Source organism: Equus przewalskii, chromosome 19 (assembly GCF_037783145.1).
Source record: "Equus przewalskii isolate Varuska chromosome 19, EquPr2, whole genome shotgun sequence".
NCBI lineage: Eukaryota > Metazoa > Chordata > Mammalia > Perissodactyla > Equidae > Equus > Equus przewalskii.
The window spans coordinates 11,897,221-11,969,309 of record NC_091849.1 but is presented as its reverse complement, the minus strand read 5'-3'; the positions used below and the strand labels follow the sequence as shown (position 1 = coordinate 11,969,309).

At 38.7% G+C, this 72,089-nt stretch overlaps 1 long non-coding RNA gene across 1 annotated transcript; it reads left to right on the top strand.

Annotated features, from left to right (window-relative positions):
• Positions 1-27,689: 27,689 nt before the first annotated feature.
• On the top strand, positions 27,690-58,260 carry LOC139077253 (uncharacterized). Its single transcript, XR_011529606.1, has 2 exons — positions 27,690-27,852; positions 57,913-58,260. It is a non-coding gene; the product is annotated as an uncharacterized lncRNA (long non-coding RNA).
• The last annotated feature ends 13,829 nt before the right edge of the window (positions 58,261-72,089 follow it).

The following is a 72,089-nucleotide window of genomic DNA, read 5'->3' as shown; positions in this document are numbered from 1 at the left end:
TAGCATCCACCATGAAGAGAGGAGATGTGATTATTTATCCGTTTCGTAAAATACTTAAAAGGTCAAAGCACAACTTTTCTTGGTACCGTGACCCAAAAGAATTTCCTCCCACAGGTCCTTGGCAAGAAGACTCTGTGTGACCCAGTGGATGGGGTCCTTGGTTAGATCAAGAAAGTATGTCCTACACTAAATTTCGTAGATTTGTTTCTTACAAGGCACATACATACAGGTTGATGCCAAAATCTCAAAAAAGAGCCTATTAAAAGAAGTTCTGTGATGCTAAATCGTAGAATCACGGAAGAATGAGCTGAGCCTTCTGACGGTCCGGCTTAGTCCTGGAGAGCGTTTAGGTTACTTAGAGGACAGGATGGACTATATATACATCAGGCAACACCCAGCAAATATTATTTCTCTTCCTGAACTTTCATCAACTTTGAGTAACAGTGAATCTGAGCTTAGCTATATTGTTAAACTCCTTGTAAAAGTCCTGGAATATCTTGCTTATTAAACACAGTCCTATGTACATTAAAAGATATTGAGGGTTGGGTGCGTATCTTTTATGAACTTTCAGAAGTCTATTGGAAAGCTAGCTACCTTGAGTCTGTCTCTGTGAGCCAAAATACTCCTTGAAAAATATTTTGGGGGTCATTCTTCTTTCTAGTGATATGAGCTTTTTGACAAACTTAAAAGCAGTTGTTTTATACAATTTACAGGCTTCAAATTCAGCTTACAAATCTTATTCTATTTATAAGTCTAGCAAATTTTATCTGATACCTAAAAGGGATTTTCAAATTCAGTTTGGTTATGTTTACAGATTTAGCTAAAATGTTTAAACTTTCAAACATTTTAAATTGCATTTATAAATTTGATGTTTAATTTTGTTTTAAAGTACATATATTTGAATCGTCCCAACAACAACAAAACTTTTCTAAGCACTTAATACTTATACATCATAAAATTTCCAATACTAAACTAAATTTAATAAGATTTTAGTTTAAAATCAGAAGTCTATCTCAGTTACTTACCTATTTTAAACTGGAGTTGCAAGGTTGCCATTCTATTAGGGCAAATTCTCTTAAACATTAAATCAATATGAAACACTTGATATGACAGAATATTCCTCCTTCTGAAAGCATTAACATCATAATTTTGATTGTTTAAATCTTTATATACTTTTTCTCCAGGCTTAAAAAATTCATATACACTAAAGAAGACAAATATAATCCTGGTTAACTGAAGTTATTTTGGCTAAAAATTCTGGCAAGATGTTTACCTCAAAGCTACACCTCCCACTCAGTTTTCCTCTCAACATATTATAAAAATTTTCAAACACAATGTAAAATTAAAAGCCTTGTCCAGGGAACATTCATATACCTACCAAGATTCCACTATTAACACTTTACTAGACTTGTTTTATCATCCGTTTACCCTTTAGCCATTCCCCTGTCTGTCAATCAACCCATTTTTGCATGCATTTTAAGGTAAATTGTAGACATCAAGGGACTTCCTCTAAGTACTTCAGCAGGTATAACATTAGTTAGAATTCAATACTGGTACACAGCTGCTTCTTTTGATATAACATTTATAATCAATCAAATGCACAAATTTTAAGTGTATAATCACTGAGTTGTGGCACATGATTACAGTTGTATAACCAAAACTATGATTAAGATGTAGAATGTTACCATCTCCCTTGAAAGTTTCCTCATGCTCCTTCCCGGGCAATCCTTGCCCCCACCCACAGAGACAACCACTGGTTGGTCTTTTTCCACCATAGAGTAGTTGCACCTCTTCTAGAACTTTATATTAGTGGAATTGTCCAGCACGTACTATTTTGTAGAAGGCATCTTTCACGAGGATAATTCTTTTTAGATTCATCCTTATTATTGCACATATCAGTAGTTTGTTTCTTTTTATTGCTGAGCATGCGTATACCATTGTATACATATATCAGTTTATCCTTTTACCTGGGGATGGGTCCTGGACCATTTCCAGGTTTGGGATATTATGAATAACATTGTTGGGAACATTCTCGTATAAGCAAAGATGAAGAGTTCTCGTAATGCAAGGGTATTTGTTAGTGTACTCAGAGGGGTCATGGCTTAGTGGAGTGGCTCACTTAGCCCTAAAGGCTGCTCTAGGCCTGACCCAAAAGTTTAAAGTCAATTTAAATGGAAAAACTAGTGTGTAAATAACTTAACAACATGCCAGGACAAAGTCCAGCACTCTTTAAAAAAAATAAGACAAAATCCAGGACTGAAAAATGTAAAAATCCAAAATGCCTAACATTCAACCAAAATTTACTAGGCGTGCAATGAAACTGGAAAACATGACCTGTAACCAAGGGAAAAAAGTCAATAAAATGATTTTTTAGAAATCAGAAACTTTGATTCGTTGAAACTCTGATTCTTTGAAACTTTCTTTCAGAAACTTTGTCAGAAATGACAAAGATGATGGAATTAGCAGACAAGCACTTTAAAACAGGTATTATAAGTATTGAAATATTATGAATATCCTCAGGGACGTAAAGAAAGTATGAAAATAATGAGGAGAGAAATGAAGAAATAAAAAAGGCCCAAATGGAACTCCTAGATATAAAAAATACTTATCTTAAAATAGAATATGCTGATTTTATGAAGATCATAATGGAAAACACACTGGGTGGGATTAATTAAACTATGCCTTCCCCCTAAAAGAATTCAGTGAACTTGAAAACATAGTGATAGAAACCAAGTAAAATGAAACACAGAAAGCAAAAAAATGTAAAAAAATTAGCAGAAGCTCAGTGACTTTTGGGGAAATATCAAGCAGTCTAACACGTGTATTTGGATTCCTAGTAGAGCAGGGCTACAATAGGCAAAGGAGCAAAAATTTTTGAACAAAGAATTGTCAAAAACATTAAAAATTTTGATGAAAAATGTAAACCTACATATATAAGAATCAAACAAAAACTTAGGTAGAATAAACATAAACATAAGGACTTCAAGCACATAGTACACAATTCCTAAAACCAGTCATAAAGAGAAAAATCATAAAAGCAGCCAGATAAAAAAAAGATGCGTTATGTTTAAAGAAACAAAGACAAGAATGACAGCTACATTTTTTCAGAAACAATGCAAGCCCGAAAACAGTCGCGCAACATTTTTAAATTACAGTCATGCATCACTTAACGATGAGGATGTGCTCTGAGAGATGTGTCATTGGGCGATTTTGTCATTGTGTGAACATCATAGAGTGCACTTACGCAAACCTAGATGGTATAGCCTACTACACACCCAGGCTACATGGTCTAGCTTATTGCTCCTAGGGTACAAACCTGTACAGCATGCTACAGTGAAATACTGTAGGGGATTGCAACACAATAACAAGTATTTGTGTATTCAAACATAGGAAAAGTACAGTAAAAAGAGAGTTTAAAGATTAAAAAATGGTACACCTGTGTAGGGTACTCATCATGAATGGAGCCTGCAGGACTGGAAGTTGCTCTGGGTGAGTCAGTGACCTAGTGGTGAGTGAACATGAAGGCCCAGGACACTCTTGGACACTGCTGTAGACTTTAGAAACACTGTACACTCAGGCGACACAACATTTATAACAAATGTTTTTCTTTCTTCAATAATAAATTAACCTTAGCTTACGGTAACTCTTTTACTTTATAAACTTTAAAATTTTTTCCAACTTTTTGACTCTTTTGTAATAACGCTTAGCTTAAAACACAAACAAATTGTACAGCTGGACAAAAATATTTTCTTTCTTTATATCTTTATTCTTTAAGTTTTTTCTATTTTAAAATTAAAAAATTTTTTTTTACTCTTTAAACTTTTTTGTTAAAAACTAAGACGCAAACACACACATTAGCCCAGGCCTACACAGGGTCAGGATCCTCAGTATCACTATTTTCTACCTCCACATCTTGTCCCACTGAAGGTCTTCAGGGGCAATAACACATGGAGCTGTCATCTCCTATGACAACAATGCCTTCTTCTGGAATACCTCCTGAAGGACCTGCCTGAGGCTCTTTTTGAAGAGGTGTCATTCTTTTCAGAAATATATCTATGATGATTTGCTTGGCTTGTTTCTTTTTTTTTCATATCCATTTGCTTGTAAGCAATTAATGCCCCACAAACATTGCTCCCTATTAAGGAAAATCTCTTGATGATGGGGTCCATGTTTTCAAATTTTTAAGGGGCTTGTGGAGGTCTGCAAAAGCTTCTGCTAAACACTTCACTATGAGTTTTCTTGCGGGTTCTTCTTTTTCTCTTCCTGCAGTTCCCTTTTCTCTCGCCTCTTCTTCAGCCCTGCGTTCCTGTTCCAGTTGCAACAACTCCTCATTAATCACTTCCTCGGGCACCGCCTCCAGCAGCTCCTCGGCGTCATCGTCACCCACACCCAGGGTAAAGTTGTTGCCATCTCAATCAGAGCCTCGTTGATTTTTGCAAGCTCTTTCTTTGAAGTAGTGGATGAGTGCTTGATTGTCTTCTTCCAGATGCCATTCATACACTCCTTCGTGACATCACCCCAAGTCCAAGAAAGTTTTTTGATGCAGCCATAGATGTTGTAATCCTTCCAGAATTGCATCAATGTCTCCTCAGTTGCAGCAATAGCCTGGGTGAATGTCCTCCTCAGGTAGGAGGCCTTAAAAGCTGCTATAACTCCTTGATCCATTGGCTGGATCAAAGAGGTGGTGTTCAGAGGGAGAAACACCACTTTGATAGTGGGATGAAGATCATCAATAAAAGAAGGATATCTAGGAACATTATCAACAATAAGCAAAATCTTGAAACGTACGTTGTTTTCCAAATAACACTTCTTCAATTTGCTGGCACAGCAACTCAGGAGGGCATCCTGGAAAAGGAGCTGGGTCATCCATGACTTCTCATTGCTCCTGTAGTACATTGGCAGTGTGCGTTTATTGATCTGCTTGCAGGCCCTGGACTTGTCACTGTGCCAGATCACAAAGGGTTTCAGTTTGTAGCCTGCAACATTGCCCCCAAGCAAGACTCTTGTCCTGTCCTTAAAAGTCTTGAGGGGCCGGCCCCATGGCCGAGTGGTTAAGTTTGTGCACTCTGCTGCGGCGGCCCAGGGTTTCGCTGGTTCGTATGCTGGGCGTGGACATGGTACTGCTCGGCAGGCCACATTGAGGTGGCATCCCACATGCCACAACTAGAAGGACCCACAACTAAGATATACAACTATGTACAGGGGGGATTTGGGGAGATAAAGCAGAAAAAAAAATAAAAGGTACTATTGATTGAATACTTAAAGGATCCTTTAAAAAAAAAAAAAAGCCTTGAAACCTGGCATTGACTTGGCCTCCTTATGGATGAATGTCCTTTCAAGCATCCATTTCCAGAATAGGGAAGTCTCATCCATATTGAATATTTGCTCTGGCAAATAATTTTCCTTCACAATCAGCTTATCTAGAGTTTCCAAAAATTCTCCAGCTGCCTTCGCATCAGCACTCAGAGACTCACCACTCACTTTCACATTATGTAAGAAGAATGATTCTTGAATCATTTAAACCACCCAGAGCCAGCAATCAACTCAACATTCCTGTCAGGCCCAGCCTTTTCTTTCAACATCACAAACGGACTTTTTCCTTTGGTCGTGATTGTCGTGGTGCTGACAGCCATACACTTCTGTGTCTGGTCTTCAATCCAGGTCATTACTAGTTTCTCCATGTCTGATATGGGCCCTTCGCAAATTTTTGTTAGTCTCATTGCCTTCAATGAAGCAGATCCTTTAACAGCTTCCATCACTTTGTTCTTGTTCTGCAGGATTGTAGCTATGGAGGAATGGAACATGCCTGACTCAAGAGCCATCACTGATTTTCCACCTTTGTGGTCCTTTCCACTTCATAGTCCTTCATCACGTTTAATTTTGTTTCCAGGTCGATCTCTCAACGTGACCTCTTACTGGCAATCTTTGGGGCTATGATGAAAAAAACAACGCAGGATTAAATCAAGCACAAGAAAAAATGATGCAATCAAGAGACCTGGTAAACGCAAGATGTGTGAGACTGTGCCGGCATAATATGACATACGGTTTTACAGTAAACTTCTTTCTTAGTAAGTAGAAAGAGTATGCTCTAAAATAATGATAAAAAGTATAGCAAATACATAAACCAGTAACATGCTCATTTATAATCATTATCAAGTATTACATACTGTACATAATCTACATGCTGTGTACTTTTATATGACTGGCAGCACGGTAGGTTGGTTTACACCAGCATCACCACAAACACGTGAGTAAAGCACTGCACTACAACATTACAATGGCTTTGATCACTAGGTGAGAGGAATTTTTTAGCTCCATTTTAACCTTATGGGACCACCGTTGTATATTTGGTCCATCATTGACCGAAATGTTGTTATGTGGTACATGACTGTACTAAAAAACAAACCCGAAACCTATCAAACTCAGAATTTATAACCAGTGAGAAGCAACCTGAGAAGCTACTGCCTCCAACAAGCACCCCACTTGTAAATCAGGGGTGTCATGCCAACAGAAGTGTGCCACTGTGTCTGCTTCTAGCTCCAGAACAGAGGTTCTGCTTGGGGGAGAGGCAGGCCACAAGAACAGATGGCTCTACGACTCTCTGTGAGGTGACTGACTTTACCCGGAACTGAACATGGGAGGTTCAAACCTAAGAGCACTGTTGAAATCGGTAGAGATTTTGGTGGTAAACAGTTAAGAGGAAGGTGGCAGCCCCATGATAGCAACAACCTAAACCATAGTCCAGCTAGAAGTTTAACAGAGAGAACTAGGGAAAGAAAGCTAAGAAGAGCCCTCCTGGAGTCAGAACAAGACTCTGTGCCCCAGCCTCAAAGACTACTCCTGAAAAGGGGCCTCAATCAGAAATCTATGACCCAGGACGTTGTAGAAAACAACAGAGCAATCAGCCAGAAATTAGTGGAGGCCAACTGCTGGTGTGATGTCAACAGAGGCAGACACACCAAAAGCTTGACAGAAAGGTCAAGAAAAAGAGATATTCAGAAAGAGAGGCTTGCCCAAACCACTGTCATCCCAGGGGGGCCGGATACACGCCCAAGGCTGTGTCCTCTCAGAAATAGCAGGGGCTGCACTGAAAGAGAAATACACTTCAGAAACAGCCCAGTCCAATCACTAAACAAATAAAGAAGCAAAACAACAACAGCCCTGAGGAAGAGATGGTATCCAGAGTTGCAACAATATAGTGTCTAAAATACCCAGTTTTTAACAAAAAATTACAAGACATGCAAAGAAACCGGAAAAGTATGACACACATACAGAGGGAAAAAAGCAGGAAACAAAAGCTGCCTTTGAGAAGGCCCAGATGTCAAACACTTCAAAGCACATATTATAATATGTTCAAAGAACTAAAGGAAACCATGCTTAAAGAAGTAAAAGATGGTATCATGACAATATCTCATCATATAGAGAATAAAGATAAAGCAATAGAAATCATAAAAAAAAAAACAGTGGACATTCTGAAGTTAAAAAGTACAAATGAAAGCCAAAATGAAAAAATTCCGTTAATAATTATTAAGGGCAGAAACAGGAAAAGAGGGAATAGAGCTTTATAGAAGTAACATTTTTGTCTCAATGGAATAAAGTTAGTAGAACTCTGAAGTCAATTTTGATAAATTAAAATGTATGTTATAAGCCTAGAGCAACTAGTAAGAAAAAACTTAAAAATATAGTGAGAGATCATTAAAAGAATCAAAATGTTACACTAGGAATTCTCAATGCAAAAGAAAGCAGTAAAGGAGGAATGGAGGGAAAATGAGAAATACAGAAACTAAAAGTAAGGCAGTAGATGTAAATACAACAATAAAATCTATCATATGACATTAAATGTGAATGGATTAAACAATCCAATCAAAGCAGAGGTTTTCAGACTGGATTGAAAAAAACACACAAGATCTGACTATATGCTGTTTGCCTAAATACATGTTAGATCTCAAGATACAAATAGGGCTGAAATAAAAGGACGGAAAAAGATACAAGATGCAAATAGCAACCACAAAAAGGCTGGAATGGCTATGTAAATATCAGATGAAATAGACTTTAAAACAAACTGTATTATTAGAGATAAAGAGGGACATTTTATAATGATAAAAGGGTCAATTTATCATGAAGATATGACAATTGCAAATACATGACCCCAACAACAGAGTCCTAAAATGCATGAGGCAAAACCCGGTAGAATTGAAGGGAGATACAGACAATTCAGCAATCACAGTCGGAGACCTGAATATCTCAACAACTAGGCACAAGATCAACAAGGAAATAGAAGACCTGAATAACACCATAAACAAATGATAACCGCCCAAGAACAACACAGTGTATATCTCCTGAAGCACACATGGAACATTCTCCAGGATAGACCATTGCAGCTGGGAATGCACAATGGTGCAGCCGCTTTGGAAAACACCCTGGAAATCCCTCAAAAAGTTAAGCATTTGGTTACCAAGTAACCATATAACTCAGAAATTCTACTCCTAACTATATATCCAAGAGAAATGAAAACATATGTGCATACAAGAAGTCGCACACAAGTAGTCATAGAAGCTTAATTCATAATAGCCAAAAAGTGAAAATTATCCAAATGTCCATCAAGTGATAAATGAATAAATAAAATGTGGTATATCCATACAATGAAAAAATGTTTGGCAAAAAAGTTTGAAGAGATGATATATGTTACATGATAGGTCAACCTTGAAAACATTATCCTAAGTGAAAGAAGCCAGTCACCAAAGACAACATGCTGTATGAATTCGTTTATATAAACGTCAGAATAGGCAAATCTATACAGATAGAAAGTAGATTAGCGGTTACCTAGATCTGGGTGAATTGGGAGGAAATGGGGAGTGACTGCTAATGGGTACAGTGTTTCTTTTTGGGGTGATGAAAATGTTCTAAAATTGAATGTGGTAACGATTGTACAATTTTGTGAATGTACTAAAAACCATTAAGGTTTACACTTAAAATGAGTGAATTATATGTTATGTGAGTCATATTTCAATAAAGCTGTAAAGAAATACTTATGCAATCTCATTCTCCTTGACTAGTGACCATGTTTTGGCTAACAAGATGTAAGAAGTTTCTTGTGAAGGACTTCATTCTCAAATAAAAAGATAACATTTCGTCAGAAGAAAGCTCTTTGCCTCTGGTTTTTCTTCCTGCCTTAGATTTTTATGTGCTATCTGGAGCTGCAGCAGTCATCTTGTGACCATGAGACAAGAAACATGAGGCTGAAAAAAAACCCACTGAGGATGGTGGAAGGAAAGTGTGGCAAGATCCTCAACCCTGATGGCATCAAGGAGCAACCGAGCCAGAGCTGACACCATCTCCATCATACGCCTCGTTAAACTGAGAAAAGAAGAAGAAAAGGTGAAAGGTTTATGTAAGGAAATAGGTGAGACCATAACTTCTTTAATACCTCCCATTAATTATACAAGAAGGAAACTACCATTTCCTCAATATAGACTTCATACCAGAGGCTTTCATTTTTTGCTTTATTTAATCTCTACAATAATATCATGAGGAAGTTATAATTATTTTCCATTTGTAGGCGAGGAAGCTAAGGTCAATGTGGGTAATAGCTCGTAGAAAATCACAGTAAGGAGCAGAGAGGAATTTGAATACTAGTCTTCTGAGTGTAACCACCACGATACTTATATTGTTGTAAGCCATTACTTCATACTATTGCTATGGCTCTGCTTTGTGTATGCAAGAATGTCTCATCATTGCCATGTTCAGCATTCAATCCTTACCAGTCCTTTTGTCAGGGCTTTTCTTTCCTTTCCTTTCCTTTCCTCCTTCCTTCCTTCCCTCCCTTCCTCCCTCCCTCCCTTCCTTCCTTCCTTCCTTCTTTCTTTCTAGAAAATACTTTCCACGTTTCTGCCTCATTTCTAATCAATGCCTTAGCTGAGTCTCATACAAACTGGTAATTGAGTACTTTAGCAACCAGCTCTATCACAGGATCAAATATAAAACTGCCAATGTTACAGAACTCACAGTATAAAAACATCGGCTTACAGCAGAAATTCTTTCCTTAAAGGTTCAACAGCTCTCCTAGAAGAAACTATATCCAGTTAAAATGTAAACAGAAAATATTGTTTACCTTAAAAATTTTAGATTTCAGGACCAATTTTATTTTGGTCTATAAAAAGTTAATCTTATTCTTATTAGACAGATGTAAAATAAACACATTGCAGAAAACTTGGAAATGACAAAAGAGTAAACGACAGAAAAATATTCACTTGTATTTCGACCTCTAACAAATATCATTTTCTTCTAGTCTTTTTGCTATGCTATGCTTCCATTTGCATAGGAATTCATTTTGCTTAGATCGTGAGCTGTGATCTCACAATTCTTTTATGTTTGTACAATTTTACTTCCCACTTTTTAGGAATTGTTATATCATCAGTATTTTAATATGGCAAGTTTGTACAAGCTTTACACTCCTTCACTCTCTCACTTCCTTCTTTTAAGGCACTAAAACCCTTCCTAAATATTTAGGAATAACTAGTAGTCTTCAAAATGCTTATTAAATATGAAAAATGCTGTGATCGAGATTATGTGTGCCTATTTATAAGTATAATATTTACTTATTGACCACATTGACATACTCTCCTTTCTGCAACATAGAGTTTTTAGCTGTGATTTTGTGTTAAATTGTTTTGTATATGTCATAAAGGCGACAAAAGGAAACAGAAATGGAGAATTAATGGAGAGTGATTTTTTTCTGCGATAATTTTTCATGCTCTTTACCGTAATCGGACCTTCGAACAATCGTAGGAGAGTGGTTGAAACTATTTTGCCTTTTTCTAGAATGACACTGGCAGGGAAATAGAAAGGTTAGTCACAAAAAATCCTCGTTAAGAATGTGAACATTCCTCCGTTACGCCAAAGCACATGGATCACAATTTAGTCATGGTGTGTGATGTTGAGTAAGGAACACTATGATTTCGTAACTGGTCCATCATGACTTTGCAGAAAGTTTTAGAATTTTTTTTTGCAGATGAAAGTGTTTTTAAGCCAACTGAAGGTGGATTATGCGTGTTTGCGTAAGTGTGTGCGTGCTGCCTGTGGGCATTCCTGCACCGGTTGATTTGGTTGCTGTGTGTGTAATAACTGGAGACTGAAACTCTTTCCCCCTTTAGTCTGCGCATGGGGGTCACAACCCAGAGATGGATTAGCAACATTCTCAAAATCATTTTCAGTTAAAAAACACGCATATGTAGTTGCACATTTTTCTAGATGTATACATTTGCATATATTAAATATAGATAATCGTACATATAGTTATATGCATATTCTGTAATATGTGCTACATATAATGCATGCTGTTTCAATTACACTACACTGACTTTTAAATGTCAGTCATTGCAACCTTGTCAAGGAATCAAACTAATCAACTTTCAGAAATTTAGAGGTAAAATGATCTTGGCTTACTCACGGATGCGGAATTGCTTGATGGCAGTACAGAAAGTCAGGTTGGATAAATTGGGTGAAGTAATAAACTCTACAATAATAAAAATTGTTTATTAAACTATTTTTTAAAAAAGTCTCCCTCCTGTATCTTTGTAGTTATAATTGTAAAATAATCTCTGAGACATCTGCAAAATCTGAGCAGATGAAGACAAAGGTAAAGAAAAGTTCATAAAAATACCTTCCGGTTGCTCAGAGCAGAGCAATTGGCAGAAAATTTTCATCACGTTACTATCGCACGTCAAAGTTCCACGTTCCTTGCCAGCATTCCCACTAAAAAGGCTAAACACAAGACCAGGCATGAGAGGGAAGGAAGGAAGTCTTCGGTGTCACGCCATCAACCTCAGTCCTTTCCCACCTTCGTCTGTGATTCCGCTGGCTGTATCCTGCGAAGGTGATTCACCGGGCGGGGTCTGCTGTTTCCGGTCAGCGCTCTCCTAGGTTCGCTCAGCTTTCTCTTTCCATCTCCCACCTATCAACCTTTGCTCTCAGCACTCTGTACCTGCGTCTGCTTTCCCAGGTGATTAATTACCTAATGTCTCTTAAGGTGATCTATGATGGCTAGCTTGCCTCCTGTCTCTCATCATTTAAACTTTATTTTTTTATTTTTATTTATTTATTTTTTTTGGAGGAAGATTAGCCCTCAGCTAACTACTGCCAGTCCTCCTCTTTTTGCTGAGGAAGCCTGGCTCTGAGCTAACATCCGTGCCCATCTTCCTCTAGTTTATACGTGGGTCGCCTACCACAGCATGGCTGCCAAGCAGTGCCATGTCCGCACCCGGGATCCGAACCAGCGAACCCCGGGCCGCCGAGAAGCGGAACGTGCGAACTTAACCGCTGCGCCACCGGGCCGGCCCCTCATCATTTAAACTTTAAATCATCCTCAACTCCTTCCTCCCTTGAATTATCTCTCACCTTTGATCACTCATCCAGTTTTTTTTATTTCTCTTGAAATTGCCTCTTTCACTCGTGGATTATTTAGAAGTGTATTGTTTAGCTTCTGGGTCTTGGATTTTTCTGTTATCTTTCTGTTATTGAATTTTGGTTAATTCCCTTGTTGCTGGAGAACACACTGATTTCATGTTTTAAGTGCCTCCTATTCACCCCACTGGTGAGGGAGAGATTCTTGCCCTAGGGTTAAGCAGACAGCTGAACTCATGACGCTTGATGCTGGGCAGATGAGATTGACAGCAGTTTACTATCCCATATACTCACAGACTGAGGGAGGAGGACACTGAACACGGTACAGGGCCCCAGGGGGTTGCACCCAGGAACAGAATGAACAAGCAGGGGCTGTGGGAGGCAGACTTTGTAGTACCAAGAGGACGGGGTGCCCCCTGGTTCCCATAGGAGGATGTGATTGGTTTCTTTGAATAATTCTACAGCTGGCAGGGAACTGAAACCCACGACTCAGGGAAATGGGGGAACTGCAGCTGTTCCCCTTGATAAGGACAGGTCTTTGGTTAGGGGACCTTTGGCGAGGGGATCCACAAGAGCAGAGTGAGGAGGGGAACTTGTGGTTAGGCCAGATGAGGCCTTCTCAATTTCACCAGATGTCAAGGCAGCCCATAGCACTGGGCCTTGATTTAGGTCTTACGCACTTTTCGATTATTTTAAATTTGTTGAGGTTTGTTTTATGGCTCAGGATGTTGTCTGTCTTGGTCTATGATTCATGGACACTTGGAAAGTGTATTCGGCTGTTAGGTGGAGTGTTCTGTAAAGATCAGTTAGATTCTGTTGGTTGATGGTATTGTTGAGCTTTTCAATATCCTTGCTGATTTTCTGCTCAGTTGTACTGTTAATTGTAGAGATAGAGGTGCTGAAACTTCCACCTATAAATGTAGATTTGTTTCTGTCTCCTTTCCGTTCTATCCTTTTTTGCTTTACATATTTTGCCGCTCTGTTGTTTGGTGTGTACACCTTTAGGATTATTATATCTTCTTGGTGGGTTGAAACTTTTGTCATAAGTGTCCCTTTCTCTCTCTGGTAATTTTCTTTGCTCTGCATACTTTATCTGACATTAATATAGCCACTCCTGCTTTATTTTTCTGATTAATGTTTGCCTGATATATACATATTGTTCTATCCTTTTACTTTCAACATAACTTAGTACATTTGAAGAGACTCTCTTGATCCATTCTGCCAATCTCTGTTTTTTAATTGGTATATTTAGACTATTTACATTTAATGTCATTATTGACTTGTTAGGGCTTCAGTCTGCTATTTGAAGTTTTGTTTTCTGCTTGTTTTCTCCGTTTTTTATTACTTTTTCCTGGTTCTCTGTGGGTTACATGAACATTTTTTAGAAATCACTTTTATTTATTTATAGTGTTTGTGAGTGTATCTCTTTGCAAAGATTTTTTAGCGCTTGGTCAAGGTATGCCATTATATACACATAATTTATCATAGTTTACGGGCATCACCATTTTACCAGTTTAAGTGAAGCATAGAAACCTGACTTTCCTTTATGTCCCTTTGTCGTCCCCCATTTGTAATATAATTGTCTTAAATATTTCCTCTACATGCATTTAAAGCCGCATGAAACAGTGTCAAAAGAAAAATAACTTTTGTTTCAATTCTGAAACATGATTTAAAGGACTTAAGAGGAGAAAAGTCTAGTGCATTTGTATTTTTGCTCACTGTGTTCTTTCTTTCTTCCTGACATTCCATGATTGCTTCTTTTATTGTTTGCTCTCCATTCAGAGTTTCTTTTAGCCGTTTTTTTAGACTAGATCTGCTGGCAACGAAATCTCATTTTTCTTCAATTGAGTTTTTCTTCAACTCTGTTTTTATTTAACTAAGAATGTCTTAATTTATCCTTTATTCCTTAAAGATATTTTTACTGGAGATAGGATTCTGGCTTGACAATTCTTTACTTTCAGCACTTGAAAAATGTGCCAACTCCTTCTGGCTTCCTGGGTTTATGATGAGAACTTCTCTATCATTCAAATTGCTCTTTCTCTCTAGGTGAGGAGTCATCTCTCTCTTGCTGCTTTTAGCATTTTTTTCTTCATCTTTAGTTTTCAGAAGTTTGACTATACATCTTTGTTTGGATTTCTTTGGATTGTCTTGTTTAGGTTTCACTCAGCTTCTGTAATTTGTAGGTTTATGTCTTTTGCCAAAGTTTGAAAGTTTTCAGCCACTATTTCTTTGAGTATTTTTTCAGCCCCGCCGTCTTTCTCCTGTCTTTCCAGGACTTCAGTGACACAAATGTTAGATCTCCTGTAATAGTTCCACAGATCCTGAGCCTTTGTTCATTTTTTCTCAGTCTATTTTCATTGCGTTGTTAAGATTGGGTAATTTCTTTTCTGTCTTCAAGTTTACCAATTCTTTCTTATGTTCTCCATTCTTCTGTCAAGCCCATTCATTGATTATTTAATTTCAGTGACTGTAGTTTCAATTCTAAAATTCCCATTTGGTTCTACTTTATATGTCCTGCTTTGCTGAGATTTTCTATTTCCTTGCTGAGACTCTATTTTTTTCATTTACTGAAGAATTTTTATTGTGGCTACTTAAAAATTTTGTCAAATAATTCTAACATCTCTGTCATCTCAGTGTTGGCATCTGTTAATTGGATTTTGTTATTCAGTATGAGATTTTCCTGGTTCTTGGTATGATGAGTGATTTTAGATTGAAACTGGACATTTTGAGTATTATGAGATTTTTAGATCATATTTAAACCTTTTACCTGGATGTTTCTTGCACCACTTTGGGAGAGGAAGAGATGTGGCCCTTGTTACTGCAGGTGGGGGTAGAAGTCCAGGTTCTCTACTCAACCTCTGTTGACACCCAAGGAAGGGGACTCCTTATTATTGCTGGGTTGATAGGAGTTCTGCCTTCCCTCCAGGCCTCCACACATACCTTTTGGTTACTGGCTTGCGGGCGGTGGGTAGGAGTGCTTCATTACTGCTCCCCACGAGATCTCCACTGAAAGCATGGTTCTCATTACCAGTGGGTGGTGGTGAATGTCCTCACACTCCACTAAGCAACTCTGGCACCACCCCATCAAGAAGAAGGAGGAGTGCCTTCTTACTACAGGATGGGGGTGGAAGTCTGGGCTCCCCACATGGTCTACACTGACACCCCAAGGGAGGTATTCCTTACTACCCATTGGCAATGAAAGTCTTGTCTCCCTACTCAATCTTCTCTGCCACCACCCTTGCAGGGAGGTTGGGGCATTTCATTACAGCTTGACAAAGGTGAAAGCCCAGGTTGTCAACTAAGCCTTTGCTGGTGTGGATGTAGGTGTGGCCATAGTTTTTTCTGCCCTGTGGTCTTTGGTTATATAGACCGTTTTTTTCTCTAAAAGTTTTCTCTCTTGTTGGACTGCCCCTTTTCTAGTCCTTTGGCTCAAGAGATCAGACCTTTGTTTGGGCTTTTAAACATCTGTGTTTGTTGACCATTCTGGGTTTTTGACTTCTCTAGCACCCAATTTAGAATATATGGGGTAAAAAGAAAATCTAGGGAACTTACAATGAATCCTGAGATTCCTAACTGGTCTGCCTTTTTCTCTCTATCTTTTAGAGTCTTCTTATGTCTGTTTCATGTATAGTGTCCAGATTTTTAGTAGGAGGAATAGGGAAAACTATGTCTACTCCATCTTTCTGTAAGTGGAAGTACCCCCATCAAGTCCTTTCAATATTACCACCTAGTTACAGGAAATCTTTGATTTTCATGAGTGTCAGGTTCTCATGTAAGAATTCCCCAATTCCTGAATACATAATAATTATAAATACAGCATACTATAAAATAGATCTCATACAGATTATTATTTATTACATATATATGAAACACTAATAATACAAAATATCGTATTGTGGAAGTCAGAAAAAGGTGCCGCTGAGGTCTCCGGCAGTGGAGAGCCTAATGTCTGAGGGTCCCAGCTGTCACCCTCTGGATCTGCCACCACATTCACACAAGGCCATGCTTCCTGTGGCCTGGTCCCAGCCAATGACTGAGCTCAGTGGGGATACTAATGCAGGCCCGTTCCTAAGAAACTTGGGACTCCTCTGACTGGGGAGGTTGAGTCAAAGACTCCCCATCAATCTGACTGAATCTTTCTAGGAACTTTGCTGCATTCCAAGACTTATCCTACTCAATCTGCCTTCCTTGCCCCCTCCTCCACAAATGTCATACTTGCCTTGTGGTCTGAAGGCTCTGCTTGCCTACTCTGCTTCTCTCCGCATTTCTTCTTTATAGGCATTTTCCTTGTGTGCAGCTAATCTCACCTTAATGTATACTATTTGGAGGATTCAAGCTAGTACAGTCATCAGTGTTTTATATATGTAGATCTAGATCTATGATCTATAGATGATCTATAGATATAGAATAAGTAATACTACATAATACACAAAATTATGTATGTGAATACAAGTGTTATGCAGGACAATTTGATAATCACCAAGTATCAGTGATATGGAAATTCCGGAGGGGAGGCCGTAGGGGCATTGTGGCTCATCAATATCCGGGTAACTGTCTCTCATATATCAACCCGCAGTATGGTTCAATTCATGTCCCAGCGACATTACAAATTCTCATGTCATCACACTTCACAGTTAATCATGAACTTTTAGAAGAACAAAGGCTTACATAGCACTGCCCAATACAACTTTCCATAAGTGTAGATACATTCTATATCTTCACTGTCCAATAACGTCGCCACCAGCTAAGTGTGGCTATTGAATACTTCATATCTGGCTAGTGTGACTATGGAATTTTTAATGTTATTTAAAGTTTTTAAGTTATTTAATGAAAATTAATTTAAGTAGCCACAGTGGCTAGTGGCTGCCATATTGAACAGCACAGGCTGTAGCAGTTCACAAATCCTTACCCTCCATTCCAGTGAGGTCAGGCTTTCATCCTCACAAGCCTGGGTGATTACTTATGATAGCTTTCTACATCTTTTCCATGTTTCACCAGTTAGCCTCTAAGTTGCCGTTAGGGTGTTTGTTCTAAAACACAAAATCATATCAATTCCCTGCTAAAAAGAAATCCCAGAGGCTAGGGAATGTGACTTACCCAATCGCTGCATTCTCTCCCTTTTCCCTACACCTGGCACTATACATACCTGGCAGCTTTTAGGTCTGATAAATGTCTATTGGGAGAAAAATGAACATATTTTAACAGTGGGGCATTCTGGAGGTAGCTTGCCTTAAATTACTCGATTTTGGGGGATTTAGGGCCGTATGGCAAGATAATGAAGAAATATTTTAGGAAGGCAACCTAAACAGGTGCCCACCCCTGACCCCCACACCCCTATTCCCAAATGTATAATCTTCATGAGACTAATTACATTCTGGTGATCAGACCCTCACCCCAAGCATCCAGCCCAGTATATCCAACACAGTGGTCAGGGGAAAGAAATGTATTTCTGGACCTGTTCCAAAGTGACCCTCTGTGAAACACCACCATGGGTAAATGCTAAGGAAATGAGATTCTCTAGAAAGGAAAAATCACATTTGCAAAATATTAGACACCATTTTTCAATGCAGTGAATCATTTCATTAATAAACCTCTTGTTTTCTTTAGTAAAGTTTTTTCTTTTCTTCAAAAGGCAAAACATGACTTGAAGGGATACTGTCAATAGCAAAGCTTATTTCATTTAAATGTGATCTTTGCCATAAAAAAATATTTTGAGTATTAGCAGTATTTCCGTGTCACAGGGGCGAACACACCCACACAATCAGCCCTGAGTGTATGTTTGAACACAGAAGGTCCCCACAGGAGCACACGCATTTTCCTCTCCAACATCCTCCTGTTTTCATCCCATCAGTGGGTCTTCCCCCCAGACAACACCTCCTCCTTCCAATCGCAGTCTTCTCCATGGGGGATGCATTTGGTTTCTCAGCTCAGTGAACTTCCCCGTTCCAGGGAAGGGAGGTTTAATTGCAGGGTTTCACATTTTCAAAGAAAATGTTTAGACTGGGAGCGATCCGCCATATTAGAGAAATGTGGCTTGCACAAAAATGAGTGGCATAAATCCCCTGCCTTTTGCTGGCAGGAAACTCAGAAAGAAACTCTTTGGCTCTTGTTGAAATAATCCGAAATTGATTGCTTTTTTTCCAAACAAGTGCTTGATTCGCTTGGAATCCAGTTGTGAGGCTTGACGCCTGGTCAAACAAATCTGCGATTGCATATATGGTTCACACACATATGATGGGATAATCCCATATAAGTTACTTGCTGTAAAATTGGCTCCTAAATATTCTTGCACACAGCAACAACATGTAATTATTTTATGACTTGCCATTGTGACTGTGTTCTAAATTCTTGCCTTGCTTCATCATTAGTGACAAAGTTGTACTGTTTTAATACAGCGCAGGCATGAAAGATGACTTTATTATTATTATGCTTGTCCTTTCCTTGACCAGAGGCCAAGGAAGTCATTTGTCTAAAAAAAAAAAGCCAGCTACGAACTTACGAACTGCGGGAAGTAAGATATCACCTGCCGTGGCCTGTTGATTGGGAACCCATCACTATAAAGTGGGAGGAAACAGAAATATCTGCAATTATACATCATGCTCTCACTTTCCATTCTGGTCCATCAACATTCAACTGACAAATCTCATTTTCTTGTGCGTGTCGCTAGTTTTATGCTTCAGTTCAGAGAGCAGAATTCCTCAGCCTGGTCTCCCATCATCCTTTATTGTTTTGTTGCGGCTGCATAGCAAAGCTCATATTATCTTCCTCTAAAAAGGCCCAGAGGAAGTTCCTTTCTCTCTCTGTTAGAAATGGGATGTGCTCATTGGCAGGCTGAAGCATATAACCCAGCCGTGGATACACTTATTTCCGGTGTGAATGTCTTTACCTGACACATTTTGAGGAGAGCAAACTGTTGCTCTAGAACAGATTAATGATTTCCTAGCCAATGGGACCGTGACGTGAAAGGTTTGTAATAAGGACATATTCGTAAAATCTCTGCATACTTGAAAAAAGCCAGATACAAAAGAATCCGTGCTGTCTGATTCCATTTGTACAGAGTTCAAAACAAGTGAAAAGAATCCCAGGTGTCGGAAGCCAGGGTAGTGGTGAGTCCTGCGGGGCTGGACTGGGAGAGGGCCCAGGAGGGCCTTCTGCGTGCTGAGAGTGTCTCGTTTCTCGATCTGAATTGTGGTTACACGGGTGTATGGTCACTTTGTGAGGATGTATTGTGCTGTATGCTTATGATACGTGTACTTTCTGTTTTTATGATACACTTCAACCCAAGGCTCACATTTACACTGACACACTAAAAATATGCTAAAAATGTTTTCTTTTTTTTTTTTTGAGGAAGATCAGCCCTGAGCTAACATCTGCCAATCCTCCTCTTTTTGCTGAAGAAGATTAGCCCTGAGCTCACATCCGTGCCCATCTTCTTCTACTTTATATGTGGGATGCCTGCCACAGCATGGCTTGATGAGCAGTGCCATGTCTGCACCCACCCGGGATCTGAACCGGTGGACCCCAGCTGGTCAAAGTGGAATGTGTGCACTTAACTGAGGTGCCACCAGTCCAGCCCCTAAAAAGGTTCTTCATACAGGTCATCAAATAGTAAATACTTGAAGGTTTGGATCTAAGAAGACTGGCATTTCGGATGTCATTGCTGGTTTTCTTCTTCATTGTGTCTCATGGCTATTAAACACCAAAATGAGACACTCTAAGTGTCCAGTCACAGTTCTTCTGAGAATATAAGCCGATTGCTTGCTTTCCTGGTTCATAGACACGAATAAAATGCGATGAATATTCTAAAAAGTGTTCTACCCCTCACATAGCTCCAGGAATAAATGCCGGGGCCTCTGTTCACCAAGAAAGCCATTTTAAAGAATTCTTCCAGCCACCCCCAACGCAACTGCTACCAAACGGTTGAGCTGAAGGGGAAAAACCCACGCGCGTTGCAAAACCCGAGAGCAGGAAGTCAGAAAGCCGGGGTAATGATATTTACTCAGAGCCGGATTCACATCCTGCTTAACTCCACGGGAACTCTCAACAGTTGGTCTTGACAACTCCAGCAATTCTGAGGCTCATTAACCTATTTGCAGGTGTTCTGCTTTCTGAGCCGCCTGTGTTCAGAGAAAAAACATTCTCAAAATTCTCTGACACAGCCTGCCGCCGCAGTTCAGGGGTAATCATGACGATTTTTGGGCTCTTAGATAGGAAATGAAAGCTCTGGGTGATTCTGAAGTGGCCAGTTTTAAAATTAGTAATCCAATCAAACATTTAACGTGAAACCCACTGAAACTGGTTAGAGACATGGAGGTAAACAGCTTTCTTGACTGGTGGGGCAAACCTTCCTAGACTGCTGTTGATGGAATCAGGCTGTGCTAAACCTCCAAATATCTAAACTGTTTAGGAAGGACAAAAGAGAACCAGAGCGTTTCCTCATGTCCTTCCTTCATTTCTTAGGACATACGTCTGCAATTTTCCGCTGAATTGCAAAGTGGGATTCCTGAGTTACATTCTTCTGCCCAATCAGGCTAAGCCCCGGGGAGCCGGGCAACTCTTGTTCAGTGAATTCTATTATGGGTTGCTTTTGAGAATCACATTATTTCTAAAATGCAAGGACTGCAAAATATTTTTTGCTGGGTACACTCCTTTTTGAGACATTTTAGGATTTGCAAATTTCCCTAAACTCTTTTCTTCTGTAAAAGAAGCCTTGAATTCACCCTCGATAGCGGGGTCTCTGCTATATGATAACTTTGTTATGACAAGGTCTTTCCCAGGATTCACAGGAATGAGTCCCTTGGACAGGGGCCAAGACCAGTCTGCCTTACGCCAACGTTACCTAGAGAAGGGTTGGAGACAGTCTCTTGGATATTAATCGCCATTTTGCTCTGGTTTCCAAATATGTCCTTTCTGAGAATCACCTTACAAGTAACCTCTCTCTCAGGTACATTTAAGAGCTAACTGTTTTGATATCTTAAAGCCTAAAGCTTGCCCTGAGAGTGTGTGGGTAGGAGCTTGGAGTATCCAGGGCAAATGATTGGACTATATTTTTGTGGGCTTGGAGGGAGGGTGGTCAACCCCACTCTCTTGGGGAAAAGACGCGTTCCGTTTCTTAGCAGGGCAAGAACAGGGGCACAGGCCTGCTGATTCCTATTCCGAAGATGCTGCCACCAGTTCAAACACATCTTGTCGTATACTTACTGTTGCAAAACCAACTTATACTGGTCTTCTGAAAGCTGGAGACAATGAGCTACAAGTCCTTAGCAGTCATAGGATTACAGGGCTTAACCGTAGTGACAGGTATAAAGGTAGCATTGTATGAAGTCTTGGCATTTTTCTGATAATATCCTGCAAAGATTCCTTGTTGGATTAACAGAAACACTGAAAAGCCAGGAGGCTAATTCTTTGCAGCTATGCCTTCATGTTGGTCTCGTAGAGCTACTTTATTCCTGTAACACTGACCCTGTGTCCTGTACAAACAGCTTTTAATATGTCTGGTGGCACTAATTAAAGCAAAGGGAGATGGAACAATGCTGACCTCACCAGAGAGATAGCTTTTATTTTGTTCTAGAGAACGGTATGAAATAGATTTCTTCAGTTTTGTACCTTAAGGAACGTCATCTGAGTTTGATGGTACACATGTAGCTTCCATTAAGAAGACTGAAGTTCAGGGTCTGTGCTGAGGGGAAGTAACTGTGTGTATATCTGGGGCTGCCTTGCCCAGCAAGATGAGAGAGATGATGGATGTGATATTGTGACTGAAGACGGTACAGCCAAGAAAGGTGATAACCAAGACTGCCTACTTACGGCCCAAAAGCTACGCGTGGCTGGATGAATCAGCTTTTTCCATCTACCCCAGCTAACTGCCTCATATGTGGCATAAACTACAACTTTTGGGTCTGTGGTCACTTGTAGTATAGATGATTATTACCTAGCCATTGGATCCGACTATTGGACCTATCTGAAGTAGCTGTCCTCTGTTAGATAAAAGGTAAAATCATCTTTGCCTTCATATGAAAGGACTTTTATCTGAAGGTAAAACAAATCATTTCAGCCAAATCAGCATAAAAACTGAAGTCCTCATAAAGACCTACAAAATGAAATCTAATCTAGCCCCTGGGAGCTCTCGCATCACACTCTTCCTTGTTCACTCTGTCCTGTCGCTTGTAGCCCCTTCCTCAGGGCCCAAGTTGTCCTAATTGTTCCCTCTGCATGGAACACCCCCCTCGGCCCCCATCCTTGCCTGGCTCACTTTTTACTTTCTTCAATTCTTCACTCAGATGTAACCTCAGTGAGGCCTACTTTACCTGTTTATTTAAAATTATAAAACCTCCTTCAGCACTTCCATCCCCACTCCTACTGAATATGGAATTGATTGCACTCATCCCATAACCTGCTCTAATTTTTCCCAGAGCACATTCCACATTCTAAAACATTATGAACCTTATTTAGTCACTACGTTTCCTTCGAACTATCTACCTTTTCCCCGCTACAGTGTAAGCTGTCAAAGAGCAGAGATTTTTGTTTGTTTTGTACACTGATGAATTTGAAGCACCCAAAATGGTGCCCAACAGAGAGCAGTTACTCAGTATATATTTGTTGAATGAATGAATGACGAATGAACGAATGAACGAATGGTTTAATCTGTTGTAGCGTAGGTGAAGAATTGGGTACACAGAAAACTAAGCAATAAAAAAGTGAGTCAATTACTACCACCTTTAAAAAAAACAAAAAGAATTGTCTGAGAAAGGAAATGTAATCATAGCTCAGAAATTAACAGTATTTATATAATCAAAATAATATAAATGCTGAATATTGATTAAATAAACATTTTATTTTTATTGGAAAGATGAGGAGAGAGGAGGAAAAGGTGATGTTGGCATAAGAGAGCTAAATCCTGACTTCGTATAATAGAAAGTCAATAAATAACGTCTAAAATTGATAAATTGAGAAACCTCAGAGAATGTATGTTATTTAGAAATATGAACATAAATATCAGAGATACAATGAAAAAGTCAAAAGTGTTGTCTCTGGCGGTGTGGGAAAGAGCAGAGTTAGGGACTGATGTTTTTCACTATAAAACATATTACTTTTTGAGTATGTATATATATATATTTTACCCTGATAAAAATAAAATATCATTAAAAAATTTCCCATAAGTACCTTTTTCAAAAAGTGCTACATTTCTCTTCAAATTCTTTTTACCTTTTCTCTTTGAAGAGTACTTTTAGACAGTTATCTCCATTTATTCTATAAAACATAAAATTAGACAACATGACATCTTAAAATTACTGGATTAGTAAAAAATTATTTAAATTGCTTTAAGTATATTTCAGAGAGAAGGGTTAAATATTTTCAATGTTGGCTGGATGTTTACATTTTTTTAAAATAATGTATTTATGGGGAAAAGTTTCAATTTGCTATTATTAGCAGAGATGCAGCTTAACGTCCAAAAAAGGGGAAAGTACACTGAAGAAAAATAAATAACTGAGTTTAAAACATGGAAGAATTGTGTTTGGCTGAAGTTACAATGTCATCCCGGCCAGTCAAGATCTCATTTTGGATATACTTGTACACCTCATGAATGAACTTTATTTAAAACGAAACAAACAATAGCAACAATAAAACAAAAGTCATGAAACACACACACACACACACACGCACAAACATAAATAAATTATATTTGTATATAAAAATTCTTTTTCTAGAAAGTATATTGCTTCCAAGCACAGAAAACCAAGACTCAAATTCCGTCATCCAGGAAATGTCTCCACGTACCGTGAAAAGATCTTGAGAAAATCGTTCAGAATGTCTGATTACTTACAAGTCCACTTTGGATGTGCTCTTGGAATCATGATCCATCTAACAAATAGTATATTACTATCAAGTGAATCATTTAAATGATTACTAAGGCCGTGGTGGTGACCTTCAAAGGAACATTCTATATTTACCTGTTTATAATCATCTCTATATGTGTGTGTGTTGGGATAGTTTGATTTCTTTCTAAATATTAAGGTAAACACACACACATGTACACAGATAGATATGACTTATGGACATGATTATATAAATATTAGGATACACACACGTGTATATAGAGATATGTGTACATGAGTGTATTACTTTTAGTTGTTACCTAGCAGTAGATTGGCATGTGATATAACAACTTTTAATTCAATCAGCCTGTGAACATAGTTCATAGATGTACATGACAGAGAATGTAAATTATTTAAGATAATAAGTTATTTATGATGATGTCAATAGGTAGTTATGCTTTATTTTGTTACAAAATTAACATTTTTATTTTTTACCTTAAAAGGTATGACAAGGTCTTTCAAATATAGCCATGTGCTTACTGCCAGCTTAGCAGTCATTGCCTGGTATTGTAACTGACTGCTTTCTCAGTGCCTGACTCAGAGTTTCATTCAATTTGTAAAAAGAAAGGACAGAAAGAAGGAAGGAAGGGAGTGAAGAAGAGAGAGAGAAGGAAAGAAAGAACGAAAGGAAGAATGGAGAGATTTCCAGAACAAACAATTTGTGTGTTTTGTTTAATACGAAATGAGAGGCACGTGGCTGATACTAAACATAAAGCTATCACCTAATTCTGCTACATTTGAGCAGCAAATTGTCCTGCTATGTTGTTAGTAGAAAATCCTAGTGAGAAACACATCATGTTTTTCTGGAGACTTAACAGACTGAGCTCCGCATTCAACAGAGCGTACATAGAGGATCAAATTAGAAGGATGCAAAGAAGGCCACTGAAACAATCTCTAAACGAGTTCTGGGGGCACAGTCTAAAGCATAATTTCAATTTAACGGGGCACAATTGGTGAGCACGTGGCATCAGGCAGACAAATCTGGCATAGAATGGGCATCGCACATTGAAAAAGGATTGCTGAGGCCGCTGCAGAGCGTTCAGTTATGTCCTCGTATGGGTGGTTCCTACTTAACGTTACTGTGTTAAGTGATTGGACAGGACATACCAGGAGGACCCAGTCTGGGATTGCACATATACAAGATGCATTCACTCTAAATTAGATGAGTAAGTCCACTGGAGTCTTTCAGGAATTGGGGAGATAAAAGCAGTTTTCACAGACCCAGGGAGGCATATCTGGGGGTCCAAAGGCCTGTATCACAGTGATTGAGGGGCCGAGGCAAAGTCCCTGGATACAAGGAGTCAGGAGCCCAGCAGATGGTCTGTGTGGAAGCGAAGGGAAGCAACAGCAAGACTCCAGAGCGAGCCGGAGCTGAAGGCTTCTGGTATCTCCATGGATTTTCCCGCAGTCTTGATGGCGCATAAGAGGCACCCTTTCTGTGAAGGCGAAGAGGACGACTCGGCCAGAGCTGAGCAGTGAGAGCACCCTGAAGAAGCTCTTTTGAAAAGTGGATTGTTGGGATCATCTTTCAAGGTGTCAATGGGGGAGCTATAGAAGCAAGGGAAAATTAAGCTGCGTTTTAAATTTGTAAACGTTTTTTCCACCTGTTTCTCCACCCAGGAGAAGTAGGATGTAGAGCTTTCTTTAGTCATAGAGAAGCTGATGCAGCTCCAGGTCTAAAATGCCAATTCTTCATGACGATTCTTTTGCTTTGCACTTGGCCCAGCGAGTAGTCTTCTGGAAAATAGACCATGCAGTTCTCCCTCCTGGTAATAGAAGGTCCTCTTTCTATTGCACTCCTTCACCTTTCTAAGTTGTATGATGGTACCCTGTTAGAGTACGGGCCAAATTCCATTGCAGCAAATTCTCGGAGAATGTCCTAGAACTTGGTGGCATTGAATACTATTTGAAAGAAGAGGGCCACCGGCTGAAGATCGAGTTGTATTATGATGATGGCATCTATCATCATGTTATTTAACCTGTGTTAATACTGGTGATTACGAAGTGAAAACTTAAAGATGATATCTTATGCCATCGTTTATTGAATCTAGCTTGATTTAACTATATTCTTTCTGCATCGCGGATTGGCATTTTGGCTTTGGGTCAGATTTTCTTCCCAGTTTCTCAAGTACTGACTCCTTGCTATAGTGTTTGGGTTGCAAATATTGCAAAGGAATGCTTAAACACAAACAAAATGTCTCACTGATTAAATGTCAGAGTGGGGTTTGCTTCCTGAAACTCAGTGAGAGGAGCCAGTGGCCCGGGCTCCATGCCCAGCTTTTCCACTGACATTCAAGGTGACCTTGGGGTGGGGAGGGGGGTGGATGATTTAACTCTTTCCTGCTCTGTGGGCTGTGACACTTGGGGGCATTGCAAACACATCCCTGAGGTCTGTGGGCTCTTTGCAGTGATTGCCTGGAGCTACATGGAGCTCTTCTCTCTTTTCTCTGTCCACTTGTCTATATGAGCACAGGAGGCCCTTTGGGAAAAAGTGTTAACAAGGGGTGCCAGATATTAGGCAGTTCTAGTATTAACGGAATCAATGACAGCATAATTTCTCAGAAGGAAAAGCAATGAATGAACATATACAATGCTTTTTCTTGAATGTATCATATTCAACCCATGTGCAAGAAAATCATTTTCCCATAAAATAAGCCAAGCATGCCCATGGCACATAAAAAGCACCATTTCTCCATCTCCCATAGTAGCATATAGTGAATTGGGTAAGAACTTGGACTAGAGTCAGTCTGTGTAACCTTACTTTGGCAGGTTATTTAACTTCTCTGTGCCTCAATTTGCTTTTCAGTAAAACTGCACGCATTGCATGGGCTTGCTGTGAAGGCAAATTAGTTCATACATTTAAGGTGCTTGGAACCATGCCTGGCACTTAGTAAGCACTGGATAAGTGTTAGACCTTATTGTTGTCACTAACATGATCAGCCCCAGGATAGAGCACATGCCATCTAGTTCTAAATTTATCTTCTAAATTTAGAAAACAAAGAGGAACTGGTTGCCCAAAGTGGAAGGAAGAATAAAGTCGGTTATAAAAAAGAAAAGTGTTGCTTTAAGTCAGATGAATTTCGGAAGAGGCTACAGATCTTGGTCAGTCAGCAGAGCAGAAATCAGTCCACGGTTAGATGCCGTCCAAGAATCATTTGGGTGACAGTAAACATTTCACCATATACCTGGTTCTGTACTCAAGGCAGCAAGTGTCTCCTGCTCTGCTGAAAGCAGGAAACTCAGCTTCACCCAGGAGGAAAGGTTAGTTCAGATCAGGGCTGTGGCCTAACCAGACGGGTGCCTAAGAGGCAGTGCGCCAGGCCCGCAGCTGTGTCCAGCTGATGACCACATGTGCCCTGTGCTCCAATTAGATCAGGGATGGTTGTAGCAACTTTCCTCCTCAAGACAGCTGCTTCTACCATTCATTAGGACTAACCAGTCGGGCCTTTGATATAGGACTCAGTCACATTCAGTGCTCAGATCTGCCACAGCTGGACCTATTATCCTAAATATCCGTTTTCATGACTGACACTGTTCACGCCTCGGAAATGCTCCTCTGTCCTTGAAATAGTAGGTGAGTGCATCTGAATGCTGTGGAAACTTGAGGGTTGCATCCCTGCCGTCAACAGAGGTGAACGCTGCTTCAGATAGGGAGAGTTTAAATGGTGAAATAATTTGGGGGAGAGAAAAGAGAAATTAATGAACATGTCACATTCTTCTGTTCTTGCACAACAAGGCATTGTCTCTCAGGATTGCCTAGCATAGCATCCGTTTCCTTGCCTCTCTTCCTATTGTGGTTCTGGAGGTACTCAGGAATTAGCAAAGGCTTTTCAACAGTTGTACATAGTGTCTAAGAGACATTTTGCTATGTTAAATAATTCACATCATTTTGAATTTATATATACGTCTAGATGTAACTTGTATGTTATCACGATGTTGGCAACTAGATGGATATTGGAAATTAGAATTATGAATAGTCCTTATAAAAATACTTAATAAATTTAAAAGGTTAATTTTTTAAAAGAAGTTTTATTTAAAAATTTGATATTGATTAATCATAATTTCTTTTAAAATAATTTTTATTATATGTTTAGGTTTCATAAATCATAACTTCTCTTTTTCTTTTAATTTTGATAGAGAATTTTAAATATTTTAGGAGAAAAATAAAATATATGAAAATAATTTTAATTTTTCAATTTAAACATTTATTTCAATTTGCTTTTAGATAAAAATATATCGATATTTTGCATACATTGCACACAATTACATTTTTAATCCTTTGGTTTACTCCTGACATAGAACGAATTATTTGAAAATCTCTATTACAACAACATTATTCGTGTCTTTGCTGAAATGAAGGCAAGAAAAATATGGAATACATATAAATAATGCACAAGTTATGCATGTCTTTATTGCTTATCCAAACATTACTGACCTATCTATAAGACATCAAGACATCTATGATAATACTAATTCCATTTTCTTTGGTATTTCTTTTGATAATTTAGATGATAATTTTTAGTCATCTAAAACCTATAGCTTTGCGCATCTTTTATTTTGTCACTGTGAATGTGTGTTTGTTAAGGTAGAAGGCTGGTACAGTCGGTTCTCATTATTCGTGGTAGTTTTCCTCTATCAGGTCCCCTAGAACACCGAATTAGCAAATACTGAACTGTAGCCCTTGGAGAAATAGATGGTTAGGTTCCTGTGAGCCTCTGGTCCCAACGTTTTTGTCCACCAATCAATAAATAACCTTGTTTTACGTGTGTTTCTGTTTAAAGACACCTTATTTAATATATTAATATATATTGCTGATTCATTAACATTGAACTTATGGCCAATGGCACCATAATTCATGCCTGAAAGACGTTTATTTAATACACATTTAAGGCACATCATAGCCTCCTTGAGCTTCGAAACACGACACAGCAGCACGTCAGCACTACTCTTGGGGGCCATTATCAATGGTGAAATCACCAAGAAAAATCACAAAAATGTGAAAAACGTCACCCTAAATAGACTGTTGAAAAGACATTCATTTACAGTACGAGGACTAAAACAAGAAGGCAGAGTGTCGCCTTGTTCACCCTCAGGGGGAGTGTGCATCTTGGGCAACTTGAATTTTTTGTTTCTCCGTGGGTGTCCACGAACGACCATGAAACCCTTGAGAGCACTGATTTCCAGTTACAAATAAATTTTAGACAGTAGGCAAATTAAAAAATACAGAATTCACAAATTATGAGGACCAGATGTACCCATTTTATATAGTAGTTTGCTAGCGTGATTTAGAATTTTAAATATCTAGTCATACTGTATGTAAACTTCTGCTTGTACTCTTTGGCCCCATGAATGTGAGGAATGGGAGGGAATTAACAGAAAGTTTCTAGATAAGAAAGTTATAAAAAAAAGAAAAGGGAGGAGAAAGGGCTCCATGAGTGGGTAAGCGAATAGAGGAGGGTCCGTTCTGAGAAGATCCCGGTGAGTCCCTTTACGTGGCACACCACAGGGTAATAAATGGCTAAATATCAGGATTCAGCAACTGGAACACAGCATTTGTTGCTGAGGTTACATATTTTGGTATGTTTCATAAATTTACGTAAATATCAGAAGAGGGATAATTCATTTTAGAAGAGAGCTTTTCAAAAGAGGCTAATTTAAATCCTAATGAAAATCTGCTGCAGCCAATGCTCTAACAGAAAAAGTTTAAAAAGAACCAAAATTCACTTTGCTCTTTTTCTGACTGCATCATGAATTTCTATATTAAATGAATATGTTTCTCGACACTGGTAAAATAAGAAAGTATTTTGTACTCAAAGCAGGGAGATGTGTGTTAGTTGTTGCATTTCAGACAATGGTAAGCAGTTTTGTGCCACTGGATGAGAGAAAATGATTCTTGATGCATGGAATGGACACCAGAGATTAGGCAAAGATAACCAGAACCAGGCAACTCTTTAGGAATGGCCTCCAAAGCTGGCCCCAGACAACTCCAATTTCTCAGATGATAGCAGTACAGAAAGAGTTGTAAATTAGTTAACTGTTTAGAGGCTAGAGGATGTCGTAACCATGGTAACCATGGATGTGTGTGCCCATGGCGGGGGGGGGGGTGTTTGTGTGAGTGACAGAGAGAGAAAAGAGAGAGAGACTGATAGATGGTGCACACAAGTTGATGACTGGACAGACGTTATTTAAGAAAAAGTCATCTGTAGTCCCATTTGTCTATTTTTGCTTTTGTTGCCTGTGCTTTTGGTATCATATCCAAGAAATCTGCACGTCAAAGGGAACAATTAACAGAGTGAAAAGGCAACCCACAAAATAGGAGAAAATATTTGCAAACCTTCAAATATGTGATAAGCAGTTAATATCCAGAATATATAAAGAACACCTACAACTCAACAACAACAACAAAATAACCTGATAAAAAACGGACAAAGGACTTGAATAGACACTTCTCCAAAGAAGTGAATAGACACTTCTCCAAAAAAGATATACAAATGACCAATAAACACATAGAAAAATTCAACATCACTAATCATTAGAGAAATGCAAATCAAAACCATAATGATATCACCTCCTCCAATCAGGAAGGCCATATGAAAAAAAAAAGACTCAGAAAATAACAAGCGTTGGAGAGGATGTGAAGACATGGGAACTCTTGTGCACTGTTGGTGGGGGTCCAAAATGGTGCAGCCACTGTGGAAAACAGTGTGGAGGTTCCTCAAAAATTAAACATAAAATTACCATATGATCCAGCAATTCCACTTTGGGGTGCATACCCAAAAGACTGAAAGCAGGATTTTGAAGAGGTATTTGCACACCGATTTTCTTTGCAGCATTACACATAATAGCCAAGGGGTGGAAACAACCCAAATATCTATCGACGGATAAATGGCTTAACAAAATGTGGTATATACATACGATGGAAAACTGTTCAGCCTTAAAAAAGAAGAAAATCCTGTCACATACGACAACATGGATGAGGACAATATGCTAAGTGAAATAAGCCATTTAAAAAAAGACAAATTCTTTCTGATTCCATTTATATGAGGTATCTGAAGTAGTCAAATTCATAGAAGCAGTACAGTGGTGGTTGCCAGGACTAGAGGGAAGGGAAAATGGAGAATTGTTGTTCAATGAGTATAGTGTTTCAGTTTTGCAAGAGGAAAAATTTCTAGAGATCTGTTGCACAAAATGTGAGTATACTTAACACGATACACTGTACGCTTAAAAATGCTTATGATGGTAAATTTTATGTTATTTGATATTTACCACAGTTAAAAATAAATGTAATATGTAAAAATGATCCAAGTCATCTGTAAAAGACTAGGCAGGAAGGGGCCACCTTCCACCCTAGTCTTTCTGAAATGAAACACATCCACAGAAATCTCATTGAGCCTTAGAAAAATTATCCCTATGTGAAGGAAGAAACAGTTTGAGCCAATATAATGAAGAACTGAGTTGTTGTTTACTGGAAATGGTCAAAAACAGGCTAAAAGATCAGCTAGTAAGAAATTTGTATAAGGAGTTAGTCTTGGGTGGATGATTGAAAAATACACAGTCTTCAAGATCCACACCATCATTATCTATAATGATTCTGACTTTTTGCTCAGTTCTTTTTCTCATTTTTCAGTGTACTATTCAGAGATTATCTTAATACTAACTTATTTTTCATAATGACACCAAAGCAACGCCAATTTATTTGAAAGTAATTTACAGTTGCTAAACAATACCTCTGTCTGTGTTGTCTTACTACCAACACAACACTGTGTTCTTCAGAGAAAATCTACGAGTACTTAATTAGGTTCCTGTTATCTGGAAAAATTTCCAAGCAACACCAGTGATTAGAATTCTTGTCTTTACTTAAAATAGTGGCATTAAGGTAATCTAAAGTAACTGTCATACTTGGAATGAATTTCATGAAGCTAATTTTGATGTGACAGGAAAATACAATCCTAATGAAAGAGGAAAATTTCATTTGACTGGCTATGCTTAGGAATCTAATGGCTTAGGTGGGTCAAGGTTAGTTCTCCTTACTATTTGTTCTTATCATTGGTGGTAGTAGTTATCTCCCGATGCATATCAAATAACCCCCAAATTTAGTGGTTTAAAACAACATTATCTCACAGTTTCTGTGGGTCAGGAAATTCTGGTCCATAGCTTAGCTGGATCCTCTGCTTCAGCTTTCTTACAAGGCTGTAATCAAGGGGTCGGCTGGAGCTGTTGTCGTCTCAAGGCTTTATTAGGGGAGGATTTGCTTGCAAGGTTACTCACACAATTGTTGGAAGCATTCAGTTTCTTGCTGGCTGTTGGCTGGAGGTGCCCTCAGTTCTTGGCATGTTGGCCTCTCCATTAGGGCACCTCTCATGGGATCTGGATTCATCAAAGCAAGAAGAGCCCAAAAGAGAAAGCCAGCAAGATGGAAGTCATGGTCTTTTATAGTCTAGTCTCGGAAGTGCGGCCTATCACTCTTGCTATATTCTGTTCTTTGGGAGCAAGTCACTAGGTCTAGCCCATATTCCAGACGAGGAGGTTACACAGGGCACGAAGGCCATTAGGAACCATTTTAAAGACCACCTATCACATCTGCGTTTACACAGATGTGTTTCATTTGGGCTTACATGTCTATTCGATTTCTAAAAGAGAAAAAAGAGATTTGTAAGAGGTAGGTGGAAAAGTAACAGTGGAATCAAAGGTGTATTCATGGAAATGGGCTGCATCTGATGAATACTGAGAGAGGAGAGCTGGGGCTGGGCGCTCAGAAATTACTGGGATTCTAGCCGCTAAAATGATATGGTTTCATAGCAAACCTTCAGGGCCTGGAGAAAAGATCCATTGTTGGCAAAAGATCCACTAATGCCTTTTAAATATCTGAAGTGATATCATATAGAAGAGGATTATAATATTTTTTCTGGTTCCAGAAAATAAAAACAGGCCCAATGGGTGGAAATTACTAAAAGGCAAACTTCTGCTCAATGTAAAGAAGTACTTTCTGGCTGGTGGAGCTGTTGCCCAGTGGAATGGGCACCCCAATAGAGGGGTGCCCGACTGCAATGGAGTTGTTCAGGTGAAAGCTGGGTAGCTGCAGATAAAGAAAGGGGTGTAGGGGATATTTGGACCCCTATTCCTACTGTTGGTTCCTTTGCCCCTCAGCTTCCCTGCCCCGGGAGGTACTCGCATGAGGGAAAACAGTCAGACGAAATGAGGGATTGATTGGTTAATGGCTGAGCAAGGACTCCATCATGCCTAAGACAGGGTTGCTCCTACAGGTAATCTTGGAGCATGAGGCACATGTAAGATGAAGAGGTCAGCTCTCCTCTCCCTCACCTTCCCCCAGGCAGATGGCTGAGACTGCAGGCCAGGCACCGTGCATTTAATTAACCGGCCCCACAAAGACCGGAATCGGGAGCACTTTTCTGGAGGCCAGAACCTGCGAGTCTGCACATCGAAATGAAGGAAATAGAGCTCTACCTTAGTCTTCACTATTCCTGCTTGGTATTCTGGTGTGTGGATATTTAATCAATCCACTACTGATGAAGGTGCTTTTAAAATATCGAAACGAAATAAGGTAACATTTGCATATAGAAAAAAATCAAATTACAGAAGTGATTCAAGAGGAAAATCTAAGTCTTTCATAAGAATTATTTATGGATGTTATTAGGTAATTAGGTAATGAATTTACATAGTGCAAAAGGAATGTCTTGGGTAATGTCACTCCTACCCTGCATCTTTCACCCGCCCGTTCTGACTCTATAGGTAGCCAGTATTTTTATTGCAGTAAATATACACAATATAAAATTTACCATTTGAACCATTTTAAATATACAGTCTATGGTATTAAGTACATTCCTTTTGTTGTGCAGCCATCACCACCATCCATCTCCAGAACTTCTTCATCTCCCCAAACTGAAACTCTGTCCCAATTAAACAATAACTCCTCATTCCCCTCTCTCCCTCAGCCTCTGGAAACCTTTATTCTAGTTTCTATCTCTATGAATTTGACTATTCTAGGAACTATTCATTTAAGTAAAATCATATAATATTTGTCCCTTTGTGTCTGGCTTATTTCAGTTAGCAGTGTTTTCATGGTTCTTCCATGTTGTAGCATGAGCCAGAATTTCATTTCTTTTTAAGGCTGAATAGTATCCATTGTACGTATACACCACATTTTGTTTATTCATTTATCTGTCAATGGACATTCAGGTCATTTCCACCTTTAGCTATTGTGAATAATGCTTCTATTAACATTTGTGTACAAACATCTGAGTTCCTACTTTTAATTCTTTTGGGTATATACCTAGAAGTGGAATTGCTAGGTCATATGGTAATTCTATGTTTAATTTTTTGAGGAATATATGTAGCCACTGTTACTATTTTCTTGACTCTTTTAGTAAGTCTTTATGCAGATAGAGCAAAAACAAAAATATGCACTCATTTCCACCTTTCTTATACAAAAGACAGCATACTGGATTGATACACCATTAACAATATTTTCTGAAGATATTTTCTAATCAGTACCCAGAGAGCTTCCTCATTTTTTTTTCTATCTTTCTTTTGGGGAGCTGGATAATATCTGAGTGGCTGTGTTATAGTTTATTTAAGCAGTCCTACGCTGAATGACATTGTTTTACTGTAACAGAAATGTCACAATAAAAAATCTTGTGCATATATAATTATTTAAATATGTGGTGTATGTGTAGGATAGGTTCCTAGAATTGGATTACTGGGTCAAAGGGTAAATGTGTTTTCAGTTTTGGTAGATATTGCCAAATTGTTGCCCCTAGGAGATGAGCAAATTTATATTCCTTACTGGCGCAGGATGAGTTTCTGTCATTTCACATATTTATCAGGGATTTCAGATTTTTGCTAATCTACTAGATGAAATTTGGTAACTCAGTATAGTTTTAACTCGCACTTCTTTTAACACTAGTGACACTAAGCAACTTTTCGTGTTTAAAGGCTGTTTTCATATTTCTGTGAACTTCCTGTTAATATTCTTTGCCCAGTTTTCTACTGATTACTGTCCATTTTCTTACCGCCATCTAAGAACTCGTTATACACTTGGGAGATTAGCTGTTTGCCTGTGAAATGAGTTAGAAACATTTGTCCCGATTTGTCATTTTTCTTGTGACTTTGCTTATGATGTTTTGCCCTGAAAAAGTACTGATTTTTAAATAGTTGAAATTAACTATCTTTTCCTTTTTGGTGCCTGGGTTTTGAGTCATAGTTACAAAGGACTTCTGAGTTCCAAGGTTATAAAGGATATTGCCTATGTATTCTTTCTGTACTTTCAATGGCTTTCCTCTTTTTCCTTTTTTCAACATTTCATTCCTAGATATTTTTGGAGTTATCTGGAATACAGTGAGAGGTACAGATCCTCTTATTTCATTCTAGATCGTTACTTGGTTATCCCCAAAACATTTGCTAAAAACTCCTTCCTTACCCCATTCATTTGCAGTATCATCTTTATTATGTACTAATTTTAGGATGTATTTTGAACTATGCATGGGTCTCTGTTCTTTTCATTTTGTCTGTATTCATGCCACACTACCACACTGTTTTTTTTGTTGTTGTTAAAGATTGGCACCTGAGCTAACAACTGTTGCCAACTTCTTCTTCTCTTTTTTTCTGCTTTATCTCCCCAAACCCCCTCGTACATAGTTGTATATCTTAGTTGCTGGTCCTTCTAGTTGTGACATGTGGGACGCTGCCTCATTGTGGCCTGATGAGCGGTGCCATGACCGCACCCAGGATCCGAACCTTGGGCCGCTGCAGCGGAGCGCGCAAACTTAACCACTCGGCCACGGAGCCGGCCCCCTACCACACTATTTTAATTATTGAAGTTTTATAATGCACTTTGATACTTAGTATGACTAATAGCTGCTCTTCTTTATCACAGTTTTTCTGGCTGGCTGGTGTTTTCATTTGAATCACGTTACATTTGTAAGTTAACTTTGGCAGAATTGACATCCTCATGATACTGAGTCTTCTAATTTAATACATTACATCTTTCCATTTGTTTGTTTTTACTTTTGTATCCATCACGAATAATTTAGAATTTTCCTCATAAAGGTTATACATATTTCTAGTTAAGTTTCTTCTTGGTAATTTATCTTTTGCTACTTTTGTAAATATTGCCATTTTTACACTTTATTAAGGCTATTGATTTCTGATATGTTTTACTAACTTACCGAACTAATTTATTGTCTGCAACAGTTTTTTCAGAAGATTCTTTGGGGTTTTACAGTTACATAAATGTGACATTTATGAACAGTGGTAGTGTCTCCTCCACCTTTCCAATTCATGCCTCTAATTTATTTGTCTTATTAAATTGCATTGTTTAATGCTTCCAGGAAAATAGGAAGAGCAATAGCTATAAAGGGGATCTATATTAAGTTCTTTAGTTGTATACTTCCTCAGTTACCTATTTGAGACAGTATCTATTGACTTCCGTTACCAAAAATTAAAAGACTTTTGCTCTACCTTGCTTAGATGCACTATTTCATGACTATCTTTGGATTAGTCATGCAATCTTTTATTGCCAAAGTTTATAATATTTAAACTCACTTAGTAATCTTTAACTAAGCCTTACATGCTTTGTTCTTAGATATTTATTATAAAAGAGTACAGTCGACCCTTCGTATCTGCAGGTTCTGCATCCACAGACGCAACCAACCGAGGATTGGAAGGTTTACAATGGTTATGTCTGCACTGAACACGTCCAGACATTTTTTTCTTGTCATTATTCCCTAAACAATACAGTATAACAACTATTTATATAGCATTTACATTGTGTTAGGTATTGTGGGTAATCTAGAGATGATTTAAAGTATACAGGAGGATGTGTGTAGGTTATATGCAAACACTACACTATTTTACATAAGGGACTTGAGCATCCATGGAGCTTGGTATTGGAGGGGGTCCTAGAACCAATGCCCCTTGCATACTGAGGGATGATTGTACTTAACTATTATGATTATATAAGTGTTATTCACAAAGGGATCCACAGAAGAGTTACATGATCCTTTGCTACTAACCTTTGCTGCTCCAAAGAGAATGTCCAATCAACATCTTTTTGACTCTTTTTAAATTTGTTTCCAGTCTTGTTCACCTTTTCTAGGTCACACTTCACTGTTATTCTTTCTTACGTCTCGTGGTACTCTCCTTCGAAAATTTCTTTATTTCTGGAATAACTCCTCAGATAGTATTTTTATGGGGGATATATGAGTAGTGTCCGTTTTGCATTATTGCATGTCAGAAAATGTCTTTATTTTACCCTTGTGCTTTATTGATTATTTGGCTGGGTATAGAATTCAAGAACCAAAGTCAATTTCCATCAGAACGAAGGCTTTGTCATTTTGCCTTCCAGAGTCTACTGTTGCTAATTGGAAGTCTGATACCAATTTGCTTTTCATCCGTTGGCATGTAGCCAGTTTTTCTTACCCTCTGGGGAAGTTTTTAGGATTTTCTATTTATTCTTTGGCATTCTGACATTTCAGCAATTTGAGTCCAGTGGTGGGTTGTTTTTTTTAATCCACTTGCTTAATCCTCAGTAGATATTTTTAATATAAAGACTTGTAACTTTTTTCAACTCACAACAACTCTGTAAAGCATGATTATTATTTTCAATTTACAAATAAGGTTTAGAGAGGTAAGACAATCTGCCCTAGGTCACTACCTGGGTTCTCCACTGTGTTATACTTGGAGTGACTTGAAATATACCTGAAGGCCATAATTAAGATTGGTGCAAAGAATAAAATACTTTGATTTTAGATTTAGAATGTTGGATGGATGCTGCCTTGAAATTTTGGTGTTCATGACCGTAATGATTAATACGTTGATAAGTTCATATTTGCAAGTTCTATCTACTGTACTAAAAAAAGAAAAACACTTGAATAGTTATATCTCTGGGCCCCCTCCCTGATTATAGCCCAAGCAAATCACTTCTTTTGTGGGGCCCTAAAGGGGAGAAGGAAGAGGAAGGCACGGAAACAGGATTTGCTGAGGAAGCAAAAGTTGAATTTGGGGTTCATCTTGTAATCGAACCCTCCCTTTTGGAGGGAAAATGTAGGCTGAAATATATACTATATATCTCAGGAATTCATAGTTTATTTTCTTAGAAACGAATTGGAATAATAAACCGATAGAGGCAAGACCATGTGGTCTCAACATGTGACAGATCATCAAGAATTTATGAGTCATCATGTTTTTAAGCCAGGGAGTTCCCTAAGGTCATGTTGCAAATCAGTGGTAGAGTAAATAATAAGTATTTTTTAAAACATATTAAATTCCTTTCCCATAATATCAACTGAAGACATATTTCCTTGTCCCTTTTCTCCATAGGCAGTCGGGAAAGTTGCCATGACTAACAAGGAAAGCACCAAATTCCCTTTAAAGTACTGAACTTTTTAAGCCATAAGTCTGATGAGCTAGAGTCTCCCGCTCCAACTGGTGGTCAGCTCCCCGCCTTATGTTGTATTCTCAGAGAGAGGGTATGTTGTATTCTCAGAGCAAAAGGATCACTCTTTTTCCAAAAGCCACTGGTAGCGTTCTGGTATATTATGGACAACATTCTCGATTGGGTGGAGTAAAATGCAGCGTTGTGATACACAGCCAAGATGCTCTATACCAGGTCTCTCAGCCTCAGCACTGATGACATTTTGGGCCAGATAATTCTTTGCTGTGGGAGGCTGTCCTGTGTATTATAGGATGTTTCGCAGCACCCTTGTCCTTTGCCCACTGGATGCCAGTTCTGAGAACCACAGATGTCTTTCAGACATTGCCAAATGTCCCCTGGGAGGAAAATAGCCCCTAGTTGAGAACCATTGATCTACACAGATCCGATAGAAAAAGTCTTTTAGTAAATAACTATGGAAAATCCATAACAGGTTTTCTAAAATACATTCTGCTTTTCACACTGGAATCTTTGAAGATTATGTGTTAAAACATAAACATTTCAGGCTCTGGAAAGAGGCGAAAATCTTTCTATTAATACAGAGAACTCTTGGGACCATCAGATAGCAATACTGAAATACACAAAATAAAATTCTGTGTGTGGCATGAGAAATAATTTTCTGAGCAGATTATTAATCTCAGCCTTGTGTTGTGAATAGCACAAACACAGCAATTAATCTCTCTGTGCATGCCTTTATGCTATGTAGTGTCTAAACATGATCAAAAAATATATTCTTACTTTGAAAATAGAACAACCATTCGTAAAGATGATTCAGTCAGCAGGATGCTGTCGTTGGTGCTGCCTAAATTCTATTTTTGTTGAGCGGAGTAGCTGCCTTAAAAAAGAGACACTGAACCTTAGAATATGTTAAACCACTTTTGCTGCACATTTTTCCTTGGATAAATTTGCTTAATGGTCATAACTTATGCCCTGAAAGATAATCTTGTGCCAAATGTTTGAAAGGTGAATAAAGGAATTACTCAGTCTAACTAGGAGGCTGAACTAGAGCAATTTTTAGAAAAACATTTGAATTTTTTGCCTAATACTGACATTGCTTCTGCTTACTGTATTAAAAACGAAATGCTGCCTATGAAAGGAATTTTCTGTTTTAATATTGACCCAATATCTCTCTCTTAGGTGGGGGTTGGAGAGAGGAAGGTAGAGGTAGGGACATGGGGGCAAGGGCATAGTGAGGACAAGTAATAAAATGTATATTGTTTCTAGTGAAAAAAAGGGAATCTGTAAGTGAAAATAGTTCATTTGTAAGTTCAAAGTGTTATTATACATTAAGCTTTTTAAGAACATTAGATCCTTAGTCATATATAAATAAGCGGGTGTATGTGCATATATCTATGTACACACATATAATACATATATACACACATATGTATGTATATATGCATATTTTTGGTCTCTGTCTAGTCCTGAAACGCCACCATTACAGAGCTCAATGGAAGATGAATATTATTTAATTTGTGGGGTGATGGGATTGTGAATGAAATTGTTCTATCTATTATTTAGTGTTTCAATAACACTTCCATAATGCCATCTGCCAAATCAGTCAATCAGTTTATCAGTCAGCCAGTCGGCCTCAAAGGATTCAGCGATAAGGCTCATGAGCTTCCCGAAGGAGCACGTGTCCAAAGCTTTGTTGGAAAAAAACACACCAACCCAGGAATTATGATTAAAATGCTCTTCTTTAGGCAGCATTTCTGAATGTTTAGAGATTCTTATTTAGAAGAGGAATAAACAAAGAACATGCACATTTCCCAAGAGATTGGACAAACACGGAAAGCACCTTTTTTAATAGCACGACAAAGAAGATGAGAAGCAAAGTAAGAAAAAAGCCAGCACAAAATGAAAGGAGGCTGTGCCTGACAGAAGAAGTTCAAGGCTTTGATAAAATCGAAAGAATCCATTTTCAGGCTTGTGCCCCGTCTAACCTGTTAGAAAGAGAAAGGGCGTCTTTTCCTTTTTCCTGGCTCAGAAAATAGAAAATTCAAAAGAAAACTTGAAATGAAGAAGCAGCAAAGGTTACGTAGCTTCTTCATAATAGATATAGTAACTTCAAAGGAGGCCTCATGAAGGAAATCCAGAAATGCTCCTAAAAAATAAATAAATAACGTTTCCTTGAGATGCGATTGCACCAAGGAAAGCAAATGAAGGAATTGGTGTGTTAGATATTGGTCTTTCAAGCTAGAGCAGTGTGAGAACCCTTCAAGCTGCCTTCTGCAAGCCCCAGAATGGAGAGCAGCTTATTTTCCCCACGGCGGGGCGGGGGACTGGGGTAGGAAGGGGCTTCAGGTTCATCTTTTAACCCTGTTCCCTCCTCCCTCCACCCCCATTCTGCACTCCTTCAGAGAAATAGAAGGAACTTCATTTGCTCTGCAAACCCCAACTAAAATGCATCTGCTTTACATACTTCTAATATTCTGAGTGTGAAATACTAACTATAAATATATGAAGGAATGGATGTAAAGTGTTTTTTATACCAAAATGTGTTATGCAAAGTGGAGTTATTAATATTGGGAAAATAACCCGCATGAAGACCTGGTAATCAAAAGTTTAAATCTGCCTCTCTTGTTAGTGGGAAACATTTCTGAAAGAAACCCAAAGGGGCAGCACAGAATTTTCTGTGCGCTCCTGTCTTTGATGATTGTTTTCATTCATGTAATCATTTGGATATTCAACCACGTAACCCATTATCCGTGTATGTAAATAACTTTTTAAAATCTTTAGGCCAGCAGAATTCTCTCTGGTCCTCCTGTATTTTCCACCACTTCCACCGCATCTCAATCCACTTTCTCTATACTATTAGGTTAAGAGTACATTCTATCTTGGACTAAGAAAAGAAGAATGCTCAGATTGCCTCTCAAAAAGACTTTGTGGAAAAAAAAAAAAACCCACCAGAAATATTTCAGGAAAAGTATAGTCCATGATATATCTGTTTTTGCTGTGTTATAAAGCATCCTAAAACTCAGTGGCTTAAAGCAATAATCATTCCTTAGCTTACAATTCTGACAGAGCAATGTGGATTGGGCTTAAATGAGGAGTTGTGCGGGTCTTGCTTGGGCTCACTCATTCACCCTTGGTCAGTGGGCAGACCATCTAGGGGCTGTTCAGTCTAGAATGGCCTTACTCATATGTTGCCTACGGGTGTTGTCTGTTGGCTGGGGTGAGAGGGCTCACTGGGTCAAATGCCTCCAACAAGATAGCCCAAGGCTCAGCCCCCATACACTGCTGGGGGAAATGCAACAAGTGCAGCCACTATGGAAAACACAATGGAGATTTCTCAAAAAACTGAAAATAGAAATACCATATGACCCAGCCATCCCACTACTGGATATCTATCCAAAGAACTTGAAATCAACAATTCAAAGTGACTTATACACCCCTATGTTCATTGTAGCACTGTTCACAATAACTAAGACATGGAAGCAGCCCAAGTGTTCATCAACTGATGATTGGATAAAGAAGATGTGATACATATATACAATGGAATACTACTCAGCCACAAAAAAGACAAAATCGTCCCATTCACAACAACATGGATGGACCTGGAGAGTATTACGTTAAGTGAAATAAGCCAGATGGAGAAAGACAAACACCAGATGACTTCTGTCATATGTGGAAGATACACATACACATGGACAAAGAGAACAGTTCAGTGGTTACTGCGGAAGGGAGCTGGGGCGTGGACAAAGGGGATAAAGGGGAACACTTACATGGTGATAGACTAGTAATAACATACAGCTGAAATCTCACAATGTTGTAAACTGTATGAACTCAATAAATAAAAGAAAAATAGCCAAGGTTCGTGGCAGTTTTGGGATCCCCGGGGACAGCAATAGAGAAGGCCCTGACACGCAAGGGCTTTTCAGGCCTCCACTTTAATCAAAAGGAGTTATATAGGAAAGCCTAGATTCGAGGGGTTTAGAAATAAACTCTTGATGGGAGATGCTACTAAGTCATATTGCAAAAGAGTGTGCATAAAGGAATAGGAAAAGTTTTTGGCCATTTTTGCAATCTACCTTATATGGCTACTGGTATATTTTTAAATTGAGGTTAGAGGGCACATTAGAAATTTGTTCAGACCAATCTCCCATGAAAAGATTGAATCAACAAGTGGCATGCCAATCATTGCTGTTATTATTATAAGTCCCTTGGTTGTAATGAAATGTGGTTGTATTTACATAACTTCCACATATTGGTGTCAGCTCTACCTGTGAAACCAGACATACAGATCAAGTAAGATCTTACTTCCGTGCCTTGCAGGACACTTGATCCTGTCCGAACATCCATAAGACATTTGGCCCATGCCAAACGTCCTTGGTATTTGGTCTTGTCCAAAACCATTTGACATGGACCAAAAATGCTCGTGGACATTTTGGACAGGACCAAATGTCAAGGACATTTTAGTGTAGACCAAATGTCTTATGGACGAAATATCTTACAGATATTTTGGACAGGACCAAATGTCTGCTAATCCTTCCATGTGACAGCCTTTCTGATATGTAAGATGGCTGCCTTGGCCCTTGGACTATCCCCTTCTACAGGCTGTTCATCCTAGATCTTTCCACTGCTTTTCATGAGATATAGTTGCAAAGCCTTAAGTATTCCACTTCTGTTCCTTCACCTCTGGCCCAACTTGAAAGTCTGATGTCATTCTGAGCTGAAAGCAATATTCCAGGAGTGCTCTGCCAGCATGCAGAAAACGGACCATCTTTTCCTTCATTCTATGGTCTTTATTTCCCTTAAGGAAACTTTAGATCACTGTTAATTCAGATTGTATGGGGACCCACAAGTTTCCCAGTCTATACACAGATGCTGTTGCAGAAGAAGATCCTTAAATTCTTGTCAAATTGCATCTTACGGCGTTAGTCCCGTTTTTTCCCAGTTGCTACGTCCTGTCAGGATGCATTTACTGGCTTGCAAAATATTTTGATGACACAGATGTCAGCCGTGAATTCAGTCAATGTGCTTTCTGGATCTTCATTTGAGTGTTGGATAAGCTGTTGAATAGGTCAGAGATGAGGACAAAACTATCGCAAGACATCGGGAACCTACTTTCATTTCCAACTAACTGGCACCAAGACAATTGGTCTAATGGTGCCATCATCTTGCTTTCATGTGTCTACCTCGTTTCAGGGTGGAGCATTTGACTTTGTCTAATTTATCCCTAAAATCTAGTTACATCTCATTCTTCTCATTCACTAGACTAGTTAACCTGCTCCACAAGAATTGAAATGAGTGTGATTCCTGGTGAAAACTACTTCCTTTTACTAAATCTTCACAAGATATCCCTTAATATAATTATTTCTAAGATTGACATTGATCTAACAGGTCTATACTAAAAACCACGGTACTTTAAAAACCATGGTACTTATCTCCTCTGATTTCCTGTTGGTTTTTCTGTGCTCCACAGTTCATTCCCCAAAGAACACTGACAGGGGGTTCAGATGACTCATCAGTAAAATCTCTCTCCATCTCCTGGGGCATTATTCCCCCTAGGCCAGCAGACCTGCTCATTAGGCAGTTATATACACATCTTTTGCTTAGCTCAGATATCAAAACCATCATAAAAATTCATTCATCATTAAACATGCATTTATTTTTTATCTTTTAAAATTATTTTATTGAGGTCATATTGGCTTACAACATTGCGTAAATTTCAGGTGTACATTATTATATACCAGTTTCTGTATAGCCTGCATTGTGTTCACTACCAATAGTCTAGCTTTTGTTTGTCACCATACGTGTGTGCCCTTTTACCCCTTTCACTGCCCCTCCCCCACTTCCCCTCTGGTAACCACTAATCTGTCCTCCTTATCCATGTGTTTTTTTATCTTCCACATATGAGTGAAATCATATGGTGTTTGTCTTTCTCCATCTGGCCTATTTCACTTAACATAATACCCTCGTGATCCATCCAAGTTGTTGCAAATGAGACAATTTTGTCTTTTCTTATGGCTGAGTAGTATTCCATTGTATGTATATACCACATCTTCTTTATCCATCCATCAGTTGATGGGAACTTGGGTTGCTTCCATGTCTTGGCTATCGTGAATAAGGCTGTGGTGAACGTAGGGGTGCATAAATCTCTTTGAATTGTTGATTTCATGTTCTTTGGATAAATACCCAATAATGGATAGCTGGATCTTATGGTACTTCTATTTTTAATTTTTTGAGAAATCTCATTGCTGTTTTCCATGGTGGCTACACCAGTTTACATCCCCACCAGCAGTGTATGAGGGTTCCCTTTTCTCCACATCCTCTCCAACATTTGTTATTTCTTGTATTGTTATAGCCATTTGTTTATAATTATTAATTATAAATAATTAATTATAGCCACTCTGATGTGTGTAAAGTGATATCTCATTGTAGTTTTGATTTCTATTTCCTTACTGATTAGTGATGTTGAACATATTTTCACATGGCTGTTGACCATCTGTATGCCTTCTTTGGAAAAACGTCTGTTCATATCCCCTGCCCATTTTTTGATTGGGTTGTTTGTTTTTTTATTGTTGAGTTGTATGAGTTCTTTATATATTTTAGAAATTAACCCCTTGTCAGATACGTGATTTGCAAATATTTTCTTCTAGTTGGTGGGTTGTCTTTTCATTTTGTTCCTGGTTTCCTTTGACTTGCAGAAGATTTTCAGTTTGATTTAGTCCTATTTGTTTATTGTTTCTTTTGTTTCCTTTGCCTGAGTAGACACAGTATTTGAAAAGATACCACTAAGACCAATGTCAAAGAGTGTATTGCCTATATTTTCTTCTGGGAGTTTTATGGTTTCAGGTCTTACATTTAAATCTTTAATACATTTTGGGTTAATTTTTGTGTATGGTGTAAGATAATGATCTACTTTCATTCTTTTGCATGTGGGCTGTCCAGTTTTCCCAACACCATTTATTGAAGAGAATTTCCTTTCTCGATCGTATGTTCTTGGCTTCTTTGTTGAAGATTAGCTGTCTATAGATGTGTGGTTTTATTTATTTTTATTTATATAGCGTGTGTGTGTGTGTGTGTGTGTGTGTGAGGAAGATTGGCACTGAACTAACATCTGTTGCCAATCTTCCTCTTTTTGCTTGAGGAAGATGGTCCCTGAGCTAACACCTGTGCCTGTCTTCCTCTATTTGTATGTGGGTTGCTGCCACAGCATGGCTTGATAAGTGGTGTGTAGGTCCATACCCAGCATCCAAACCTGTGAACCCTGGGCCACCAAAGCAGAGCACATGAACATAACCACCTAGCCACTGGACCAGCCCAAGCTTTATAGCATGTTTTGAAGTCAGGCATTGTGAAACCTCCAGCTTTGTTCTTTTTTCTCGGGATTGCTTTGGCTATTTGTGGTGTTTTTTGTTCCATATAAATTTTATGGTTCTTTGTTCTATTTCTGTGAAGAATGTCATTGGGATTCTGATTGAGATTGCATTGAATCTGTAGATTGCTTTAGGTAATACAGACATTTTAACTATGTTTATTCTTCCAATCCATGAACATGGAATATATTTCTATTTCTTTATATCTTCTTTGATTTCTTTTAATAATCTCTTATAGTTTTTTAGTGTTCAGGTATTTCACCTCCTTGGTTAAATTTATTCCTAGGTATTTTATTCTTTTTGTTGTCATTGTAAATGGGATTGTATTCTTGACTTCTCTTTCTGCTAGTTCATTATTAGTGTATAGAAATGCAACATTATCTTGATACCAAAACCAGGCAAGGACAGCACAAAAAAGGAAAATTCAAGGTCAATATTGCTGTGAATATAGAGATGAACATAGATGCAAAAATCCTCAGCAAAATATTAGCAAATTGAATACAACAATACGTTAAAAGGATCATACATGTGATCAAGTGGGACTTATTCCAGGGATGCAGGGATGGTTCAACATCTGCAAATCAATCAATGTGATACACCACATTAACAAAAAGAGGAATAAAAACCACACAATCCTCTCAATAGATGCAGAGAAAGCATTTGACAAGATCCGACATCTATTTATGATAAAAACTCTCAATAAAATGGGTATAGAAGGGAAGTACCTCAACATAATAAATATAATATCATAAACTGACAGCCAACATCATCTTTAATGGTGAAAAACTGAAAGCTGTTCCTCTGAGAACAGGAATAAGACAAAGGTCTTGTTCAACAAGAACAGGAACAAGACACTCTTTCCACTCTTATTCAGCATGGAACTGGAAGTTTTAGCCAGAGCAATTAGGCAAGAAAAAGAAATAAAAGGGATCCAAACTGGAAAGAAAGGAAGAAGTAAAACTCTCACTGTTTGTGAATGACATGATTCTATACATAAAAAACCCTAAAGAATCCACCATAAAATTATTAGAAATAATCAAGTACTACAGCAAATTTTCAGGGTACAAAATCAATATACAAAAATCAATGAGCATTTATTAAACACCTACTGTGTCTTAGGCACTGGAGATAAAAATGGACAAGACTTATGTCTGTATGGGCTGTTGCCCTCATGCCTGTGGGTGATGTTGACTCAATATTTATGAGTAAGGGTTCATGTGGTGAGGGTGTGAGTTTGTGAGAGTGTTTGGGGGGGTGGAGGTGAGGGTATGTGTGTGGGAGAATGAGTGGGGAGTGTAGGCCAACCATGCCCACTTTGATATGTATGCAAGAGGTTGTCTAACTGTGGCCCTGGGCCTCTTTGATGGAAATATCAGAATTTATATTCTAGTCAAGGAGACAAAAAAGTCAATTCACATTTGCAACAAAAACAAAGGTAATGTTGTAGAGACATGTTTAGGAAGATGTGTAGGAACTCAAAGGGCACCTTGTTTGACGTGGATATCTGGGAAGGCTACAGACACCAGGTGATGACTGAAGTAAGATGTGGAGGTAGACACATGAGGTCAGGGTGTTCCAAGAGTTTGCTTCAGCTGGAAGGCCATTTGTGAATGAGCATGCCGAGAAATAAAGCCAAAGAATTACTTTTTATGCCATGCTTTAGAGTTTGGAATTCTATACTCAGTGGAGATCTGATGACTAGTTTCAAGTAGGAAAGTGATAAATCAAATCGATTGGTGTGATAACGTAACATAACAAGAAATATATATTTGGCTTTCACCCCCATTTCTGGCACAGAGCTCCTAAAACCCTTGGGATTTTCTAAGTGATGAGAGTCACAAAAGTGTCTTTGGTATATTAATGAAGTAAGTTTTGGAAAACACCTTGGTTGCCAAAAGAACCAACTGTGTAATTAGTGGGTTGGAATTTTCTGTCCGGCCCCCTTGAGCTGCAGGGAGGGGAGAGGGGCTGGAGCTTGAATCAATGGCCAATGGCCAATGGCCAATGCTTGAATCAATCATGCCTATGTAATAAAGCCTCGAGAAAAACCCAAAAGGATTGAGTTCAGAGAGCTTCCGGGTTAGTGAACATGTGGAGATTAAGAGAGAATGGAGTGCCTGGAAGCTCGGCACACTTTCCCCATACCTTCCCCTCTACATCTCTTCCATCTGACTTTTCCTGAGTTATCTTCTGTTATAATAAACTAGTCAGCCAGTAAGTAAAGAGATTTCTTGAACCTGTGAGCTGCTCTAGCAAATTAATCAAACCCAAGGAAAGCTTATGGGAACCTCTGATTTATAGCCAGTCAGTCAGAAGCCCAGGTGACAACCTGAGCTTGTAACTGGCATCCGAAGTGAGGGGGTGAGCAGTCTTGTATGATTGAACCCTTAACCCATGGGATCTGATGCTATCTCTGGGTAGATAGCATCAGAACTGAGTTGGATTGTAGGACACATAGCTGATGTCCAGAGAATTGCTTGGTGGTATGGGGAACACCCCCCCCCCCCGACACACACACATTGAAATTGGTCTCAGAACACCTATTTAGTGGGTTAAACAGACATCTCTAGAAGGAGTTTAGAAGCTGGTGTAAGGGTGCAAATTAGGCGACTCCTGCAGTAAACTAAGAGACATATAGCAAAGAGCTGAATTAAGACAGTGATAGTGGAGACGAAAATGAGATACATTTAGCAACAGAATGCATTTAGTAACAGAAAGATCTTGGCAATTGATTGAATGGGATGGAAGTGAGAAACAAGATTCCAGGATAACTGTCCTTAGTTTCTGGCTCAATTTATTGGATAGATGGTTAGACATTTACTGAGAAAGGGAATACATTATTAATTTAATGTTACTATTTCCAGGGTTACACATATTTTATTAAAATTGAATTATTTTGAGAATTTCCTAGGTAGTCACAGTCATTTTCTGTGTCTCTCTTTTTCTCTTACTATTTGGTGTCCATGGTGATTGCATAGCAGGTGAAAATATTCTAGAATATCCTAAAACGCTGGAATTGTGTGCCCCCTTTAGTGTCTCATGTGGTTGATACATCTTAATATTTTTCTTAGACATTTTTAAATCTGTCTTTTACTTGCTCATGTTCCACCTTGCTCATCTTGGGTATCAAGAATTCACTCTCCCTAAAGTTCCATCAAATTCACACTACCAGAAAATTTCTCTAAATCTAAAAAAGGTGCAGACCACCTCCTCCCTTACCATCGAGGACATGAAATGATCAACAGCCAGTCTAGAATTTCTCAGATGCTCTGCCTTTTTGCTGAATAAGATTTAAAACTGGTATCTTGATGCTTAAATTCCATCATTATTTGCTTATGTTTCTTGCTTTTGTGCCAATTTTATGATTTATTCCAAAAGCGGATTATCCATTCCCTACACCTGGCCAAGAAGTCTGTGGGATACAGTCCTATCACTTATGCATCTGAGAGAGACACTGGTTCAGACTCATAGAATTTCAGGGTAGAAAGGATGGAGAGCCCACCTACTGCCCTCTGTGCAGGTAAGAAGACTCAAGTCCAGGGAGGTTATGTGATTTGAGCAAGATGGCACAGCTGGTTAGTTAACAGCAGAGCCAGAGCTAGAACATATCTCCTGACTTTTAGCCAGAATTTATATTATGTTTTTCCTTTGGCAGGAAGTCAGACACTGGGACTCAAGTAAAGAATTTAGAGTATTTCACTTCCAGCACAGCAGGAGCCCAATGACACACTAAGAATCTAACATGGAAGTATATGATTGTGTGATGCTGTGAAGATGTCCTTATATAGTAATAAGTAGACCCTTCGTTACTGATGTAGCTTCAGCTACATCCTTCACTCTAAAAAGCCCACAGCTTTGGGCATCTCTGACTCAACAGCTTCCTTACTTGTCAGGGGTTGCACTGACCAGTGGACAGACCTCTATGAAAACCCATGACAGCATCAAGAGCTGAGTCCACTTAGTGTGTCATTGATCATGTATGTTTCCTTTTGTACTGCTTTCTCTGGTTCAGTAGTAAACCTGAAAGAAAGTGGTATTTAACCAAGTCCAAGTTGTTATTCTTGTTCATCTTTTAAATTTGAACCAGCCCTTTGTGGTCCGGTCTATTTCAGGTGAATTCCAGAAAGTCTCTTTTTACAACTGCTCCCTGGGAGCAGGATACCAACTATACTTAGAAAAAGGAAAAAGTAAATAAAATAAATAAAGAAAAATAGCTCCAACAGGAAGAATGATGTTTTGCTTTGAGAGGAGTCAAACAGAGCTCTGTGTAGGAGCCATTGAACCTCGAGCAGATAGGGGTGACTCATAAGATGATCCATGTGCCATGCTCTGGCCTGTCACTGGTTACACTATGAGTACTCCCAAATGAGCTGTTACTCCTAATTAAACTGCAAGGGTGGCTTCCTGCAACTGCTCCTGAGGAGAAAGAGCCCTATCTGGAAGATACCAGCCCACCTGCCTGAAGGAGATATTGTAACTGACTCTGAGGGCAGAACTGAGAGTTGGCCATGCCATCAGAGAAGATCTTGGCCAAGAGATAATGTGAGGATCCAGCATCGGAGTGTGGTGCCGGGAATCACACAGATTGCCCTCTGTGAATCTCCTTCTCTCTAGGGATTTGTGGAGTCTTCTTGTGGCACCAGGAAACACAATGGATGTAATTGCATTTCCATATACTCTCTGCAGAACAGTTTCCATCCTTTTAATTTTACTTCCTTCAGACTACTGAAATGAAACAAGTTTGGCTCTCTGACATGAAGAATTATTTAGGTTTGGGAGGGAGGAATGTGACACCTCCACCACTTTCCTCTACCCCCACCCCAATTATTAGCGTAGGATGTTCTTGCTGTAAGTGATTTGGTATTAGAGCTAGTAATCTGAAAGTTGGAAGCTAAGATCCTCAAATCTTATTTCCTGCTCTGCTCTTGGTTTATTGCCTGATCAAAGTTTCTTTGATAAGGTCAGTCACAGACCTGGGGACAGATGCCGGAAGTCACCTGCCCCATTGATAAAGGGTTGCAATACAATATGGTTCCTTTTTAAAGTGAATACATCATTTTTTTAATGTTGAAGAGGAGAGATAAATGTGTATATTACTCATCCTCCTGGCTCATAATACCATTTTAGTTTTTTCAAAAGACATAATATGACAACATCATACACATTGGTAATTAATTTTTCAAGCTTGCTTTAATCTTTAAAAGCTATGAGCCATCTCAGATTCACCAGTAGGCTGCCCCAGTTCTATGCACACATAGCCTGAAGCCGTGAAAGTATTGCATTCTTTCATCCTTTCTCAGTAGAACTGATCCTGCCAGTCAAGTTCTCTGGGACTGTGAAGCAGTACACTCATATCTTGCACAACTGTGAAATGAAAATTGACTTAAAGTAGCCACGGAAATGTGAGGTAGAAGCATAATTTTCCATCTCATCATCAATTTGAGTTTTAGTCTTTCTCATCCTGGGGCACTCGCCATGGGGTCTGTGGCATATTTTAGATTCTACTAAGATAGTATCTCAGGGTTCCCAGAGAAAGGCACTTGAGCTCAAATGACTAGATGTTTCTTTGCTCACCTTGCACCTGAACTTTCTCCCCAAAATAATTGGGTAAGATTATCTGAGTGTCAAATACCAGTTCTCATCCAGTTCCAATGAGCTGTGTCCAGAGTGAACATGATTTTACTTCCCTAGTCAAGTATCCTGTGCAAGTCAGAACTACTCAGACAGGACAAAGAATTTAGGGTCACTTTTTCTTAGAAGGGGTTGTGGCATTGCAGGTATAGAAGACTTCTTGAACTCTTTCACAGTGTATCCACTATTCCTGCATCCCCTCTGACCACCGGAGCCACTGAAGCTAGCCTCTAGTTAAAATCACCTAAGCCTAGACTCCAGACGCGAGTGCTATTGTTGAAAGGGTGCACTTGCTGCACCTTTTTAAAAGGTCATCAAAAAACTTCCCTGTTAGAGTACCCCTCTGAAGTTCATCAGAGAAAGTTTCAGATGGCCTTGTGAATTCCCAGATGAAAGAGGTGACAGAAGTGCAAATTATTGGCATTAAATAGGAAAGAAGATCATTGGAAGCACAAGTGTAGCTTGGGGGAAAGTAAAAGGAAGAACAAAGGAAAGAAAATTAAATTCAGGATTGTTCCTTAAAAGGTTGGGTTCTGATTTTGATTTTGAAAAAAGTTTTTGGGGAAAAGCTATTTCAAACTCTGTCCGTCTTCTAACATTTTATAACGTCTTTCATCTATTGCGTGCTTCGAGGGGAAGGAGGGAGTTGATGGTGATAAAGTGATCATGAGACTTAATATTTAAAAGTAACACCCTGTTTTAATGAAATGATGGCAGTTCTACAACCTGTCACAAATATCTAGGTCACTGCAAACAAAGAGTAAAAAAACGTAACTCACAGAAGTACAACAAAATAGCAGCAACAAATTTATCATTATTATTCTAATATCACTCTTTTGTATTTATCTCCCTGGTAAAGATATAATGTTTTATTTCAAGTAGAAAATATAAACTGTGTAGGCATTGAAAGGAGCAGTATTGTCATAATTGAATTCTTTCAAGAATTAATGTGGGGCGCTCTCTCTTTTCCTCTTCTTTTCAGCATCTCTGGGGAATTCCAGGAGGGACGTTGCCAGCCAGATTGACAGGTATATGTAAGACAGTAAAGTGTAGACTGCAGGATGGGTTTGCAAGATTGTTATAGTCAATGTCCTCGTTAATAAAAATTTGGAACATTTCCTAAAAAGCATTTTCCTAGAATAAATAAAATATTTTTAAAAATTCAGCATTAGTCTTAACAAACGGAAGAAACACAGTTTGCCTTAGTGGTCAGAGCACAAGGTTGTGAGGCCAAAGAACAGTACCCCTGCTTCAGTTTTCTAAACAGTAGGGAGATAGCATCATCTGCTCCGGATCTCTCAAAGGTGCAAAGAAATTAAATAAGATGTGAGAAGAGATGGTTCTCTGGAAAATTTTAATTGATATATAGTTAAGAAAGATGCACAGCCATAATGCGTTTGTGTCTGTATGACTGTAATCCATAATGAAGAAACGCATTCTGGATGGTGGAATGACTACAAGTAGCTCCAGCCTTAGGCAAAGTGGGAAGTAATGAGGCATTATTTTGGGTACCACTTCCCAGAGGCGTCCTAGTGAGAACCACTTTTCTCTACTCTGCCCCACCAAACACAAATATAGCAGTGTCCCAGACTCACTCCCAGCCTGACTCCCTCGTCCCTGCCTTCCTTTAAAGTTTTCTTGTCTTGTGACTCTTTGAAGCAATTTGAGATGCTGTGACAATGGTCTCATGTGTCATTCTTGCCTAGGTCTTTTTGCATTTTAACAAGGAACAATGTCTTAACCCATAGGAGTGATTCTAATGACAGAGATCTTGGGTTCCTGTTTATTCATTCATTATTTTATTCTTCAAGCTTTTAATCATTAGCATTTTAAAAATTTTCTTTCGTTCTTATTTTTTCAAGGAAGATTAGCTCTGAGCTAACACCTGCTGCCAATCCTCCTCATTTTGCTGAGGAAGATTGGCCCTGAGCTAACATCTGTGCCCATCTTCCTCTATTTTTTATACGTGGGACACCTGCCACAGCATGGCTTGATGAGCAGTGCATAGGTGTGCGCCAGGGATCCGAACTGGTGAACCCCGTGCCACCGAAGTGGAGCTCATGAACTTAATTACTATGCCACTGGGCCAGCCCCTGTTGAGCATTAGCTTTTGATTCAATAAATATTTGTTGAGTGTTGACTATGTGCCAGGCAATGTGCTAAAACTGGAAATGGAACTGAGAATGAGAGGAGTACAGTCTGGGCCCTCATGAAGCTGACTTGGAAATAGACATCCAAATAGAGAACAATCCATGTGATGAAGGCTTTGACAGGCAGCCTGGGATGCTGTAGGAAGCTTCTAGGTCTTGGGACAAGCTGCTTGGGAGACTCTGCAGGCAGCATGTAGGTTTTGCTGCCAATCAGAGTGATGTCTGCATCTCCAAATAGAGCCAGTTCTGTTTATAAGAAGCAAATTGGGCAAGGACAGAAAATGTTGGATTGGAAGCCAAATGCCCTAAGCTGGGTCTCAGTTCTGCTTAACCAGTTGTGTTTCTCTGGAGAATTCACTGAACTTTTCTGAGCTTCAGATTCCTCCTCTGCCAAAAAATGAGGCAGAATAGGTGACTTTGGTGGTCTTTATCAGTTTTAAACTTGTATATCAAAGTGTTTTTCTAATACCTAAATTAACCTTTTCAAGTGTAAGGTCCAGAGTGCAGTTCTCCTTGGATATTTCCAGAGGGTAAATTTCATTGCTTACCTATTTTTTCAGTGAAACTACTCCTTGACCACTGATCAGTGCTGCATCGACAACTTTCTTGGAAGTCTCTTGCAAAGGCCTTGCTAGTATGATTGATAACCCATGTTCTCTGTCGCCATCCCATAGGCACTGAAGAATGGATTGATAAATAACTTGGGATGCTCAACAAAGCCCAGTTCTCCTTACCAGATGTCTTATCGTATCAGGATCAGCATGCCTCGGTCCATTGCACATAGAAAACTTAATGAACCTAACCAAGGAGGGTAATGGGAAACATTAAAAGAAATAACAATTCTAAAGCATAATAATTCTAAGATAAGCACACTTTGTCATGCAAACTTTCCTTATTATCCAGCTTTAAAAAACATGACTCCAATCGACCCAAATCAAAATGACAACTTCTCTCAGGCATATAATTATAAAAAATGGAAGTCACTTTAGAAGTCATTTGATCCAATGTCTACACTTCAGAGAGAAGGAAATTGAGGCTCAGAGAGAATAAAATGTTTTAGCCAAGAACACACAGCTGGTTGGAAGCAGGCCAAGACCATAATTCAGATTTTCTGATTCCCAGGCTCTGGGGCTCTCTTTTTTCTTCGCTTTCCTCCCTACCCCAGATTGCACCATTTGTCTTTAAGCTACACATATTCCAAAGTGACCCTAGACTTTCTTGGTATCTTCTGGTTCTTCACCCCTGGGGAGGAAAAAGGATTTCCTTGCCTGTCCTTAAACTTACCACCACGTCTTCAGATCACTCAGCACTCACTCTGTGGGTGTCTCCCTTGCTGGAGGGCCTCTGTTCCTGGACTCTGGAAATCCCATTTCCTTTACTGTCTGTTTTCTTCACGGCCTAACAGTGTCCCTGCTTTCAACCAAAGGCATCCAGGTTCAACTGAAAACAAGACTGTTGAAGAACCAGTTAGGGGAGTTGTTTCCTCTCCACACATTATTTTTTGTTTCCATGCATCTCTTGAGATTTGAATGTCATCTCTGTGGAATAAATGCTACAGCCATCAGAGGAGCCACGAAGGCCAGAGACAATCCCCTGTGCCAAGTCAGTAATGCCTTTGGTTGAATTGGGGCCTGGGCCAAACCCTTTGAATGTTTCCCTGAGCTTAAGAGGGCATGCTGAAAGACAAGTGGAAGGTGACCAGTTCAGCGGCCCTGAGCTCCAGATCCAGCTTTCTCCTCCACCAGGGAACGGTTCAACGACAAGAGGGAAAGGGAAGACTGCTCCCGTCTTCTTTTTCATCTATAAGGGACATAGATCTTAATGAAAATGATTTCTGGAAATTCTTCCTCATTTTCTCTGAGAAAGAGGAAATGTGGCCATATTTTGCATTGTCTTGAGGAGAGGAAGCAGCCAATACTTGGTATAGACATTACAGGAAAGAAGTCGATAGACAACAAGAACAAGATAAACAGATGATTATATTAATCTAAACAGAAGGACTGTTTCAAACCCAGAATCTTTACACACACACATACACACGCACACACACAAACACATTTTTAGGAATTTTTAACCTGTCAGTACACAGACATTTACAAAATACCTATATGATAAGCACTGTGCTAGCAGTTTTTTCTGATATCTGAATTCTAACATTAAAGCAGATTTAAAAGTAGAAAAACGCAGTACTATCTAAGCAAGAAGAGAAAGCAAGCGGTAATGACACAATGTTTTCAAAGGCCAGGTCACCCACCTGTTGGTTATTTTAAGAAGGGGAATTCTGGCAGCAGCTGGGACTCTGCCATAAATAACTTGCACACCCATGTTCTAACACTGAGCCCTTCTTGTCACATCTTTCTAAGGGACCTTGATTTTGGAGGTGTCTCAGGTGACCTTTCTCTCCAGAACCATAGAAAAGGACAGAAGCATGCTTTGTGGTCACCTTCATTTTCTGCATGTCAGCCCTTTCCACTCACAAGCTGGCTGTTGGTTTTAAAGGACTGTCCACTGTTGGAGGGTCAGAAAAACCGCGAGCACAAAAGAGTAATCACTGTCACCGTCAGAGGCCGTTTATGTCAACTCCACTAAATAATTGAACCCACCACATTTAAAAATCTTCCAAGAGCTCCTATTACCATTAACTTAACCTCAGAATCCCAATCTTGGCATCTGAGACCCTGCCAAAACTCCCAGCTTCCCCACGATGATGCTCCCTGCCCACTGCAGTGGCATTGGCTCTTTACTGATTGTATCTGACTCTTTACTTGATACTGGTTGTTACCCCAGACCAATGGCTTTCCCGTTACCAAGAAGAGCTCAGCATCCACCTTCCCCCCAAAAAACCTCCCTATCATGCAAACCGGAGGAAGCTTAACCTGGGATGTGCATTATACACCCATATGTTAGATGCGTATGTGTATGCATGTGTTTCCTATCCCATGGCCATTTGTACGTAGGCTCACCTCCCCAATGCTAAGGAAAATTCAAGTCAATCAAAACCATGACATAAATGAATTCACCCTCAAGGTTGGCGTCAACACAACACAAACAAACACCCATATCCAAGTGAGAGCTTCAGCTGCTGCCTCAAAATCTTTCAAAACTCAGCAAAAAACGATTCTTTCAGAAGGTGGCTCAAGTATCTTTTATTTATTTTGTTTACCTCTTTTTTTGAGCTACAATTGACATATAACATTTCATTAGTTTCAGGTGTACAACATAATGATTCAATATTTGTATTTGTATGTATTGCGAAATACTCACCACAAGAAGTCTAGTTAGCATCCATCACCGCACATAGGTACAAATTCTCTTTTCTTATGATGAGAACTTCTAAGATCTACTCTCTTAGCAACTTGCAAATTTACAGTATAGTATTAACTCTAGTTATCATGCTGTATGCCACATCCCCATGATTGACTTATTTTATAGCTGGAAGTTTGCATCTTTTGACCTGCTTTACCCATCTCACCCACTCCCCCAACGCCTTGCCTCTGGCAGCCATCAATCTATTCTCTGTATCTATGAATTTGGGTTTTTGTTTTGTTTTGTTTTTCTAGATTCCACATGTACTTGAGGTCATAGAGTATTTGTCTTTCTCAGTCTGACTTATTTCACTTAGCATAATGCCCTCTATTTCGTTTATCTCTTGATTGGAGCTGGAACATTTTTATTGCTAGATCCCTTTTTAAAAAAATTTGTCAGTGTACAGTAATTTGGGGGTTTTTATTGGCATTGCTTCTCCCAGTATGGACATTTGCAGATAAGACAACCAAACCACAGACAGAAATGCCTTTACATATAAGCTCAAGCCCTGTTTATACACCACTTCCGTGAATAAGATTTAATCAGTATGTATCAAGTCTTCGGTAAGAGTTGTGCTATCTTTAAATTATCCTAGCACAGGGTCTTGTCCTTAGACGGTACTCAATAAATGTTTGTTGAAGCAGTCACAGAGAATTTAGCTCACAAGAAATCTAAGCGATATCAACACAGCCGACCTTAGCGGTAAACCTTACTGGTTATTTGATTTTCCAAGAGGAAATACAAATTCAACCTCACTTTGTTTTTTTCTTCCACAGATTTCAAGAAGATCTTAATGGAGTTGGATTTTCAGAGTCAGCCTTTTCTTAAATTGCTTTTCTTTTATGCTGAATGCATATTTATGACTTTAAAAGATCCTAAACATATTCAGTCATTCTACTTGACTTTGTAAGAAGAGAGTTATGCTCATGGAAATGTTTTTCCTACTAACAGTGTCCAAGAGAGGATTTTCCGATAACCATCTGGTTAATCAAGGGTCAGTGAAACAGAACAACTGTGCCACCGGCTTTTCACATTGCAGAAGCATGTGTACTTCTGAACTGGTGTCCTATATCCTTTCTTTCTAGGAGTAAACAACTAATTTCGAAAACTAATGCCAAATCGTATTTAGCAATGATAGTTATTATTTTCAAGCAGAATTTTTGATGTTGTTTTGCTTTCAATTAGTCCAAATTAAGTGGATCTACTCCTCGAGTGGAAGATGAACATCCGTGAATCCAATAAGAATGATTAGTGCCAGTTTAGTTTGAGAATTTATGAGGCAATCAACTAAGAATCTCATGAAAATTTATGTCATTTAACCATAAGCACTGTGTCCCCTGTTCTTGTTCTTCCAAATGTCTCTTCCAGACACATATGTTCATGGCCTTCTACATCCACATGCAGAAGAGGGTGGTTCCCAAGGAATATTGGGCTTTAAGCAATTAAGGGAGGTAGAATGTGAATACCATTGCCAGTTTGGCTGCTCTCATTTAAGAGTTCTGAGTAGCTGCTTTGAGAGTAGTGTAGACCTGCCAAGTACAGAGGAGGTGGTGAGGACTCCAACCACATCCTTCTGTGACCTCCTGCCACATGCAGAATGCTGGGTAGGCAGCGACCTCCAAGATGCTTTCCCCTTTGTATCATCTATATCTGACTTCATAGGGTAGAGGTCCTTGTCCTTACGTCTGCCTGATGACAGAGTTCTCCAGTGGGACCAGGGCAAGGGTCACTCAGCTCAATGTAATTAAAAGATCAGTTGACTGAAATATCCAGATTACCAGCTCACACTCCCATACTACCAAGTCTACTGAACTACACAAAGACAGTGTCTTTCTTGTCTGGGGCTGTATCCTTAGCACCCAGTACAATATCTGCAGCTGAACAGCCATTCAGTGAACAGATTTCAACTGGATGAATTGCATGAGCTGTTGGGCTAGAGTTAAGGAAACTGCAGTATCTTATTTCCACAACTGCTAATGTTCACAGCTGTCTGGCCCTTAAGCTCCAAGGTCAGCCCTGGAAGGGCAGCTGGTAGAGACTGCAGTAGTCACCCGGGCTTATGCTTAATCTTTGGCCGTTCCCTCTAAGCCTGTTGCTGAATGGAGCTCCTTCTAATAGCCTCTGCAGATATCAGTGCGGTTAGAATTGCCTGGTGCTTTCTGCTAAAGCTAGTGTTCCTTCGCTAATGCCGGAGTGTTCCTAGGCTTGGAATGATGTCCGCACCTAATGTGATAACATGGTTAACTGTTGACTCACTTGTTTTTTTCTTAACATTATTCTGGACCCTCATGCTAAAGTCTTTGCTAAAGTCAGCTGATTTTTCCTCTCTCTTCCCTACTACGTTAATGGCGAATGGGAGATATTTGCTCATTCACGCCTCTCAACTCAGACTACATACTCACTTTTGATTGTGTATGGGAAGTTATACTATTAGCACGATCTTGAAAAATGAAAAGCAAAGTCAAAATATGTCTAATATTATATTAAAGTGTGGTTGAGAAATTGACGTGAGAAATACTGTGGAGCATCTATCTAGTGGTTAAATCAGAGAACAGAAGTCAGAGAACTATTCAATATGTCTGTGCATACTAGAATAGCTGGTTATCTTTCAAAAATCAGTTAGCTTCTGTGTAACTTGGGTTTGCTGCAAAGGTGACTAACAATTTCATCATTCTTCTGGTTAGTAGACTAAAAATACCCTCTTACCCCTGAGAGCTTCTCTGAAGAGATGCCATTGTTCTGGGTCTCAACTCATAGGGCTCTATGAAGACAAGGACACTTCTGTCCTACTGATTAGTGGGAACACAGTGCCTTGGACAATGCTTGGACCATAACAAATACTCAAGGAATATTTGTTGAATCAATTAGTGAATGTTTGAGGTGCTCAATATGCCCGACAAGTCTTCCTTTATTCTAGACAGACTCCAGAGTTTGTTCTACTCAAACAAACAAGCTTGTTATGGATTCTGTAGGAAGAAAAAAAATGTCAACCAGATAGTTTTTTTCCCTGTGAATGAGAAAAAAAAAAATTGAAGTAGTGTAAACAGGCAAATATAGACAACAAATACTATTAAACAAAATTCACCCCTTTTTAATTGAGTTGAATCAAATTGTTTCTCACTTTGAAAATCAGAGAATACTTCTTACTCACTTGGCAGTCACTTTCAACACTTCAGAAGAAATTACTGGATTGACAGAAAGAATCTTAGAGAAATGCATATGGAAATTAAATAATTGAACACCGTCGTATCAAATTGACTTGAAACTAAGTGCCTATTCTTTCCCACACGGTGCCAATTTACTATTCTAATTGACTAGAGTGTGGCATTCGGCAAATATCAAATAGCTACATGTGTCACGGGCTTCCTTTTCCCCCACGCTGACCTTAGATTAACCCGTCACCTTTCACTCTACAGCTAATTAAATCCAGTGACAGTTCCGTGAGACATTCTTTGCTGAAATATTTAGTGAAGGTCTTAAATTCCTTCATACTTGTCCCAACCGCTATGCCTACCTCCCCATAGTACATCTGCTTCAGTGTCACAATATTTTGTCAAAAAACTACAGTACTGCCATGGTAACATCATAAACCCGTCCCTGGCCCAGCTCTTCAAGGAGTTTATAAAAATCCAGCTGTAAAAATTGGCCATAGGCTGTATGAGCTGGTTGTTTTATGTGGGGTAGTTAACCTTTTTTTCCCCTTTCTTTTTTCACTGCTCCCACTCCAGAACAACTCATTTAAAATATTTACAAAGTAATTAAGCATTTATTTAGTCATCAAAGAGGAAATTGCAGTTGAGCTCAAGTTGACTTTTCTTACTATTATACCGCTTTCTAAGATCAAAATTTTCACTTTTTTTTTTTTGCCATCTGGGTGAGTTCAGCTGAAATCAGGAGTTCATTTTTTATCCCTCTCTTATTTCCTCTTGCTTGGAAGTCTTCACTTCTCTGAGTTCCTTTTCAATTCAATGAGAGCCCCACACGTAGGGAAAATACACAGGCATTCAGGGGGAAAGTGGCAAGGCATGGGGAGAATAAACCATCCCAGGACAGCCAATCTCCATTTTACTGGAACCTGCTTAGCTCCACTTAAAATTGGGTGAGGCTGGGGTTATTTTATTATTTTTTTCTTCAGAGGTAATCTGTATAAGGTGTCTGTTTCTCCATTATTCTTGAGGGTTAAAGGTTTTTTCTCTTCACTGGTTGGGTGTTTGTGCTGAAATCCTGTTCATCCTTATCCTACAGTTTTAGATAAAGTTGGGTGAGGTTACACCACTCATAGTGGACAGAGGTGACCCAGGGAACTCTGTGTTGCTTAAGGAAAGGGAGATTTTAAACTGCTTTTTTTTTTTTTAACTGTTTTTTAAAGAAAACAAAATTAAACTGGTTAGGCAAAAAGAGAGGAAAAAAAAAATCCAAGGAATAGTCAACCGATATCCACTAACATTATTTTGAGTTAGAACCTTTAAAAGAATATAAATGTAAGTACATATAGGTTAATTACATGACATTTGATAAGCTAGATGCCCTTGAGCAAAATTCAGTTGGAGGGTTTGATACAATTATCACTTAGGCTAATTTACCTCAGGACAAACATGGATGCGTGTAATTAAATAGCTCCTGGTGAAAGAAGCTTGAATGGTCAGAAATATATCTCTAAGTCAAGAGTGGCATTAGGCTGCCTCCAGGCAAACACGCACAGGTTCTGTTCTGAGGTTGGCTAACAAAGGCATGTGTGTCCAAGATGCACCCGGAGTGACTCTGTGTAAAGTGAACAGGCTACCCAGGCACGATAGTGATGCTGGTGATGCCAAGGAGCTTGTCGCCGGGACCATCTTCCCTTGTCTTTATCTCTCTCCCTCACTTATCAGCATAGTGCTTGATACCTGCTATAGAGGCTCAACATTTGTGGTCTTTGTGAATGATTTGATTTTTATCACTTTTATTTCTAATTAGCAATAATTAGTAATGCATTATCTAAGGAACTATATAATTACATCTAAAATCTAGAGAGTTGTAATATAGTGAAACCATTCACCATAGGCCAGCAAATGAATAACTCAGCTCAGACTAAAAAAATCCCCCTCTTCCACACTGTCAGTGTGTGGTAATAGAGTCTTTAGTCAGAAAATGAGAGAGTCACAGAATGCTTGCAATGTAGATGGTTATCAGTCACCTTTTAAAAATTATTTTCATGCACTCTGAAGCTTGGAATTCCCCCTTCTTCTGCCACCTTGATGTCAAGAGGAGCTACACATGTGGGTCAGCTCTGTAAAGGGCCACACAAATTCATCTGAGAATACCCTGGAAATTCCCCCCAAGGGTGTGATGGTACAGTGGAATGAGAGGTGATTTTATAGGGTAAATATGTTTCAATACAACAACCATTCTGAGCAGGGAAAAAAAACTACTACTAGCACTGTCTGTTATATTCCAGGAAGGGGTAAATGCATGGAGAGGTCAAATCAACAGTTCTGTCTACAGATGAAAAATTGAGAGTTTTGGAGAAGGATCTAGATGGCAGAGTAAGAAGATCCTGAGCTCACCTCCTTCCAAAACATGCCAAAACTACACCTACATATAGAACGACTATCTCTGAGAATGACCTGAAGACTAGCAGAACAGATTTTCTACAACTAAGGACATAAAGAGTGAGCCACATTGACACAGCTAGCAGGGGCGGAGATGCACTCAAGTCAGGACCCACACCTCTGTGTGGCAACCTACAAGTGGGAGGGATATTACAGCCTTGGATTTCCTCCCTGAAGAGGGAGAGGTCGGAGCCCCACATTGGGCTCCCTAGTCCGGGGGACTTGCACCAAGAAGACAAGTCCTCATAATGTCTTGGCTTTGAAAACCAGCAGGGGCTTACATCCAGGACAGCCAGAGGACAGGAGGAAACTGAGACTCTTCTCTTAAAGGGCAGGCACACAAACTCACTGGCTCCAAATCCCAGCATGGAGGCAGCAGTTCAAAAAGTGCCTGGATCATATGTGAAGGAGATTCATTGACTAATTTTAGAGCACGTGCTGGAGGAGCAGAGATCAGTTGGAACTTTCTTCAAGGATGGAAGTGCTGACTAGTGCCTTTTTAAAAAATTCTCCTTCTACCTAGCTGATTTGGCACTGGTGAGTGCCATTTCTGACACTCTCCACCTACCTTGCTAGTACTTGTCACTCCACCCCAACGTTGCCCTGCAGAATCACTTTGCCTAATGCGCCTACTCCAACCAATGCCCCTCTAAAGTGGGTCCCATGCCACCACATCTGGCAGGTGGCCTCAGTCAAATCTGGTGCCCCCTGGAAGCAGCTCTTGCTCTAGGGGTCCAGCCCCCACACCAGAGTGCCTGCTGTAATCATGGCCTAGACACAACAGGAGGCCACATGCAGCTTACAGAGGGATAATTTCTGGAGCACCTGGCTCTGGGGACCAGACAGATTGTGTACTGAGCCCCATAGAACACCTTCTACATGAAGCCACTCCTTCGAGATCAGGAGTTGTAGCTGATCTACCTAATACATAGAAAAAACACAGAGTTAGGCAAAATGAAGAGACAAGGGAATATGTTCCAAATGAAAGAACAAGTCAAAACCTCAGAAAAAGAACTAAACAAAATGGAGATAAGTAATCTACCTGATAATGAGTTCAAATTAATGCACATAAAGATGCTCACCAAACTTGGGAGAAGAATGGATGAACACAGTGATAACTCAATAAAGAGAAAATATAAAAAAGAACTAATCAGAGCTGAAGAATACAATAACTGAAGTGAAAAATACACTAGAAGGAACCAGCAGGAGATTAGATGATGCAGAGGAACGGATCAGTGATCTGGAACACATGGTAGTGGAAATCACCCAAATGAAACAGTGAAAAAAAAAAAGAATTTAAAAAATGAGAATAGTTTAAGCAACCTCTGGAACATCAAACATACTAACATTTGCATTATAGGGCTCCTAGAAGGAGAAGAGAGGGAGAAAGGGACAGAAAATCTATTTGAAGAAATAATGGCTGAAAACTTCCCTAACATGGTGAGGGAAACAGACATCCAAGTTCAGGAAGCACAGAGAGTCCCAAATAAGATGAACTCAAAGAGACCCCCCAACAAGACAAATTACAATGAAAATGCCAAAGTTAAAGAAAAAAAGAGGATCTTAAAAGCAGCAAGAGACAAACAACTAGTTATGCATAAGGGAACTCCCATGAGACTATCAGCTGATTTTTCAGCAGAAACTTTATAGGCCAGAAGGGAGTGGCATGACATACTCAAAGTGCTGAAAGGAAAAAACTTACAACCAAGAATACTCTACCCAGCAAGGTTATCATTTGGAATTGAAGGAGAGAGAGTTTTCCAGACAAGCAAAAGCTAAAGGAGTTTATCACCACTAAATTGACCTTACAGGAAATGTTAAAGGGACTTCTTAAATGGAAAATAAAAGACAATAACTAGAAATAAGAAAATTATGAAAGAAAAAATCTCTTTAGTAGAGGAAAACATATAGTAAACGTAATGGATCAAGTACCCATATAGCTAGTATGAAAGTTAAAAGACAAAAGTAGTAACATCATTTTTATCTACAGTTATTAGGTAAGTGATACACAAAATAACAAGATGTAAAATATGACATCAAAAACATAAAATATGGGGGGAGGGGTAAAAAGGTAGTGCTTTTAGAATACTTAAGCAAACATAAACTTAAAATATACTGTTATATCACAGAATGTTATATATGAACTTCCTGGTGACCACAAACTGAAAACCTATAATAGATACACAAAAAATGAAGAGAAAGGAATACAAACACAACACAAATCAAATCACTAGGGAAGAGAGCAAGAGAAGAAGAAAGGAACAGAGAAAAACTACAAAAACAAACAGAAAGCAATTAAAAAAATGGTGATAAGCACATACTTATCAATAATTACTTTAAAAGTAAATGGACTAAAAGCTCCAATCAAAAGATATAGGGTGGCTAAGTGAATAGAAAACAAGACCTTGTCTATGCTGCCTACAAGAGACTCACTTCAAATCTAAAGATACACAAAGACTGAAAGTGAAGGAATGGAAACAGATATTTCATGCAAATGGAAACAAAAAGAAAGCTAGGGCAGTAATACTTATATCAGACAAAATAGTCTTTAAAATAAACACTGTAATAAGAGACAAAGAAGGACATTACATAATGATAAAGGAATCAATCCAACAAGAGGATATAACACTTGTAAATATCTATGCACCTAACATAGGAGCACTTAAATACACAAAGCAAATATTAACAAACATAAAGGGAGATGTTGACAGTAACACAATAGTATTAGTGGACTTCAACACTTCCATCAAAGGATAGATTATCCAGATAGAAAAATCAATAAGGAAACATTGGGTGTAAATGACACATTACACCAGATGGACCTAACAGATATATACAGAACATTCTATTGCAAAACAGCAGAATATACATTCTTTTCAAGTGCACATGAAACATTCTCCAGGATAGATCACATGTTAGGCCACAAAACAAATCTCAATAAATTTTAAAAGATTGAAATCATATCAAGCACCACTTCTGACCACAACAGTATGAAACTAGAAATCAATTACAAGAAGAAAACTGGAAAAAACACAAATGTGGAGGCCAAACAACGTGCTACTAAACAACGCATGGGTCAATGAAGAAATCAAAGAGGAAATAGAAAAAATCCTCAAGACAAGTGAAAATGGAAACACAATGTTCCAAAATCTATGGGATACAGCAAAAGCAGTTCTAAAAGGGAAGTTTATAGCAATACAGGCCTACCTCAGGAAACAAGAAAAACTTCAAATAAACATTCTAATCTTACACCTAAAGGATTTAGAAAAAGAACAAACATGGCCCAAAGTTAGTAGTATGGAAACAATAAAGAGTAGAAATAAAGAAAATAAAGGCTAAGAAAACAATAGAAAAGACCAATGAAACTAAGAGCTGGTCCTTTGAAAAGATAAACAAAACTGATAAGGCTTTATCCACTCTCATCAAGGAAAGGGGAGAGAGGGCCCAAATAAATCAAATCAGAAATGAAAGAGGAGAAGATACAACTGACACCACAGAAATACAAAGTATTATAAGAGATGACTATGAAAAATTTTATGCCAACAGATTGGACAACCTAGAGGAAATGGATAAATTTCTAGACACATACAATCTCCTAAGACTGAATCAGGAAGAAATAGAAAATTTGAACAGACTGGTTACTAGTAATGAAGTTGAATCGGTAATCAAAAAACTCCCAACAAAGTCTGGGACCAGAAGGCTTTACAGGTGAATTCTACCAAACATTTAAAGAAGAGTTAATACCTATCCCTCTTAAACTATTCCAAAAAACTGAAGAGAAAGGAATGCTTCCAAACTCATTCTACAAGGCTAGCATCACCCTGATATCAAAACCAGACAAAGACACTACAAAAAAAGAAAATTCCAGGCCAATATCCTTGATGAACATGGATGTAGAAATCCTCAATAAAATATTAGCAAACCAAATCCAACAATACACTACAAGGATTATATACCCCAATCAATTGGGATTCATTTTAGGGATGCAAGAATGGTTCTCTACCTTCAAATCAATCAACATGATATACCACATTAACAAAACAAAGGATAAAAATCATATTATCATCTCAATAGAAGCAGAAAAAGCATTTGACAAAATTCAATATCCATTTTTGATTAAAAACTCTCAACAAAGTGCATAGAGAGGGAACATATCTCAACATAAAAGAGGCCATATATGACAAACCCACAGCTAACATCATACTCAATGGTGAAAAGCTGAAAACTTTTCCTCTAAGATCAGGAAAAAGTTAAGGCTGTCCACTCTCACCACTTTTATTCAACATAGTACTGGAAGTTCTAGCCACAGCAATCAGACAAGAAAAAGAAATAAAAGGCATCCAAATTGGAAAGGAAGAAGTAAAACTGTCACTATTTGTAGATGACATGATACTATATATGGAAAACCCTGAAAACTCCATCATAAAACTATTAGAACAAATAAATGAATTCAGTAAAGTTGCAGGATACAAAACCAATTTACAGAAATCTGTTGCATTTCTACGCAGTAACAATGAACCATCAGAAAGAGAAATTAAGAAAACAATTCCATTTACAATTGTGTCAAAATAGAATAAAATACCTGGGAATGAACTTAACCAAGGAGGTAAAAGACATATACTCTGAAAACTATAAGATATTGTTGAAAGAAATTGAAGAAAACACAAATAAATGGAAAGATATACCATGCTCATAGACTGGAATAATTAACACTGTTTAAATGTCCATACTACCCAAACAACCTATAGATTCAATGCAATCCCTATCAAACTATAAATGACATTTTTCATAGAACTAGAACAAATATCCTAAAATTCATATAGAACCACAAAAGACCCAGATTAGCCAAAGCAATCTTGAGAAAGAAGAACAAAATTGGAGGTATCACATTCCATGATTTGAAAGGTAAATATACTGCAAAGGCTATATTAATCAAAACAGTTTGGTACTGGTACAAAAACGGACATGTAGATCAATGGAATACTATAGAGATCCCAGAAATAAACTCATGCTTATATGGTGAATTAATCTACAACAAGGAGGCAAGGATATACATAGAGAAAAGAGAAGTCTCTTCAATAAATGGTGTTGGAAAAACTGGACAGCCACATGCAAAAGAATGAAACTAGACCACTATTTGACACCATATACAAGAAGACATAGGCAGTAAACTGCAAGAAAACATCAGCAGTAAACTCTTTGACATTGGTCTTAGCAATATATTTTTAGATATGTCTTCTCTGGAAAAGACAACAAAAGAAAAAATAAACAAATGGAACAAAAAAAACATCAAACTAAAAAGCTTTTGCACAGCAAAGGAAACCATCAAAAAAACCAAAAAGGTAAACTACTGAATGGGAAAAGATATTTGCAAGTGATATATCCAATAAGGGATTAATATCCAAAATATATAAAGAACTCATACAACTCAATATCAAAAAAAACAAACAATCTGATTAAAAAATGAGCAGAATAGACACTTGTCCAAAGAAGACATACAGATAGCCAACAAATACATGAGAAGATGCTCAATATCACCAATCATCAGAGAAATGCAAATCAAAACCACAATGAAACACCACCTCATACCTGTCGGAAAGGCTATTATCAAAAAGACAACAAATAACAAGTGTTGGTGAGGATGTGGAGAAAAGGGAATCCTCATGCACTGTTTGTAGGAATGTAAATTGGTTCAACCTCTATAGAAAACAGTGTGAAATTTCCTCAAAAAATTAAAAATAGAACCACCATACAATCCAGCAATCCAATTTCTGGATATATACTCAAAACAACCGAAAGTAGGATCTTGAAGAGATATTTGGACACCCATTTTAATTGCAGCATTACTCACAATAGCCAAAGGTGGAAACAACCCAAATGTCTATTGACAAATAAATGGATAAACAACATGTGGTATGTACTTACAATGAAAAACTACTCAACCTCAAAAAAGAAGTCCTGTCACATATTACAACATGGATGAGGACATTATGCTAAGTGAAATAAGCCATTTATGAAAAGACAAATGCTGTCTGATTCCATTTACCTGAGATATCTAAAGTAGACAAATTCATAGAAAAAGCAAGCAGAATGGTGGTTGCCAGAGCCAGAGGGAGGGGAAGATGGAGAATTGTTGTTCAATGGGTATAGAGTTTCAGTTTTGTAAGATGAAAAATTTCTGGAGATCTGTTGCACAACAATGTGAATATACTTAAACATACGCTATACACATAAAAATGGTTCTGGGTATTTATCCAAAGAAAATGAAAACACTAATTCGAAAAGACACATGTACCCCTGTCTTCATTGCAGCATTATTTATAATAGCTAAGAGATGGAAGTAATGTAAGTGTCCATTGATAGATGAATGGATAAAGAAGATGTGGTATATACACACAATGGAATATTGCTTAGTCATAAAAAAGAAGGAAATCTTGCCATTTGTGACAACATGGTTGGACCTAGAGGGTATTATGCTAAGTGAAATATGTCAGACAGAGAAAGATAAATACCATATGACTTCATTTATATGTGGAATCTAAAATAAAACAAACAAACAAACAAACAAAACAAAACAAAGTAATAGATACAAAGAACAAACTGGTAGTTGCCAGAGGAGGGGGGCTGGGGGGATGAATGAAATAGATGAGAGGCTTAAGAGATACAAACTTCCAGTTATAAAATAAATAAGTCCTGAGGATATGATGTACAGCATAGGTCATATAGGCAGTAATATTTTAGTAACTTTGTATGGTGATAGACGGTAACTAGACTTATTGTGGTGATCACTTTGCAATGTATGTAAGTGTCAAATCACTGTTGTACACCTGAAAATAAGGCAATATTGTATGTCAACTGTACTTCAATAAAGAAACAAAACAAAAAAACAGAGTTTTCTGCGTATTAGTTGGATGAAGTCACATGAATGGATGAGCTTATGTAGAAAGAAGCAAAAAGTGAGAAGAGAAGGAATCAAAATCAGTCTTAAGGAAATCCAACATTTAATTGTTAGAGAGTCAAAGATAAGCTTGAAAACGGGACCCTAAGAAGAGGTGAGAGAAAAAAGGGGAAAACTATCAGCATGTGGGGGTTGCAGAAACCCAGAGAAGGGAGGGTTTCAAGAAGGCAATTGTGGTCAATACCTTAAATTCTCATGTAAGGTCAGTAAGAAAAATAAGCAAAAGGAAAAAATTATTTAGCATATTATAGACTGAATTATATCCCACTAAATTTATATGTTGAAGCCCTAACACCCTATGTATCTGCTTTTTGGAGATAGGGCCTTTGAAGAGGTAATTAAGGTTAAATGAGGTCATAAGTGTGGGCCCTAATCCAATATACCTCGTGTCCTTGTAAGAGGCAGACACCCCAGGGATGCATGCAAGCAGAGGAAATGCTGTGTGAGGACACAGGGAGAAGGTGGCCATTTACAAGCCAAGAGAGAGGTGTCGGTGGAAACCGACCCTCCCAACACCTTGATTTTGGACTTCCAGCCTCCAGAACATAAGAAAAAAAATACATGTTCTTTAAGCCACTTAGTCTGTGGTATTTTGTTGTAGCAGCCCTATCAGACTCATACTAGCCAAAAGGGGTCCTACGATAAAGTTATTTTGGGGACTAAGGGAGGTAAAAACCTGAATTGGATCATATTGAAGAATAAGTGGGAGATGAGAAAATAAATGGAGACAGGGAGCATAGCTAACACTTTCAAGACATTTGAATGTGATGAGAAAAAGAGGCATAAGATGATAAACCAGGAGAACTGTGGGATTTCAGGATTATAAGGATTAAATTTGAAAATTAGCAAATAATAAATGAGAACATCTATGCAAAGCCACCTTACAAAGACAAAATATCTCTCAGATTGAAGAGCTGAGTTAGAATTTGATCATAACATCAATAATAATAAAAATAACCATAAGCCAATAATATCATCTATTGAACAACTAATATAAGCCAACTTGTGAGCATCTTGATTTACATATTTTGCCTAATTTTATCATCATAGCATAGTGCCTGGAACCTACCAGTATTCAATACACATTTACTGACTGAATAATGACTGCCCTTGCAAAATAGATATTATTATTATTCCCAATTTATATATGTGAAAATTAAGACCTAGATAGTTTAAATAACTTATCCTAGGTTTGCTTAGCTCCAAAGCCTAAGCCATAATGTAGACACATTTAGAGAAAGAATGGGTTAACCAAAGGAGAATGCCCTAAGTGAAAATAAAAAAATGAGACATTATAAAGGCAAAAATTAAGTGCACATTTATATTGCCATCCAGGGGAAAGGAGATCAGGTCAGTGGCACAATTAGCCTTGGAGAGCAAAACCAGCTCTTGGAAAAAGGTGCTGGAGGCTTTAGGCTTCTAGTGATTAAGGTCGTTCAATCAGTCACCTCCCACCTGAGTTCTGGGGCTGGATTGTGGACCTTCTAGAACCCTGTAAGAACTCTCAGAAGATGGAAAGTCATTGGAGAGTTTTAAGCAGAGAAATTTTATCACCTCATATATTAGTCTGCTAGCGCTGCCATAACAGAATATCACAGACTGGGTGGCTTCAACAACAGAAATTCATTTTCTTACAGCTCTGGAGGCTGGAAGTCCAAGATCAAGGAGTCAACATGGTTAGTTTCTCCTGCAGCCTCTCTTCTTGGCTTGTAGATGGCTGCCTTCTCTCTGGGTCCTCACGTGATCATCCTTCAGTCTGTGTATTGTCTGTGTCCTAATCACCAATAATACTGGATTAGAGCACAGCATATGACCTCATTTTACCTTAATTACCTCTTTAAATGTTCTATCTCCAAATAAATATAGTCACATTTTGAAGTTCTGGGGGTTAGGACTTCAACATATGAATTTTGGGGAGACTCAATTTAGTCCATGACCCTCAGCCCTCTGACCCCCCAAAATTCACCTCCTTCTTATGTAAAATACATTAACTCCATCTGAACAGCCCCTGCATCAACTCAGTCCAAAGTCTCATCTAAATCAGGTATGGGCAAGACTCAAGGTATGATTCATCCTGAGGCAACACTCTTCTCCAGCTATGACCCTGTGAAACCAGATAAATTATCTGCTTCCAAAATACAATGTTGGGACAGGCATGGGACAGACATTCCCATTCCAAAAGGGAGAAATCAGAAAGAAGAAAGGCATTGTGGGTCCCAAGCAAGTCTAAAAACCTAGCAAGGAGAATTCCATTAGATTTTATGGCTCAAGAGTAATCCTCTTTGGTTCCATTCGCAGTCCTCTGGGCCCAATGGAGTGGCGGCCCCACCTTCTGGCCCCACTGTAGGGATGGCCCTGTCCCTGTGGCTGTGGAAATCAGCAGCCTGGTCTGCTGAAACTGAGG